The following is a 70,571-nucleotide window of genomic DNA, read 5'->3' on the forward strand; positions in this document are numbered from 1 at the left end:
GATTAATTTTACCAATTTAAAATAATAAGAGGAACTCAATTTGTTCAAATTCGGGTAGAGGGATCATTTGGAATATTACACTATGTTTTTTTACATGATATATGGCTGAACTACATCAATTGCGCACATTAAATAAATTTGTATAAATTTTTCTCTGTCTTTCCCCTAGGCAAACCAATATTTAATGTTACAATATATATATATATATATATATATGAATAAGTCAAGAATTCAAACAATCTAATTTTGATTTGGAAAAAAACTAAAATACCAACTGGATAAGTTGTTTATGATGCAATATTCACTTAAAATTAAAATTAAGAAGATTACGAATATTTGTTTTTAATTTTTCGGACTATTATGCACCTCAATTGTCAAAGGAACATAAACCTTAAATATTATAAAATACCTTGAAAGGTGGGCCAAAATCTAAGAAGCTCAAGGAGGAAAACATTGGGGTATGTTTATATTATTGTTATTATTAAATATTAAATATAAAATATTTATGTAGTTAGAAATCTCTCATTTGAATAAGCCTAGAAAGGTGTTTATCACAAAAATGAATTAACATTAATATCATCAACGTGCAAATTATGTGTTTGCATCATCATGCGATGCAATTACTCTCAATATAAAAATCCATCAAATAAATTGAGATTACCAAACTATATATATAATAGCAAATATCTCTAGAACAAGAAGTATCAACTACCCAAACTATTGAAGTATGCAAAGTTTGAGGTTTTTGAAAAGTGGCCGAAACTCCACAAAAGATAACCACCAGTGGTAATAAGAGAAGAAAATAACAAACCAAAAAACACAGGATAAGAAAAAACCCTAAAAGAAAGATCCTTTAGGGAGGTACAACAAAATAAGAACTAGATCTCACCCGAAGAAGACGGGGCGACCTGCTCTAACTCTCTTGTGCTCAGGAAATCCCGACTCTTTTGAGGCATTCCTTACCACTCCCTTTTGTACTTAAACATTAATTCACATATAAATGTTTATAAAAAAAACCAATAAAATTAACTATTTTTCAACTAACCAATATCAATATCATATTGTCCACATCCACCAACTAATCTTCTTATCTTCTTAACGTGCTCATACACAACTAAATATATCCAAAACGCATGGCGTGCCGAGGTAGGCCATGTCACTACCTCTCTTTTCAAGCTTTGACAAGAGCTTGTGTTCTTGTCCACTGGTTGGGAAGCGTCACATGTGAACCCTGCATAAACTCAACCACAAATCACAAAGTTCTGAGTTTGTTATTATTAATCAAATTTATTACTAGTTAAACCAGAGCTTGAGTCATTTTTTATTTTTATTTTTTATTTTTAAGTTTTAGCAAGCGTTTGGTTTGTAATTTGATAGCATGTTAGAGTTTATTACTCAGATTTTGTTTTATCAGATCTGTAGTTATGTACTTTTTTAAATTGTAAGTTTTTTAAAAATTTTTTATAGCATTTGAGGGATCAGATTAATGACACTATATATCGTTCAAACTATACTTAAAAAGCAGCGTAACTAGATTAAGGTTAAATTGAATCCAGATTTACTTGATTTATAATCCAATTAGAGCTTATTAAAGTATATTTTATAATTTTATTAAAGCGAAATAATTTTGTCAAACTATGCGGCTACCATTATACTTAATATTTAGCCTACAACGAAATCATAGGCTTCTTTAAATCTGTTAAATTTGAGTTTTCCGTATAAATCTAGTACTTTTGTTTTATTTTATTTCATAACTATGTAATAAAGAAAAAAAAAAGATTCTCCTTATAAACAAATATTCAATTAATCCACAAGAACTTGGCCTTTGGCCTGGCCAACTAGCTAGAATAAAATTCCCTTTTAAATGATTGAATAATTATTACACTGATTTATACATAAAACCTTCCAAACAAAGTTAATTTAATTATTTAAACTGATAAATTTTGATAATTTTAATAATAATAATAATAAAAATAAAAAAGAAACAATCCAAAATTCTTTTGTTCTCTGGTCTCATCAGTGATCAGACCTTGTTTGTTCATTTGGGTTCTATCTATATACATGATTTAGTATACATTGTACTGTTAATTGGTGTTCTGACACACTAGTGTCCATAATGGTCAGTGCTGGCCGCCGCCCTGTCAGACTCGTTCTCGTTGGACCCCACCTTTTTCAATCATGCTGTCCATTGGGTGGGACCCACCTTTTTTTTTTTCTAATAATTTAAAACTTTTCTTTTACAATATTATTATTTTGTAAATTTCTTTGGCTCTGTGCTAACCATGCAAATGTTCGTTGTTATTATTATTTTATTTGGAAATTAATATTTTACAATGAGGAAAAAAAAAAGGTTGAAATTCATGAGGAAAAAGATGTTTGCCTTGTTGTGGAGTGGTTTTTAATTTGTTTATTAAAATCATATTCGATATTGATATTATCATCATATTAGATGATGGTAAAACTCGTTCACAGTAAAATATTATTCATAATTTTTTAAAAAAACTATTTAAATGGATTTTGATGAGTCATTCGGAAAAAAAAGTAGTATCTCTCCCTCTAATATTGTATGACAGGGGATTTATTAGTCAATATGATACTTATAAATTTTTTGGTACACATAATAGATTTTGATTGCATAATATGGTATCTAGTCTAATTTATAATAAAATTTTTAGGGATCAATAAATTATTATAACTAATACATATTTGTATTTATGTCTTTTAATAAATCCTATAAGTGATGAACACTAATAAAATAAGTGATGAACACTTGTGATCACTTGTTATTAAAAAAAAAAAATTCAATGAGATAGTTGGGAAGGTCAATGAAAATTATTTATTCTTCAACGATGGGTTAAGATAAATGTGAGAGGTTGTAGAATAAGCACAAAATGTCAAACCTGTGATCGTTCAAATATAAATTCAAGAGAGACAATTTTATTTTTAAGATATGTTTAGTAATTTAATAAGCGTATTAACTAGAAAAAATTACTTAAAAAAAATTTGAACCATGTACTTATTCATATAATGTGCCACTACCTAAAATTTAATTTAATTTTCTCACAACTTTTATTGCATAATAATTATAGCATAGAAATCATAAACACTTATTCAATGTCAAGCAACTAGAACAAAGTACTTGACATTTAACGTTATTTGATGCACTATATATTGTCTAATAACTACTTTTTTAATTTATATTTTAATAATTTATTATTCTTTTTACAAGGGGACAAGTGTTTTTGAACATAATTCCAATTATGGATTTTCTAGGTTCTCTAAGTACTATTATACCTAAAATAACCAAACGTGTGGTAATTTATATTAATAACGATCAAAATATTAATTCTATCACTATCATATTTTTATAATATTTACACAGTATTATAAACAGTACTATCGACTCTGAATCAACATATTCACTATCCAACTGGAATGTCACTCCACGGAGCATTAGTTGTTAATATCCTTATTTTGATTAAATAGAAATTTATTGTTAATAATTTAATAAACTTAGAATCTAATAATTAGTTACATAAAAAAAAAAAAAATCATTTCGGATCCAAAAGCGATCATTCCAAACCCGAAATATGGTAACCCCTGTGCTTCAAACGGTAACCTCACCAGGTGCATCCAAGATCCGTGTATTTAAAAAATATCTTTTTTAATTTTTAATTTTTAATTTTTATACAGCCAAATGCGCGTGCGGAAATCATCATAATACCCAGAGGTTCAATTCGTGTATTGGTCCTTCCCTTAAGTGGGACCCAGCTATGCTTTTCGTACGTGGCATGATAAGAGACAGAGTGTATATCGTGTCATACAATCCTCTGTACATCCAAATCCGTTACAATAATAAAAGCCCTCATAATTGTTTAATTGAAATATATAACTGTTCCTCCTTTTTCCGGCCGCTCGCTTGCGCGGCGATCGAGAGAACGAAGAACAGCTCCGGAGAGGACTCTTCTCGGCGGCCATCCCTCTCTTGTTCCTTTGATTCATCGTGAGTATGCTTTGTTTTGATTCTTTGGGGACGATTAATCCTTTGCTTTTTCGCCTTTGACCGAGAGTTTTCTTGTTTTTTTTTTTTATTCTTGTTTGTTGAATTCGGGAGTTGAGAGAGACTGATTTTGTGAAGATCCGGGGCCTTTGTTTACTTTGATTGATTTGATTTTTCTGTTTCCTTGAATTAGAAATGAGTTTTTTTTTTTGTGTGTGTGTGTAAATTTTTGATCTTTTCTGATGATTGTGTTGTTTTGAGGTTGTGGATTGATTGTGAAATCTTGAACGAAGGGAGAACTGTGTGGTTCTTCATGTGTGAAAAAAGTTTTTGTTTTTGGAGGTTTAGTTTTAATTCTTGAACTCTTCGATTGGCATAGATTGAGGAGAAATTAATGTGAAAGTGGGTAGTTTGATGCATAGAATGGAATTTGGGGGTTTAACTACTCTGGGGATTAGGCCCTTTATTTGATCAGGGACTGCGGGTTTTTAGCTGGTTTTTATTGCTGGCGCTTTTTATGTGGGAAAAGAAAAGGTTAGGAGAGATTGAGACTATTATTTTATCAATTCAAGAAAGTGAAAGAATATTACTATTTTCTGCTGAAGGGTTTATAATTAAATTAGTTGGTAATATGGAGGCCACCATTTTTATATGCTACATCCAACTGAGACCATTAGCCGCTGTTTCTTCCCTCAAGTAGAGCAGCATCCCAATGAATTTTTATATTCTTGATATTCACTTTACTTCCCGGAAAAATATTGGCAGATTGTAAAGCTGAGCTTCCAGGCAATAAATTCCTAGTATGAAATTTTTTTTTTCCCATTTTTCTTTAGCTTATCTGTTTGGAAATCTTTCTGTGAATGTGCAAATAATTCCGCATGCTTTTATTTAGCAGAATTATATTAATGTTTTCTGCAGGATTTGGAAGATAAACATTGTAACATAGCATGGATAAGAATGAAGAGTCTGGGATTTCTTCATTATTTATACAAACAACTGAAGATGTTGCAAATGCTGTTGCCACCGCTGCTTCTGCAACAACTGTTCGCTCGCCACGTCCATCTGTAGTGTTCTCATCAAGAGACGACAGTGGCAATAACCAGCTTCAGAAACTGCAACGTCGGGTTATAAGCGTTTTAAAGGGATTTTCGCCTCCACCAGAAGTCAAAAAGGCAACTTATAATCCAGAAATACTCACCAGCCAAAAAAGGCAGTGGGCAAATTTTCAGTTGCAAGCCTTGGTATGCTCATCCCTTTTATGTTTCAGTGGCTTTGGTTGCCCTTTTACTCTTCTAGTTTATGCAGGTTTGGGTATGTGCTTTGCCAACTCTTTTTTTCCTTCAATTTTCATGGTTTTTTGTTATGTACTTGTGAACTCTGTCACCTGCAAGAAAATTAACAGGTTTGTACATGTCATGTTTCATTAATCATTGGACAAGCAATGGTCAAGAATCAAGATCATTTGATAGGTTGATGTTGTTAATCAGCCATGTGTAACTGCTTCAACTCTCTGTGGCTGTTTTCCTTCTGTATATTAGATTATATACCTCTTTGTTTCCTGCATCTGAAAGATCATTTTTCCTTTTGTATTTATCATACATAGATTATTTTGAGCAGGATCAAAGGTCGGTCAAAGAACCATCAAAGCTTATTGAGAGCATAGTAGTTGTTGGACTTCATCCAAGAACTGATGTTCGGGCTCTTGAAAAGCATGTATTGGAGAGAAGTAATGAAGATCAAAAGAAATCTAGAAGCATGCTTAATTTTCATCAACAAGTTCATGCTGAACCAAATTTTGAACCCCAGGTACTTTTTTTCATATTCAAATTATTGATATGAGATTCATTCATATATGGTTTACTTTCTCATTTAGCCAATATATTGCTTTCTTTGTGATGTGTCTTTTCTCGGATTATTAACAATGACTGATCTCTATTCATTGTGAGAATGTCTCTTCAGATTTTGCATTAATACTTCCAATTTCATGTGGTATACTTATAATGCATATATTGTTGTTGCCTTCCATTTACCAAATAGACTTGTAGGACAAAATCTTGACTAATTGATTTTTTCTTTTATCCTTTCCAGATTTTATTTGTGTATCCTCCAAAAAAGAAGCTACCTCTCAAGTACAAGGATCTCCTCTCCTTTTGCTTTCCCGGAGGCCTGGAGGTTTGGTACTTTATTTTGTGATGCTAATTTTGGTCACACTTTATAATGGCCATCCCTTTCTGCATTCTAACTTGGAAATTTCTTTATGAAGCCAACTTTTTGGTTCACATTTATCTTGTTTTGACAAACTAAATGATTTCATTAAAAAGAAAATCACATATTAAGCTCTCCTCTGTATAAAAGGGCACACCCTATCTGATGGGATTCCCTGGATTTGATTTAATAAACGGAACATAGCTTTACTCTTTTAATATGGGCAGTCTGGGATCATCTAACAGCTTGTAGCATAAAAGTGTTTACAATATGCATTTTCTGTCGGTGCATATCTGTTCATGAGATATTTGTGTATGAGTGTGTTATACATCTGCTTATTTGGAGTTTTCTACCATTCAATTTTTTGCAGTCTATAGGAAAATCTCCAACTATGTTTCAGTCATCTTGTTTTTACTATATTTGATTCTTATTTATCAGTGGTCCTCTCCTCTTTTGTGATCATCTCTTCTGCTCACTAAATTTATCTATATGTCAAGGCATTGTTGTGGTTATTTTATTGAAAATGTTGAAAATGGCTGCTCTTATCTCTAGGTTCATGCAGTAGAAAGAACCCCTTCACTGAGTGAGTTGAATGAAATTCTTCTTGGCCAGGTAAATAAGCTTTGAATAATTTTATTTTTTTATGCCCAATTGCATAGTAAAACTAGGAAAAGTGCTTCTATATTTTACTTAATCTGTATCCTTGGTCTCATAAGCAATGACCTTTCTGCAGGAGCAAGTCAAGCAGAGTGATTTGTCTTTTGTGTTCCGCCTACAGGTGATTTAGTATATCTCTTGATACTATTTGTTGCACCATTTTGTTCTTTATTGCCAAGTATTACGATTGTTATGTCTCTATTTTACTGTTTGCTATTTGTTTTTGTCATTTGATCTCATGAAGGGTGTGGGTCTTCTCAAGTTACCACTATTGGAATATATTAAGGTTTTTGATGGCATGGAATTTTTTGTTAATGATCTGGATGTGTTGATGTGCTCTTGAACTAGGTTTTACATCTAAAGTTATGTGATATTATCCTGAACTGATGCAGTACTTCATTTGACTATTATAGATGTTGACATGTTGTTCTTTCATGTCATAAATCATAAGGTTTGGCATTATACTAGTCCCCTTCCCATTAAGTTCAAACTATTTGATTTCATCTTGATTTAAAAAATAGGTACCAGAATGGATTGGGAAGGTTTGACACTATACTAGCTCCCTTCCTATTAACTTCAACTATCTCATTTTCATCTTGATTGAAATTGGTACCTGTATGAACTGGTTCATACACCTCCCCTCCATTGGAACATGCAAGCCCTCATAACGCCCCTATCATGTATGGTAGTTATCTTGAGCTGTCAATGCTTATCCTAGTAGAATGGGGCAGTTATGCAAAAGTCCATTACTTTGGAATGCTGACCAGATTGAACTTTTAGTAGGACTTCAACTCCATCTTTACTTCTGCTAAGGTTTCATATTGTGAGATACAATAACGTGAATTGATGATGATTTATTTCTCTTGTTGTTTTCTGATGTGAAAAGTATGATTTGGCTTCAGTTCAGTCTTTTTTCTGGATGTGCAACCTTAACATCCCTTACAGTCCATAGATTCTTATCAGACATTATTATTCCTCAGGTGGCTGATGATTCATCTTTATATGGATGTTGTGTTTATATTGAAGAAATAGTACAGAAACCTTCAGGATTAATTTCAATGCTTTCAGAAGAGCAAGGAACCTGTTTTCCTTTGAGCCGATACATAATAACCACACCCCGGTGCTACTGCATTCTATCAAGGCTTCCATTCTTTGACTTGCATTTTGGTATATTGCGAAGGTGACATTGCATTTTCTTGGATCAGTTTGCTTTCCTTTTTTTTTCTTCTTTTTCCTTTCCTTTTGTTTTCAACATTACATTTGAATGGTTAGCTGACATTATTTCCAGGGATTTTTCTTGTTGATGCATATTTTCTTTAGTTTGAAGTAAACCACGAGGCGATTTGATATACTAATTACTGTGATTTTTCTTCTGCCCTCAACTCATTGTAGTTAAAATGTTAATATTTATCATTTTCTTTCTTGTTATCACTATTAAGAAGGCTAGATCCTGAGCTATTGTTGGAAGTTGAATTTAAGCGGCAATCAGGGTACTATGTCCATCTATTAATTGTTCTGGTAATTTCTGAAGCAAGTGTATTGCTAATTTTGCATCCGTGCCCTTCATAATAAAATTTATGAGGTTCAATGTAAATAGGTTCTAAAATAATGAATTTAAGTTCAGAAAACACAATTGTAACCATAAGAGGCATACTGATAACATCAACATGGCTTGCTTTAGGACTTAGGAGGTGAGAAGGGAGATGTGCCAGGACAAGGAATACAAAATTATCTGATTGAGCTCTGGAGGCTCTTTAACTTCAAATATGCTCTACCTTGATGCAACTTGCTGATTTCCTTGGGAGTTCTTCAGTTATCTGCTTGCAAGGGAATCTAAGTCTGGAGTTTTATGTTATATTACTTATTTTTCATTGGTTTGCTTTGAACATTTGCACAGGAATCCCCAAAGTGAAGTAGTAGATTGTCATTAATTTAAGCAACTATGCTCCTTTCACAAATTAAAATTTTCTCTCTTCTTGGTGTTGTTTGCATCACACAATGATAATATAAAATTGTTGAATAGTTTTTATTGTTTTTCTTGCATGTCACTGTTTTGGAGCCTTCAGTGTGAAGGTTTTTTGCTTGTTTAATATCAGCTTGAATTTGGCTTATTGTAATTCCTAATTTCAGGAGATTGTGATACTCTCTTATTGGATAAGCATCTTGACATGCTTCTCTTGTTCCTGCAGCATTTTCAGTGAAGAAAGGTATGAACGGTTGACAAGAGGCATTGAGATGCTGAACTTGTTATCATTGGAGGAAAATTATGGGCAAGACAGAACTGATGATGAACCCAAAAGCACTGAACAGGATCAATCTTCTGCTGATGACAGAGGTCAGGTGGAGTTCTCCAATATTGATATAGAAGCTCCTCGTGAAAAAATCTCTGGAAATGGGAATCCACCTGTTTCCTGTGAGCCTGAAGAAGAATTGGATTCACAGGAAACTCTAAAGAGCAGCACAGCTCTTGATGTTGGTAAAGAAGCAGGTGATGTGACTGATGGTGATACCGAAATTAGTCTTCAAAATGGTCACAAGGAGCCTAGTAGTGAAACTACAAAGAGAAAACACTTTGAAAAGCAATTTCCAGTGGCTCTTTTACCACTTCTGCAATATCACCAATATGAAAGCCCTGAATCTCATACGAGGTAAGACCATTGTGTTTTATCGTGAATTTCTTTCCTTCGACAGGTCTTCCTTTGCAGTAGACTCAATTTGAAACTTTTATGTTATTTCAAAAGGCGCCCTAATGTACAACTGTTTACTCTTAGATTAAGCTAAGTGTAGATTCTCCCTATGATTGTATCTTGTTCTGGTCAATATGGTAGATTAGATGATTAGGATATCTGTTTGGCTTGAGCCATCATACACACTGGATATATAGCTTACATTTTTTCCCAAATTGATCAAACTATTCTATCTGTTTTTTAGTTTATTGAAAATTAAGTAAATAGAAAATGGGCTTTGCTTAATAAACTCCAAGTGTTAAACTGATCAATTTCTTTTTATGCGTAAAACTAGCCTTCAGTGTATATATGATACTTGATCCAGCGGTAAGGGGGAGCAGAAAATGAAAAGTCATGTCTTTGTGTCTAATGCAAGAACCCAATTTTTCTTATTGAGTTGAAGACACCTATTTGTATTGCCAGTGATGGTGAAACTTTACACATATTCAGATTCTAGGTTGTAACCTTAAATATGGTTGAGATCCTTGTGTTGTGTAAGCTCCAAGGTGAAAAATTGTTTCAAGAAGAGACCCGACTTCCTGTATAATTGGATTTTCTTGTGTCATTATGTGCCACCTTTATTAACTCCTGGTACTCTAAAGTTGTATTTAGAAAGTATTTAAAAATGATGTTGAGATTTCCCATTTAACCTGCAGTAGAGTAATTTTGAAATTACCTTCTTGTGTGGCTTTAAAAGTTATACATGTTCTTTTCAGCATTAGATGAGCTTAGGGGGTTGAAAATGAATCTCTTGATCTTTTATCTGTGGATGCTGATGGTATTTATGTAAAACTTTGCTAGTTTGCTTTTCATAGCTGCCTAAGAATCAAAACTTTTTGTTTGTTTCTCTAGATGCGGTTTCTATGGTTCTTCTGAAGACAAAAACTTCAGGTGTGAGATGGATGACTTGGAGCCGGAGGAACCTTCTTCATCTGGCCAGGAAGATTGCACCAAGCATGACAGCATTCTTGAATGGGCCAAGGTTCAATGTCAATCTATTTAGATGGAATTATCCAACTTCTCTCCTTCTGTCCTTGACTTTCTTTCTATAGAATGTGATACTCCTAACCTTTCTGATGAGGATTTAGGCTGATAATGTTTAATGCTCTCCGCAATTAAGTCAGTAGGAGCGTTGAGCAATTAGCTGCCTTCACTTGATTTGTTCTTTTAATCACATGGCATGGATATTCCTTTTTCAGGTGAACAACCATGGATCCTTGCAGATAATCTGTGAATATTATAAGTTACAATGTCCCACTAGAGGTTCGATGATTACTTTCCAACCTCTTGAACACCTGCATCCCTTGGAATTTCAGAGACCTGCTGAAACAGTTCTGCACATTGCTGGTTCCACTGTTGATCTTAGATCCCAGAATGCAAGTTTAAAATTGGCTGAGGTACATGCTTTGTACCAGTGCTTAAGTGAGATTTGTTTTCTACATATACAACTCTGGCACATATATGTATTTACATCTTTGTTAAAAGGATAATTGACACTCTGACTTCTGGACTTTAAGGCTCAGAGCGCACTCTTGGCAGAGGAGGAGGCGACTGCTCTCTCTGTATGGACAGTCGCATGCATTTGTGGAAGTTTGCGACTTGAAAATGTAAGCGTATATGATATGTGTAGAAATTTATCTGAAATTGTGATAACACTGACATTTATTAGCTTTAGTCTACAAAAAGAGTATTGTAGTGTTGTGGTTCATTATTACATAAAATGATAAACTTGGTCATGTTAAATGTATCCTTCATTGTTGTAAGTGCACAGGTTCAGAATGTTAGCACAGAATGTTTTTGTAATGATCTATGGTTGAAGCAGATAAAGTTGGATGAGATTTGATGGAGAAAAGTGGTTTCGTTTGCATTGTCTGGATTGATGCTATCATCTCATGAAATCTCTATCCTTACATCCTCGCCATCCTAGTTAACTAATCAGAATTCTGCCTGGAACACATTTTTGCAGCTGCTGTCATCTTCTAGAACACATTGCTAGACTGTGCTGATGTTTGTTGATATGAAGTCAAAATGATCATTTGTTCACATTGATATGTACAATTGTGAAATTTTCTTTTAACATGTTCATCATTACTAATATATTCGTTTGTGCTTCTATCAGGTATTGGCGTTGTTTTCTGGTGCACTTTTGGAGAAGCAAATTGTTGTTGTTTGCTCCAATTTGGTATGAAAGTACCCATAGTTTTACCCCGTACCTTTAATTGAGGATTTTATTACATTAATTTCTCAAATTTGATATCTCAAACTTTTGATAGTTGTATACATTCAATATCTACTTCTGTGACCGAGTAATTGGACCATATTTACTACTCAGCTGATTCAGCTGCCATTGCTCTCTTACATGTGCTGATTTCTCATTATATTCACTGAGTTGTTTTATATATATATATATATTTTTACTTATGTTTATATCTAGGTATCTCTAGTTTGTTATCGAGTTAGTGAATATATAATCTTTTTCTCTTGGCAAATATGTGCTTAGCCTAAATTTGTGAAATTCTGGTTATGTGCTTGATTGCCTTTTCTATTTATAAAATTCAGTCTAGAATTACCTTGGATACTCAACACCCCTATCTGTGTGTCCTGCTAACACTGTTTTAATTTTGTCTATGTTTGTGATCGTTTTGCTCATTTAAAAAATTCAGTCTAGACTTGGATATTTTTGAGTTTTGTGCTTGCAATTGAGCTAAATTTTCCAACCAAAAAAAAAAAAAAGGCAAAACGAAAAGTTATCTTTGGTTTATTTGAATGAGCTTTTCACATCTATTGAACATATTTTGATTATCAATGAACCAGAAGATTATTAGCGTTGTCCTATGTGCAGGGAATCTTGTCTGCTTCAGTATTATCTATAGTCCCGCTTATCCGTCCATATCAGTGGCAGAGCCTTCTAATGCCGGTATGCTATCTGGCGTATTTGTAAAGCAAAATTGGTGTAATCTCCTGTATAAAATATTTCTTTGTTTGTGTCAGTTTGATTTCCTTTGGTTTCTGGTTCACTGTATCTTAAGCTCAGCCACCTCTAAATATGAAATCTTGACTTCTGATAACTATCCAGGTTTTGCCAATCTATATGATGGACTTTTTGGATGCACCTGTCCCGTATATAGTGAGTCATCATTCATTGGGTTCCTTCATATTACTTTCCATAAATTGTTGCCATTAATTCTCGTTATCATGTATTACTTACTATGTTGTATAAACAACAATTTATTTTCCCTTAATGTTCTTGTATTATTTTTTTTTCTTGGTTTTATTTCTTCTACATCTGGTGATACCATTAAGTGACATTTTTCTGTGCATATAGGTCGGGATAAAAAACAAGACATCAGAATTGCAATCTAAGCTGTCCAACGTGATTCTTGTTGATGTTAACAAGAACCAGGTATGCAATTGTACTTGCATCATGCTATGCCTCCTGTTCAACCAAGGACAAGTAATGGACTTCAAATAGCACCTAAATCCACCTGGTCTCCTAGACTTTCTAGCCCTTTTCTGTTATTAAATTGCCCTTATATGTTGTAAATTGTTTAAGAATGATGCTTGCATCCTGTACTCATGAGGCTACAACTTTTTGACCTTATTACTGTTAGACGCAAACCAAACAAATATTTTTCGGATTCAATTCAACCCAAGTGCTTAAGCTAAGATAAGAACCAAATATGGAATTGCACTTGCATCATGTCATGCCTCTCCTGTTCTACAAAGGACAAGTAATGGGCTACAAGTAGCACCTAAATCCACCGGCCCCTTAGACTATCTAGCTTTTTTCTATTATTAAATTGTCCTTATAATCAATCGATTAAGCTAGCACCATCACTTTTGATGCTTACACCTTGTACTCATGAGGTTACAACGTTTGACTTATTACTGTTAGATGCAAACTCAACTCATATCATTCTGATTCAATTCAGGTGTAGAATATTCTCACTTTAAAAGGCTAGTCTAAGGGTGTATGCGTTTATACAACTATATCGCAAGTTCGCAACAAATAGTTAAAAATACAACTATATACTCTTCTCTCTCTCCCTCTCTCTCTTTCTCGTGAAATCCAGCTTCATATTTTTCAATGATATTTATATTGTTATTATGCTTTAAGAATCCATAGATGTTATTGAGATTCTCTTTTTGAAGCTTGGTTTCATGATTTTATCTTGTAAAATTAAGGTGATGAAATCACATTAAGTGCATCACTAGGCAGAGTCACAGGTTTCAGACTATTCTCTTATCATTTTCTCCAAATAATTGTTCCCCTTTAAATTTAAATTATATAATCAGTTACTATTTAATGGACCGTGTAGGTGAAGTCAACTTCAATGCCACAACTGCCCCAGCATAAAGAATTGTTCTCAGCTTTAAGCCCTTATCATGCAAGGCTTGTGGGCGAAAGTTACCTGGCCAGGAAAAGACCAGTATATGATTGCACAGATGTCCAGGTTTGCTTTTGCTCTAGAAATAAGTGACATTATTGAATGTTCTAGTGATTTCTCATTAACTTTAGACTATATTGTTTTCAAATGAGAACTCAGTGAGCTGTGGAGTCTTTATTTTTTTAATGAGTGAACTTTGATGTTTGAAATTGAACATTTTTGCATTTGTTAATGGGATCTTTTCCATGCAATGAGATTTGGGGATTATGGACAATGGAGTTTCAAATGATTTGTTATCTGTAAAGTGGTTTTCAAAGCACATATTGGCTAGAGAACATCAGCAAAAATTATACAAAGAATGTACATCATGAAGGCCTACCATCGAAGAGCATTCAGAGGACTAGGCCCAAACATCTGAAACCGTAAACACGTATTTCATGTGTAAATGACCCAACTGGTATATTTAGGTCTGGTTCTCATCAGTAGGTTTACTGCAGGAATTCTATTGCCATTACCTTGTTTTCTGAAGTGCTTTTACTAGTGTTGTCTATTAGGAAGGACAGACTCTGTTACTAGCCCAGAGATAACAGTAGAATAGAGGTAAGTTGCTGAGGGCGTTTCATAATCTGCTTCGTTGGCAATGATAAGCAAGTATAAATGACCAGCATATCCACTTTTGCTAAGCCTATTATGAAGGAAGCTAGTCCTTGATTCAGATCCAACTAGATATGTTAAAATGTTCTATATCTTCTAATGAGTATGTTTATGGGGTTCTACCTTACCATTACTGTATTTTTGCACCACCTGTTATGATATAAGGCCAGTGTTAGTACTTTTCTCATGATAGTTTAAGCATAATATGTAATGCCCATATTTTAGCCTCAAAAGATTCTATGGCACCCACAGGTACTGGATACTGCATGGTGCAGGTTGTGCTACTGTTAAGAATGGTGTGCAACTAATGTGTATGGTCCATTTTAGGCTTTGATTAATTTAGTTGAGTCATGATTGTCCACTTGTTTGGTGTCTTTCTGCCCTCACTTAAACATTTCGCTGTTACTTCTTTTAAAGATGCTCTAATGGTTTTTCATGCACATGGGCTTCTGTAATAGTTTGACTGTAATCCCCTTCATATTCTGTTTCTTTCTTTTCTTTCCCCTTTGCTTTGTTGATTCTTTTGTTTCTTTAATTAATCCTGTGCATTGTCACACTGTACAGCCTATTGTGTGTTTTGCCATACTGTTTGAAGTTTGTTCACTTGCTTTTTATCTGTTATGATTTCTCACCTGATTTATTATTTTCCTTGCGCTGCTAATTCAAGAGCATTAAAACAATCCTTCTTCTGGCTATCTTTATAATGATGAATAAAATATTCTGAATAGAAGTAATCTAATTTCTTTTTCATGATGTCATGATACATGCTAGAAAGTTAAAGAATATTTTAATCTTAAATCGTTAAAAGGATATATTTTTTTCATCTTACATAATAAGTTCATGGTAGAAACCTTGAATCATAGAGCTCACAATCTTGCATTCTCATAGGGTCAGTTGTATTGCAAGGGTACTAGCTTTTCTTGATGAATTACTATTTCTAGTTCTACTTTCTCCTGATGTTCATTTTCTTTTGAAGCATTGGCATTTTGTTTTGGCTGTTTCATGAGGTCTCTATATTATAGGTTGAAGCTGCCAAAGGTTTCTTAGCAGTTTTGAGATCATACCTTGATTCTCTTTGCTCTAATCTGAGATCACACACCATCACTAATGTTCAATCCAACGATGACAAGGTTTGTTTTCCACCTTGATATCATATTTTTTGAGAGACTTTAGTCTCTTGTTGGGTATTTTCCGGCCATCAATTTTGTTGTTTTTATGCTTGATCTTCAGGTCTCTTTGCTTTTGAAGGAGAGTTTTATTGACTCTTTTCCAAGCCGAGACAGGCCCTTTATGAAGGTCAGTTCACTGCATTGGGCAACTTTTTTTCTTTTCTAACACAATACTTTTTTTTCCCTTCACAAACTTAGTCACTCACTGGCTGTCCGAGTCATATTGCTTGTCACCAGTTGCCTTTTGGTCGTGTCACTGACTTTATTTGTTTTGTTAGCATAAATCTTGAAAAAAAATAATAAACTAGGAAGCTCATAGCTATTGTGATTTGATTGTGAATTTATGTAGCCTAGCATGCTTTTGGTGGGCTTGACATTGAAATCTTGATTTGGTTATAGAATATATGCTTACTTGTTTAGGTTATGCTTGTAAGTATTGTTAGCACTTGACTGCTTGTTGATTGGTGAAATGATGAGCCGATCAATTAATTAAGACATGAATTGCCCTCTCTATTGCTGTTAATTATTTGATTGTCCATTTTACATCGTTTTCACTTTTCTTCTTAGTGCTATTTCTTCTATTTTTAGTTGTGAAACAATTTTTGATGGAATACTTTTTCTTTTGTAATCCTTTTTGTTTCATGTGGAGCAGCTTTTTGTGGACACCCAGCTCTTCTCTGTACATACAGACCTTGTCCTTTCATTTTATCAGAAGGATTAGTTTTAGCATGAGAGACCCTGCTAATCAAGGTACTAAAAAAGTAGGACCTTGATAATCGGTCATTATAATTTTGATTTGTACTTTTTTTATAATTCATTCCCAGCTCACTCAATGTCACCTTATTTCTCTTGTTGTAAAGTAAGTGAACTATCAATATATATCATTGATATCAAACATAAAAAGTATAACTTATTTACTGCAAGTTTGTATTTTAGACATTTAAATGAAAAAAAAAGAGAAACATTTGGTCCACATACTCCTCGGTGGTGATCGTACATTACAGTTGTCTGGTTTTGTTGTCATGAATGGGTATAAGCTTATTCAGTTAGAAGCTTGAAAGGGTACCCGATGTCTGGGGATGTGGTTGCAGTTTGACTAGAAGTAACAGGGCCTTTGTGTTATCTCATTGAAGAGGGAATTCTTGTATGCTAATTTATTTCTCTTATAAACAAACCTCTGCTTCTGTGAGCTGTACATGTTGCAGGAAGACCTTCAGTTTCATTGTCTTGAGTCTTTAACCTTCATAATCTGCTTTGAATGGCTATGATCTAATGCTGGATGGTTGACTATGAAGAAAATTATCTGCTGCAAGTAATAATTGTCCTGATATTTTATACCTTTTTGTTGGTTTGAGAATTTTTATGCAGGAACACAGCTTCTTGTTTTAGAAGGTGGTTTAGGTAATCTCCAAAGCATGCAAAGCAATCCCAGATCATGGAACATCGCCGGTTGTCCAAACATGTATATACTGTCCAATTTCAATTCTAAGATTGTGATTGACAATACACTCAATAGAGTAGTATATTGCTGATGCATACTGTGTCATATTTGTATTACATGTAAAGAATTACTGCCTCCCATTCTTGATAATCAGTTCTTGCATCATTGACAATCAGACCACCAATTGTTCAGAACTTGGAAAACTTTCTTGATATTTTCATAGTTGTACTTTTCTCTAACTTCTTGTTTTTTTCACTGAGGAAGCATGGTGGAGTTCATCTTCTAGTGCTCCACTTAAACCATTTTTATGAACCAGTAGGTATTAGTGAGCTGCCTTTTTACCAGTAGCCATAGTAGTATACTATTTTCTGTGAGTAGGCTTCTGAAATTTGAAATAGGAAGCTACCAGGTTTCCAGTTTGCTGTCTGGTGGAGTCATACAACTTGTTTTGGTGATTCAAACTGACACAAGTACAATAAGCAGGCATTTGGGAGCTGCTGCCATGTGCTCCCATTCCAAAGGTTTGCAACTTGTTGTAGAAAATCTGAACTATTCCTCAGTCTTGTTGGCTTTTTCATTTATATTTGTTCTGACCTTTTTATGGCTGAACTTATGTTTTATTAAGACTTCAGTGTTTCATGGTTTCACCAGCAGTGTTTTATGGTTTCATTTGTAGTGGGCTGGTAATCAATTAGATAAATCATGAAAATTTGTCGTGTTAATTGAGCCTTAAAAGATTTGTTTTTCCATGATTCCAGAGATTTTTTTCCAGGTTTTTGTATGTCCATTCCCTTATTTACCTGCAATGAAATATAAAGACTATGAACTTGTGCAGGGTGAACCTTAAAAGATTTGTTTGTTTCTTTTTTTACCCCTTTCAAACAAAACATGGGTAAGTCTTTGAAAAAAAAAAAAATAGAAGATGACAGACCCCATTTGACATCTTGTTAGATTCATTGACAGTCCCATATTATGACACACAGAGTGCATGTGTGTGTTAGCAGTGATGGCAGTGTTACAGTATGCGCATATATGATGGTGGTGGTGGTGGTGGTGGTGGTGTGTGTTCAGAATTACAAAACAACAAAACAAACAAAATAAAAAAGAGGATGTCTTAAGCCACCACACAGAGACTGAACACCATCATATTACCAACCATCCAAACACAAGCAACATCAGCAGACAAGTCACTCTGCAAAATGGATTTCCTGTCCATAGTTTTTTAACAAACCAAAATGGGTAATGGAGCTGCTGCTTATCCAGTTTCTCATTGTTTTCTTCATCACTAAAAAAGGGTACAAACTACAAACTTGATGTGCAAATGGCTCCTCTTCTCTCTCTCCCTCCATGAATTGCTGGTCAGTAAACAGTGTTAGTACACAGACGTTGTCAGAGATATGGGTCAGTATCATCTTCTGGCAATTTCAAGACCAGACCAGACCAGAAGAGGCCAAAAAGATATTATTATATTTCTTCTTGGGAACTTATACACCGTTCATCTTCTTGGTTCTTGGTTCTTGGTTCTTGGTTTGCAAGACACCAGATGAGGCCAACCATGTTTATCTCATCTCTTCATGGTGTACAACATCACCACTTAAATTTAGGGGGTACCAACTCTGAAAATTACACAGCTTTTCTATTCATAAGCATCTGATCAATGTCTCCATCTCTCTCTCTCAGAAACCAATGACACAGTACATACAAGCCCCACAACTCCCTACTGAAAACTGGAGAAAGGAATGTGCTAGCATGCCAACGTGAATGTCATTTTATCTCTTTAGTTTTTACTATTTTACTGTTTTTTACTTTTCAGTGTTGAATCTTGATTGATTGATCACTTGATCACTGTTCCCAGATACCTTCACCCCTGCAGTAACTCCTTTTAAAATATTCTAAACATTAATATTAAAAAAAAAAAACAATTACCAAATGGGCTCTTTCCTACTCTCTCTCTCTCTCTCTCCTCCCAGCCACTATTAGCACCATCGCCTTCCACAAGTCATATTCCTCTCCTTGCTTTAACCCTTTACTTTTTGTTTTTCTAAACAACTCCTAGCCCTTCCTTTTGTTTATGAGTTTCAGTAAAGCTGGCAGAAGACAACAGCAACAAAAGGCAGCAAAGGCACAGCAGCCTGCTTCACAGAGAGATAGAGTGAAATATATATATATATATATATATATAGAGAGAGAGAGAGAGAGCTATGTCTTGTGGCAGGTCTGGCAACAATGCTGCTGCTGCTACTACTGCACTGAGTCATAATAATAAGATCAGAGTCTCCACTGTCCCCAGGTGGCAGCAGCATCAGATGCAGCTTCTGACAACCATTACCATTAAAACAACCAGCTTTATACCAATGGTTTTGAGCAACAAATACATTACTATAATACACACACACAGACATTATATATATATATATAACTCATTTACACAGACTTAAGATATCACACAACCACCACCACCCTCACCTCCTCCTTCCTCCTTTTTGTTTTCTTTTTAAACAACTCAAAACAAGTTTCTTTTGATTTGGTCATGCACCAACAACACACAGGAGATTCTGCAGCCCCTTCTCTGTCTCTGTCTCTCTCTCTCTCTCTTCACTGAATGACCTTTCCTATGCACTTGAAAAACCATTTCTTTAGTCTTACATTCAATGCTTTTCTTTCCACTTGAACACCAGCACAACCTTTGCTAGTTCACTGTCACTACTTCCTTCTCTTCTCCTCTTTCCTTTGAGAGTGAGTGAGTGAGTGAGTGAGTGAGTTGATACACAGAGATGATGATGATGATGAATGGGAGGGAAGCAGCAGCAGTAGTTGTAGCAATAGATATCCCTTCACTGCAACTCAATGGCAAGAGTTAGAGCACCAAGCTCTCATCTTCAAGTACATGGCTTCAGGCATTCCTATTCCCTCTGATCTAATCCTCCCCATAAGAAGAAGCTTCATGTTAGATCCTTCTCCTTGTACCACCCCTACTCTTGCTTTTCCTCACCAACTCCCAAGTAAGTTTAACTCTTATTAACTTCCTTATCTTCTTCCATTGTTATTGTTTTTCAAGTCTTGATGTGATTTATATTTTTGACAGTGGGGTGGGGGAGTTACCAGTTGGGGTATGGGAGGAAGGCAGAGGACCCAGAACCAGGGAGGTGCAGGAGAACAGATGGAAAGAAGTGGAGATGCTCTAAGGAAGCTTACCCTGACTCTAAGTACTGTGAGAGGCACATGCATAGAGGCAAGAACCGTTCAAGAAAGCCTGTGGAAATGTCACTAGCCTCCATCCCCACCACTCACCACTCTCGCTACCCCACACCACCACCACCTTCTCTTTCTATTTCCACTCCTGATTCTTCCCATAACCTTTTTTACCCTTACTCTTCTTCATCATCATCTTCTTCTTCCAAAACTTCTACTGCTTCCACTGCTTCTACTACTACTACTACTACTCGTTTGCATCTTGACACTGGAAGTTACTACTCAACAGAAAACAAAGATTACAGGTGTGTGTGTGTGTGTGTGTGTGTGAAGAGCAGAGAGTTTTCCATTTGTTTTGATCTCCATGTGTTGTTTTTAACATGGTGTAGAAATACAATACAGGTATGGTCATGGAATGAAGGATGTAGATGAGTACAGTTTCTTTTCAGAGAGTTCAGGTGCTTCCAGAGATGATTCATGGCCAAAACTCAGCTCAAACTACTCAAACTGCACTGCTGACTTCTTGTCTAAGGAGGAAGGAGAGAAGCAGCAACAACAGCATTGTTTTGTTCTGGGAGCTGATTTCAAGCTAGAGAAACCTGTGAAGGTTGACAGAGAGGAGGTGCCTCTTCGCCATTTCTTTGATGAGTGGCCTCAGAAGAGCAAGGACTCATCCTCTTGGATGAGTCTTGATGATCATTCAAGCTCTAGAACTCAGCTCTCCATCTCCATTCCCACAATGGCCTCAATATACCAGTACCACAATGGTTAGTTCTTCAAATTACTTGGCATGCATATAATATATATATATATATATATATGCACACACACAGGCATTGTGTTCTCATGTTGTTGTTGTTGTTGTTGTTGTTGTTGGGTGTGTTCCTGTTTTGCAGAAGGTTGAACTGTGCTGGTGTTCATTTGTTTGTTCTTTCTCTTTCTGTTCCTTTGGTTCTATGTGTCTCAGTGGCTGATAAGCCTCTTGATTGAATGAATGAAAGAATCAATGTATGAGACTTTGTTGTATGTTTATCTACTTGAATACCATTTCATGAAAGCTTACTGTGCCATGTTAAATAATAACTAGATTCCAAGATTAATGAACTCTATAAACCATGAATATATTCAAGCATTTTTCTGCAAACTTTTAATGCTTCTGCTGATTGATATGTTGACACTGCATTCAATCTCTGTATAACATGCAGTGAATTCTGAATTCATTGAATCAAATGTGTGACTTAATGGAACTGAAATCAAGTTAAATCTGGAAAACAAACATATTCAGCAAAGAAGTTCACATTAAGCAGGAGTAGTAGCCTGCCTTATTTTATTGGTTGGTTCTTTAAATAAGAGAAAGAAGTTGAATGAGAGGATTCTGAAAGGTTTGGTCTTTGTTGTTGAGTTGAGACCACCCATAACTTAATGACTGGAACTGATCAGACAAAAGACAGTCATGGCAGACAAACTTTAAGATGAATGCAAAGAGTTGATGCTCTTACATGTCAGATCCAGAGGATTAATTAATTATATATCTATATATCTATATATATAAACTATGAGTAGTTGCTATAGATGATATTATTATTATCCACATGGAAGCTTGGTCAACACTGTATCATGCAGGGCATTGCTCTTCTCCTGGATCACTTGTTATAATAAAATATTATTATTATTTAAAATAATTATAATTTTCTTCTTTAAACATATATATATTATCTTATTCAACAAAATATCACATATGCTTTGATTTCTAAATTTTTTAATTTAATAAGATCCAAAAATAATTTGATTAATAAAATTAAAATTTAAGATTAGTGGGTGGTAAGCCACATAGTTTAAAATGTAATTTTCTCAAATTATTTAACATTTTTGGTGTGTATTAAAAATATGTATTTATGTGTGTCTGTGTGTATATAAAAGAAGAGAAATTGCTGAATTTTTGTTTGTACGTCAATGAATACACAAAAAAATACATCTGGATTTAGAGGGAAGGTAGTGAAGGGTACGATGTACCCCCAGGCAAAATAGTACCAGCAGGTCTGGGCCTGGGATTTGTCAGAGGTGAACAAGGGAGTAGTGCGTGGGGTCTGATCCTACGGCCAGAAACGTATGCAACCTGCACTCTAAAACGGACCCGCTGCACCTGCGAGTGCAGCACAACTGAACCCTCTTCCCACTTTAACCCTCATAAACTAACCTTATTTAACAAGCATGCCATAATTTTTTTATATAACCTGTACTTACATAGAGTAGGGTGGTCTTTAGTCTACATAAATAAAATAGGGGAAAATAAAACTAAAACAAAGGTAAAGATACAAATTACCTATTCCTTTCTCAAACATGAGTTAAAAAAATGTATATTTTATTATGTTTTTCTAGTTTGCATTCTCAAAATATATATAAATATGATAAGTTTATGTCAGGAACATGCAAAGATGTGGAGTAAGCTTAACAAACATTTGTTTTTTTTATATAATTTTTTAAAGTAATCAATCGAATAAAAAAATAATTAAAAAGTAATTATACATTTATAATAAAAAAATAGAGAAAATTATAAACAACCTTTTAAAGATTACAGCAATATTGAATGGAGAATATAGAAGCAAATTATTTGGACTTTTAGGATGTAAACAAAAAACAAAAAAAATTTAGTGTTAATTATTTAATTTGAACATGGCTCCCATGTGTTCCCATGTAACTCAAAAGGTGAACAGGTTACTCTGGGTAAAGCATGGGCTGGGCTGTTATCATGATGGCCCACTTGACCAGAGATCCACTTACATAAAGGAACTCACTAGCTGCACTTTTTCACAGTTCCTTGCATCCATCTTTTTATTTATTTATTTATTTTTTTTTATTTTTGGGAAAAAAATAATGGAAAAGAAAAAGTCAGGGTGCTCCCTCAAAGTCAGATGCTCTTTCAATCCAAGTTCCAGTTAAATGAAATCTTTCTCTTTTGGGGGGCCCCCACCTTCTTCAATCCATGTTTCAATCTAAATGCATAAATAAATTTCACACTGTTCATCAACTTCTTCTAGAAATGCACAGTCTTAGTCCCCCACCAAAAGAATTTCCTGTTCAGCAAATATTAAAAAGTTTCTCTCATATCTAAATTTGCAGGAAAATTCTCAGTAAAGAATAAACTGCCATGATTTCCATCCACATTAATTGAAATACAAGAATGTATGCAAAGTTTCAAATACCAAATAAAGCTCCTGTTCAAAAATAATATATACATACATATTCAAGCTTCAAAGAAAAAAGAAGAAGAAATGAACAGAAAAATTGTGCAGAGATTTGCAGAAATCAATAACTAAAGCACTTTCAGAAATCCTTACTGAAAGTTTCCAAATCAAAATTAATACCTGACGACAAAAATGTACAATTTTTTTTTTTCTGTTAGCCCATCAACATATTAAATGAAAAAACAAGTGAATGCTCCCATGCAAAGTATGGTCCTGGCAGTTGTATCTTATGGTCTGGTTTCACAGCTCTGGTAAAGTACTGAAACAATAAAGCCTTCCCATATCCTATTAATAGTCCTTAATGACAGTAGTGGTTGTATGTTCTGGTTCAACGTGAAATCAATTCAATTTCAAATTGCTCAGTAGCTCTCAGTCTCACTCTGGACACCCACCCCACTAGTTGCTCCCCACCACACCTACATAAGAAGCAATAGCTGTTTCACAGTATCTTTGAGCAAATATCACCCATCATTTCAAACATGTGCTCATAAAACCAGATGGAAAAAACTCCAGCCAGGAAAGAAGATCATAAACATACAAGAACTGATATGAGAAAAGAATTGACTTCTTGTTTTGCAGATACTGGACATATAGACAGCATCCAAGGACCTAATTCAATCACTACAAAGTACAACAATACTTGAGGTTGTGCTTGAAGGAAGATGGAGAAGGGTAAAACATAAAAATAAAGTATGGGAAAGAATGCCATATTTGCACATTTGTTTGTTTGTAAATCTTATTTTCTTCATCCAGCCAAACAATAATATTAAAAAAAAAAGTGTTCCCTCTACTCTAATTCTCTTCTTTCAGTCAATATAAAGCTGCAAGAGTTGAAATGACACTAAGAAAAATGAATCAAGTGGCATGCAATCCTCCACCGCTTTCAAGGTTAAGGTCAACCTGCATTGTTAAAGTGATGCAGATTTTAATGTACATTACCATCATAAAATGCTTCCTTCACCCAATTCTAAAAATCAATACCTCAAGTACCAGTGCAAATTGTTTAAGAATTGTGGGTTAAGCAATGTTCAGTTTAAAGAAAAAAAATGTTATTAAAAAGCACATATAATAACACCAGGGAGTTCATGTTAGAACTAGAACTGCTGGCAAGTAGTACAATGTCATCCACTGATGGCAAGTAAATTGTGATCGTTTTTCAGAACAGTAAGAAAGCTGATGGCAAGTTCACTGCAAAATGAAGTCGGATTATTTTATCTACAAAATCAACTATAAACATCAAAGCATGATTTTCAAACATAGAAGACAACACATTATAAAATTGTTCCTGTTCTTCTTAAATCAGTAATATGACAATCAGATTAACGAACCTGAAAAGGCTAATACAACGATCAAGTTTTTCCTCCATAGTACCTGTGCAAGCAACCTTACCAATGCAAAAAGACCCACCAACATTCACAATCCAGAGAAGCTTGAAACATAGAAGAGGATTTTAATCATTACATAGAATTGGTTTCTATTCATATGAGTAAATTATCATTTGCGTCCACAATCTATCAAGCTTTAATCCTCAAATTCCCCTAATTTTGAGATTCCAAAATCAAAAACCAAACAAACTGTGGAAGAATGCATGCCACAAAACAGTTGCCAAATATCTAAACTTTGGACTTTTAGTAAAACATATACAGCCTGGTTTACTAAAATAGGTGATGGTGAACATATGTCTAGCAATCTCCATCTTTTGAGGACATCTTTCTCCCTAATTAGTTGCTAAAAACAATTTTAAATAAAATCAATCCAAATCCCATGGTTGCCCATGGCAAGAATCTAGTAATAACAAACAACATTTTAAGCACCCCTTCAAAGTTGTTAACATGATTGACTTTAAAGATGATCAAAACAATGAGCAAGATCTACATATTAAGCAATTTATGTAGAAAAGTTACTCACAAACCAAGCTTGGGCATGGGTAAATAAGCATATAGAGTCTTGAAAGGAAGAACATCCTTTGACTAGCCACCTTGTAGTTACATAAAAGATGAGTCAAAGCAGTTCAAAAAGACTAAACCAACCAGGCGATGACCCATCCTTCAATATGCTGTTGATAAATGAACCATATATGTACAATTCCGATGATTAATTATATTATTCCAGAGATGAATATGAAGGACCAATATCTTGAGCCTTAACCATACATGTTCAATTATCATCGACAATCATATTCAACAAATAACTAACCGTAGCAATAGCAGATGAAAACTTGAATAGCAATAATTGAAAGGCAAAAATACGAAAGGCTAAGAAATGAAAACATGGAATAATCAGAAATTCAGAATCCATGGGCAAGAAAAACTTCATAAAAATTTCAAAATCCCCTCTGAACACGACAAATGTGTCATTACACACCATAAAAATTCCATTCATATTTACAAATTGATACAGTGTATTGTATCATAAGCAATAGGAAGGTTTCTTCTATGCGGCCAAAATGATAATGCAGGTACAAAATCATAAAGAAGAGATAACCACAAAGAATCAAACTTAGATATACATCCAAAAGAGGAAAATTACGTTGAATAGCTTCAATAAACGTAGGAATATGAACAACTTTGTATATATGGAATAAAGAAAAAGAGATACAACAATAGAGAAATACCATTTTTTACACTGGGCGCCTAATTGGAACGCGAAGTAAAAAAGAACCACTCACATTGCACCAGCCGCCACAAAAGAATCATCTTTTCCACTCCCAACAAAGAAATTCACACACCCTTCACCAATCTTCAGTTTTCACGAAAAAAAGAATAATTTTTTCTCAAACCCCACGTCTCAAATCCAAGAACTAAGAAGAGGAAGCCGAGGATGGAATCCTGAGGCGTCGCCGGCCACTCCGCGTCACCTGCGGCCCATCCTCCAACATCTTCAATTGCCATCGTTTGAAAGCCAAGAAGCCACCCAATCCGATCTGCAAAAGGACACCGATGCCAGCGAACAAAAGCCCGAGCTTTTTCCCGAAATTGAGACGCCCCTTGCGGAGAGGTGGTGGTGGTGGCCCTGGTGGGGCGTTGCGGAGGGGGAAGCGGGTCTCATTGCGGCAAATCTGGCCGGGAGTGCTGCAGGGAGGATGCTGCTGGTTGGAAGGATGGGCAACGTGGATGGCATTGGGATTGGCATTTAAGGTGGCTGGAGACTTGGTGAGGTGAAGGGGCTGGGGAGGATGAGGCTGATGAGGGGGAGACGGATGGGATTTTAGAGGCGGAGTGGGCTTGGGATGGAGAGGTGGAGAGGGATGCGAATTGTGAGAAGGAGGGGGATGCTTTTGGGGAGGAGAAGGGCGGCGGGCTGGAGACGGCGATGGATGTGGCAATGGATGCGGCAATGGAGTGGCGGACAGGAAAGGGGAGAGGGCAAGGATTAGGATTAGGGTTAGGGTTAGAGATCGGGGAGAGAGGATCGCCATGGACGTGGGATTAGGGTTAGGGTTAGGGTTAGGGTTAGGGCCACCAGTCATCGTCCGGCGAGGGAGGAGAGGTAGGGGAAAAGGGAAGCCATGAAATGCCCATTTTCCTGCTTTTTTTGGGAATTTTTTTGGACAATTTTCCAGATGGGCATTGCTTTGAGATCTGAAATTTTGGGAAGATGCACGGCTGTGATTAAATCTAAAGCTGTTGTATTTTTAGAAGGATATCTGGATTTAACTGATTTTTGTCTGGATTTAAATTTACTAAACATAGTTTTACAAGACGTATGACTTGTGAAATTCTTTGATTAACGTTCTAGGATTAGCAGACAACAAAGATTATAGGTAATAAATTACCATTATTAACTGATTTAGGGTAAATATATGTAGAAATATAGATATGACTTAAGAAGGGAAATGAGAACTAATTTGTGGATCACAGATTAATTTGAGTTTTGTGATTCATTTGTGATAGAATATGATTAATGATAAATATATTTTGTAAAACTAAATGAGAGTGAAGTTTCGAAACATATTTGCATATAAAATATAAAAATGTAAATGACTCATCACATTTATTGGAGAAAAAATAATTATAAAGTTATTACTAAAATAAAATGACTTGCTTTATTACTTCCTTGAGTGATTATTTTCTCATGCGGCCGCTCATGTTGATGTATTTCTTCTATAATTTTCTCTTCATTAATTAAATGTGATTTTTTTAAAAAATTACCAAGAAGATGGGTGAGGAAACTATTTTTCTTTTGTGAAAGGGCCATCCAAATTTGGTGTCTTTTGTTTGCCATTAACAAAGAATTCCAAAGCATGTGTTTACCTTATAATGTCAAAACTACAATGCAAAATAAGATTTGAAAGTTTTGGAACTCAATAATGGAACATATATTTTTCTAACAAAATATGAATTGCTTCTTTGTTTTTACAACTATGTCATGTATAGTATGTGTTTTTTTTTCTCCATCCAACTGGTGCATTCCCAAGACAGGATTAAAAGAAAACTTTCCAGTAATACATAATCTCAGCTGTGATATGAACAGAAGTATCAAAAGGAGGCCTTCAATTGAAAGAGTGAGGACTATCTTCCAACTATGGTTGACATACATCCAGCAACAGGACTATCAACAGGCCCCATGATGCCAAAACTCTTTGAAGCAATCCTTTTTTGTTTTACTAAAACAGCATCCATGCCACATTGCCATCATGATATAAATTTCTCTTTCAAAGAAACATACATATATACATTGACTTTCATCTCATTTGACTTGTTTTAAATGTTTGGCATGGAACCTTATGTAGTAATCTTAAGGTATATATCAGTGAAATTGCCACTTTCCTTGTTTTAAAAGACTAAAGTAGAAAACTAGGATTCTTTGCCACTATAGCCAAATTGGAGCATCCAATGCTGCATCCTATACTGGATACAATTCATACTGATGTTAAGAACAAATTCTCTTTTACAGTCTTGCAGTTGAAGATTAAAGTTTTAAAGTTTGAAGTGTATGGATTCTAGAAAGGAAGTTCCATGGCATTCATCCTTGATCTGGAAGGCCAAACATCCATGAAATAGAATTTTTGTGTATTTCTTGTCCAAATGCATGCTTAATTTCTTCCAGACTTAGTTTTAGTTAATTAGTTGTCGAAAACTGTTTAATCTATCAACACATAATCCATTGTGTTTTTATACTTGTAATGCTTTGTCAGACGTTGAATGTGTTCAGAAAATGACAACAGTGATAAGCGTTTTATATCTTATATAAAACCTTATGCACAAGCTAGCATGATAATAAACTAAGTCATCTAACAGTTCTTGTGCCTCTATCAAACCCTACTGAAAGAAAAGAAAAAGAAAAAGAGATTGAATTCAACCTGTGGCCAAAAACCAACAGAAAAAATGGATATACAGACCCATTAAAGCATGTATAAAATAAACATTAAGAATTCAAAAGTGTAATAATTGATCAAAAGGCATGTTGAAAATGAGTTTGCTCAATTGACAAAAGTTATCCAAGTATCATCAGTACTGAATATAACTGGTTCTTCAATGAAGCTTAATTAAATAAATTAAAGAGAATTTCTTTGTCAAGTGCATTGCCAATCACTTATCTTCTCACCCAACAATTTTTAACTTAAAAGGATAAGAAAGCAAAAGAAAAAAGAAGCATTTGCCTGCCCATAGTTGAAATCAATGAGGACTAATTATTGAACTAAAAAAAGCAGATATCGCCGCAAAAGGAAGGGTACCTTGGATGATCAAACTTGGCAATATAATGTATCTGGCCAATGAAAAGATTGCTTCCAATCACTGATAAAGAACTGTCATTGTACTAAACGTAGCAATTAACATATGGTGCAAGTGAATCAGTTCTTTTATTCTATGAAGAATCCAATGATGAAGACAGTGAGGAATCTTTAGACAATTTAGCAAACATGATTAACTTTTTTTCGGTTCATTACACGACAATTAAAGCCAGAAAAAGGATCTCTAAAAAGAGTCAATGGTGAAGAGAATTTCAATGAAGGAGAGGGACATCAAGGGTTTGTCTTTGCAGAACACTTTTTTTTTAAAATTTTAATTCATGTATAGTCAATAAAAATACTAGTATATACAAAGGAGTGAATATGATGTTAGTGATATTTTGAGTCATGCTAGCACTACTACTTTGATGGACTCATGAAAGAAAGGACAAGGACTAAAGGTGTCTATGATGAGATTCTTTTAAAGTCAGGGGGCAAACATTTATATTCATCAAAGACCTAGCTTGTTGATTCCCTAGACAACATGATGTGGTTCTCTATAAGAGTACAACTCAATCTTCCCCTCAATTCATTTGAAGAATCATTGGCAGGAGGACACATGATTCTATCTAGCTATATATATACCCATGCAAAACCATTTCTAAACTTAAACCCAACTTATTAATTACCATAATGTGCAATGGATGAAAATCTGGTTTGATAACCAAATTAACACAGTATTGAACTAATGAGAACCATCCAATATTGGGTGTCAGATTCTACTCAAGACATGACTGAAGGGACTGATTCCCATGTTTGCACATGCCAACTCCATTGTGACACACCCTTCAATTATTGACAGCAATTTCTTGCCTAGCTAGACATGAATCACATTCTACATGTTTTTTATTTTTCTTGACAAAGATCATGACTTCAAATTGAAAGTTCCATCTTAATGCCATGTATGATGTTTCTCATTTACTAAAGCTGGCAGATAAATATACTTGTCCATAGTTTTTTAAAACAAGGGAGCTTGCCAAACTATAGAGTGAGCACTAGTGGGTTGCTAAACTTCAATTGAATAAACATTGTAGCTGATTGTCACAGTTGATGGCTGATTTGTAGTGATTTCAGTTGTCCAATTTGATTGATTTGGGGAGGTATATGTCTGATTTGAGTGATGGGTCAACTCAGTAGTCAATTGTGCGGAGGATGAAGTGGCTCACATGCATTCATGTCATTCATACCATCATATCATCGTCCCATTTAACCCATAACGCTTGTGAAATTATTTCACATCATCATCATCATCATCATCATCATCATCAACATCATCTTATTTCATTTCAATCATTCCAATTCCATCTACAATTATCTTCCCATAATACCCATTTTACTTCCTATACCTCGGATTCTGGAATTTCTAATTTTATTTATTTATTTATTTATTGAATTACCGCAATGCCCCTGTGATCTTTTGTATATAAGTGAACATCCCACAAGCGGCGCATCTAAACGGTTACAAGAGATAAGCATTAGAAAGGAAAGAGCGGTACAGTACACCCGCGGAGATGATGATAGCGTACCTGGACCAGCAGCTCCGATTAGCTCCCGGAACCGATGTGGACCCTTGCGGCGCCGGCGGAGAGATTCACCCTGATCTAGCTGCAGCTAGTGAGGACTTCGGCGGCGTAGTACGAGCCCTCCCCGCTGCCGTGCACCGCCCTCGCTCCGCCGACGATGTCGCCGAGGTAATCCGCCAGGCGTTGAGGTACGATCATCTCACCGTCGCCGCGAGGGGGAACGGGCACTCGGTCGCCGGCCAGGCGTTAGCTCCTGGCGGCATCGTGCTCGATATGAGGACGATGTCGCGGATGGAGCTCGTCCGGGGAGACGGCGGCCAGATTTGCGCCGATGTAGGAGCGGGTGTTCTATGGGGGGAGTTGCTGGAGTGGGGGGTGGCGAAGCACGGGCTATCACCGGCGTCGTGGACGGACTATTTGGGGCTGACGGTAGGGGGAACGCTCTCCAACGCGGGGATCAGCGGGCAAGCGTTCCAAAAAGGGCCGCAGATCTCCAACGTCGACGAGCTCGAAGTCGTCACCGGCGATGGCGAGCGAGTGGTTTGCTCTCCGAAGAGCCGCTCCGATCTCTTCTTCGGCGTCCTCGGTGGGCTCGGCCAGTTCGGAGTCATAACCCGCGCGAGGATACCTCTAATCCCGGCGCCGCCTATGGTGGGTATTCTCACTCGCCGGTCACTCCACCGCTTCCAGTGCCTATCATTTTTCACATTTTGAAATAGGTTAAAAAACATGCTTAAATTTTTACATTCTAAATTTGACCGAAATATCCTCGTGATCATAAAAGTAGACAAAAGATTACTACAAAAGATTATTATTATTATTATTGATTTTTTTCACTATTTTTTTAAAAAAATATATATATATATATTTATTGATTCTCAGGTGCGGTGGATTAGAGTGGTGTATGCTTCGTTCGAAGGGTACAAAGCTGACGTGGAGTGGCTAGTAGGGAGGCCTGAGCGGGAGGGGTTCGACTACATTGAAGGTTTTGCATTCGTAAACCGAGGTGGTGATCCGGCGAGCGGATGGGAATCGGTTCCGATCGGACCAAGTTCAGTTTTCGATGCGAGTTTGGTCCCGCACGGGTCGGGTCCACTGCTCTACTGCCTTGAGGTGGCGCTCTACCACCAGCTCCACGACGGTGTGGATAAGGTAAACTCACATCAAACCACCCCAAGGCCATTCTCGTCTTTTCCTCCACATTAATGGCTTGTCCTTTACTTAGTTTAAGAGCGACAATGCCACGTTTCTCTTTCTCCGCATGTGGCACCGGATATTCTGGCCCCATCATTCCTAAAATACCCTTAAGCTAGACATTAAAAGTGAATTTCCATGAATTCCCACCCGTGAATGCGAGCATTTCCTTTTGAATTTTTTCTGAAAAGGTCTGACTGGTTTACCGTTTGTGAATTGGTTGGTTGCAGAGAGTGGATGAAATGCTTCGGCCGCTGAAGTACATAAGAGGGCTAGAGTTCACTGCTGAAGTGAGCTACGTGGAATTTCTCTCACGTGTGAACCTGGCGGAGTCAGCCGCGCGTGCGAACGGGAGCTGGCACGCGCCGCACCCATGGCTCAACATCCTTATCTCGGCCTCCGACGTGTCCCATTTCGACCGCCACGTGTTTCAATCTGTTCTCAAAGATGGCATCGGTGGGCCCATGCTTGTGTACCCACTTCTGCGAGCCAAGTAAGCCTCTGAAAAGCCTTTTTCCGGTAATTTCATCCCTCTTGAGTCTTGTTCATGGGTCCCATTTTTGTGTCCTATCTGGCAGGTGGGACCCACGGACGTCAGTGGCGTTACCGGACAGTGACGTATTCTTCTTGGTGGCTCTGCTCCGGTTCAACCAGCCATACCCGATCGGACCACCGGTCGAGAGCCTGATATCCCAGAACCGTGAGATCCTCAAACGTTGCAAATCCAACGGCTACGATTTCAAGCTCTACTTCCCCAACTACAAGACAGAGCCCGAGTGGGTCCGCCACTTCGGCCAAGACTGGGCCCGGTTCGTCGACCGCAAGGCTATGTATGACCCACGGGCCATCCTCTCCCCGGGCCAAAACATCTTCTCTCGGGCCCGTCCTCCTTCATCGGGATCATAAACCCAACCGAAATCCTGACCGTTGGATGAGGAAATCTATGTATGACCATGATCTTTTCCTTTATTTTGCTTTTGTACATCATTGATAAAAAAGAAGAAGAAGGGATGGAAATTAAGAAGGTTTTTGGAATTTATTAAAAAAAAGGAATCCTTTATAGAACTTCAGTTTGGTAGAATTATACATAATCCGATTCGAATAATTGTAAAATATAGATCCAGGTCAAGCTAACGTCTTAGCATGTTTAAGTTGGGTCCCATGATAGTTCAGAACACAAGCACGCGTGCACAAACCCCTCCAAAAACCTTTAAGTAACAACAATACTCACTTTTTTTTTTAAGGTATTAATAGAAATTAAAAAGAAAAATAATTATTCCATATATATATATATATATATCTGGAGGAAAAATGGAAAAGAAAAAGGTAACATTATTGGTGGAGATGGAGATGGAGATGGAGATGGAGGTAGTGGTTGGTTGGAGTAGCTAGATGGAGAAAAGGGAGTGGGTTTTGGTGGTATATGAAAATTACCTAGTATGCTTCTCAAATGACAAGTGACAAGCACTTACAGCCAGATGAGGAGACAAAAAGGGTGTAAGGTAATGGAGTCATGCATGCAAAGCATGGTACAAGAAAAAGAAGAGGTAATGTGCAGGGTTGAACTAATGTTCATGGATTGTGACACTTTTTTTTTATAGGCCACACTAATTTCCTCTTCTTTTCTTTATGATTATTATTATTATTATATTTATGATTTTGCATCAACTGGTTATTACCTCGGACTATGACATCAACTTTTTACCTCTCCTTCATAACTTGCTTTCTTCTTCATTAATGCAATCCAGCAGTTTGTACTTTCTACCACATTGGGCCAAAGAAAAGGTTTTTTTTGCCCCCCTTAAACCAATATAACAGATTTTAGCTAGACAGGTGTTATATATATATATATATACCCCTACTATTAATTAAGTTGTTTAACTTATTAGATTATGTGTTTTTACATGTGTTTAAAACAGACAATGCTGATGACTTTAAGTGGCCCAAGATATATTAAAAAAAAAAAAACTAGCATGGGTTATTGAAAATCGTCAAATTTAACTAATTGCACAGTAATTTAAGATGTCAACTAAGTTTAACATAAAACAAGGATGTTTTAAATAATTTACTTTTTAATATCCCTGACTAAGTGATAAATTTACTTTGTATATATACATATATGTGTGCATGCGTGTGTTTAGACACACACACACACAAACATAAATATATATTTTTTCTAAATTACAAGTTTACAGGTAACATACATAGAAGAGGGTTTTTTGGAAATTAAACCCATGCAAATCAAGACATCAGTGAATCCTTTAGTGCATTAAAGTTCTCTAAGGGTCATGATAATAAAGTAAGGGAATTTTTGGTAACTTTACTCCAAACAAACACGTACATATGTCCATCCCAACCAATAGATATACAAATAAATATATAAGTAGGAAACATAAAAGTCATGCATGGTGATTATTAATAGTTGTGGTAGCTTTAATTGGCACAAGGCCACACACAAGTGCATGCAAATTAAATGAGAAGAAGCAAAAGCAAGAAAGATAACAAGCAATGCCAACTAGCACAACCATTCCTTTAGGGGACCAAAGACACCTGATCACTCCTTTTTAAACCTAACCAATTAAACAGCTCTTCAAAATATCACTTCAAAGTGACAATTAAGAAAGCAAGATTCCGACCAAAGACACTATTTGAGCTTCTAAACTCCAGACATCCTCAGTCATTCAAACCCACTTCAAATCTTAAACTAAGATTAACCACCCAACCCCACTTGTGCTTAAACAAGCCTTGCTTTTGTAGACTGAGGATTAGGTTGGTCGGAAAAATCTATATCTTTCTTTGATAAACCTTTAGACAGACCTCAATATTTTATTGTTGCTATTATTATTATTATTATTATTATTAATATGTTTAATTAAGTTGATGGAGTCCAAATCTATTGGAGTTATATTAACTTATAAAAACAAGAATGATTGAATCTTATGATAGATCACACCATCTTTAATAATTAATACTGCATGGAATGCAATAATTGACGTAAGGGTGGCTTTCAAACATCATCTTCTTTCACGCATGTTGGCATAACCAGTCACCATCTTTGGATGGTTGCCAGAGAGCTCATCTTTGTCCTTTGTTTAATATTATGCATGGCCATCAAATGAAAAACATGATGGAGTATTAAACTAATTAAAGATGGATGCATGGTTGAAACTTGAGAGAGAGAGAGAGAGAGAGAGAGAGAAGTAAACAAAAAGCAGGTTCTTTTACTTTTTCATGAGTCACAACTCACAAGATGGGAGGGAATCTGATTCCCCATGCAAATCTGCATGGATTTTAACCTAAAAAGCAGATAACGTAGCAGTAAAAAGATGAGCCACTCACCTTCCCATGCAATGATACCAGCATAATTTCCCCTCTCCCCACACCTTTAGTTTAAGGACCATACAAAGGTTCAAATCTGCATAAAAAAACTCAAAACACAGTAAACTAAGGAGATACTACCATGTTATACACTAGTCCCAATGTCATGCATGCATGCCATGCAAAACTGTAGATTACTAGATAGGAAGCTTTGGGAAAATATATATTGCTGGCCTTGGGTTTTGAGCTGAATGAATCACTTTAGGGTAAAGAGATTGGCTTTGTTGATGATGGTGTGGTCTTATAGCCAATGGATATTCTTCCAAGTACCGAGATGGATTTTGTCAAGACTTGGTGAAGTCTATTATATTAAGCAGTCTATATATATATGTCTTTGTTCTCTGACTCTTCTCTCCATGCACAAATATATATCATGTCATGAGACTTTTCTTTCTTTCTTATTTATTTATTTTTAATAAATATTTATTAGGACTACCTAGTTTGCTTTGTTGCTTGGCTGGTGGAGATTAGTGTGTGTGTGCGAGAGAGAGAGAGAGAGAGAGAGAGAGCTAATGGTCACATCTGAAGCTTTGTTTTTCTTCAACCTTTAGACAAGAAGTATGATGTAGCACTTCGATGGATTTAGACTTTGAGCAGAGAGATAAAAGATATTTTATATGGAGAAAGGACGTCCTTTAATTAGAGAGTACTTAGTGGATCGTTGGAGTGGGCCTTTCTTGGGCTAAATCTTGTTAGAAGGCCTTCAATTCGACTCCAAATCATTGCCCATCACAAAAAAGCTCACTTATGCATGCATATGCCCATGAAAAAGACATTAATGTATAATTTAATGTTACAAGAAGTATGATGATGAAGGTGAATGTTAATATTTTTTAGTAATCTTGGGTTTTCAATCGTTTTCTTTATGATACATATATGCTACATGATTCATATATATATTAGTTTTAAGATTTTAGATTGAATTAAATCTTTTAATTTTCATGATGGAGATATATATATATATATATGTGTGTGTGTGTGTGTGTGTGTGTGTGTGTGTGTGTAATAGTTAAAAGATCCATCACTCTCTTGGTTTTAAGACAAGTTAGCTCATGTAATATGTCAAAAAAATAAAAATAAAAATAACAAAAGAAGATCAGCATCTCCATTTAATTAAACTTAAGAGCTATTCTCCAAATTCTAATTAAACTGAGAACAAATTAAATGATATCATCTTAGACTTTCTTGCAAACAGGAAGGCCCACAAGTATTCAGATCTATATATATGAGATAGGTGATAATGATGGGAAGGCCAATTTATAAGGCTAATAAATACCAAATTGGAGCTAACATATAATGAAAGGCATTGATCAATTGAACATTGTGGTCCTAGAACTCTCATGGTCCCAAAATGGATGGGCATTATACTGGAGTTCAATAAACAACTCAATATGACAAGCATATCTCACCCACTCAACACAACCCCAACAACGTAGCTACTTCTTCTATAATCCCTTCTGGTACCATTGCTCCCAAAAATCAACATATATAGCTGTCCTCTTAATTATGTTCATTAGCTATGAGAACATTAGTAGTTAGATTTTGGGTAGTGAGACTCATATATAAGAACTAATTATGATCACTAAACAATGAAATAATCATGTATAGAATTCTTTCTTTATTATCTTGCCAACTTTTGTTGCAGAAATTAGCTAACAAGGATGATGAAATACCACCACCACATAATATAAGAACTTTTGTTGCAGAAGTTAGGTGGTGGGTCCCTATCTTAATACGTAGATCGGTATGGCCATGCAGGATCTCGGTCCCACATCCGTGCAGCCTGCGGGGTGTGGGACGCGATGGGCTAGGACCATAGTCCCCACATCGCCCTGCGAGACGCTCCTCTGATTGATATACCACCACCAACCCTTCCCTCAGAATCGCAGCTATGGAAGTTAGAATGGTGGGTCCCCTGCCTTAATACTGAGTATCGAGCTATGGCTAGATCTTGGGTCCCACATCCGCTGTGGGCCCGGGGAGGGGTGTTGGGGACGCAGCTGGCTAGGGACCATAGTCCCACATCGCTCGTGGGACGCCTCATCTAGTTGATATACCACCACCAACCTTTCCCTGAATCGCTAGGCTATGGAGAGTTAGGGTGGTGGGTCCCTGTCTTAACATGGTATCGTAGCTATGGCTAGGATCTCGGGTCTCACATCTGCCTGGGCCCGTGGGGGTGTTGGGACGCAGTGGCTTAGGACCATAGTCCCACATCGCCTGTGGGAGACGCTTCCCTCTAGTTGATATACCACCACCAACCCTTCCCTGTAACTGCGGTTATGGAGAAGTTAGGGTGGTGGGTCCCTGTCTTAACAATTACTACATGATTTCTCAATGAACACTGGCAATTAGACAACAAGCTCACGGAATGTATCCATTTCTTAAGGAAATTTTCTAATTTATTATAGAAGGAATGAGATTAGATTTTGAGGCTTCATGCATAGTTATTTTTTTATTTTTTATTTTTTGAGGTAGGGCGCGGGTGGGGAAATTGCCACAACGTCTTCACCCTCTTGAAACTAGAGAGCGCGGTCAGGAGGAATCAAACTCGCGTCTCTCCCAAGTGCATAGTGTGAGGTGTCCAGCACTGTTTGAAGCTCTAAGATGGATGTATAACTTAATATTGAGTTTGTGCAGGAATTACTGTAGCAACGGGGATGCAGAGAATGGCTGTAAACCTCACTGAAAATTTTCTTTTCTGCCAGGTACTGCAGCAAAGTTACTGTAGCATATATACAGTAGCATCCGTGAGAGAATTTCTAGTTCTGGGAATTTCGTGCGGGCGCCATGTGACCCGCATGGAGACCGTATGGGTTACTGTAGCATCCCGAATGAGATACTTAACTCTTTATTCTCTCTTCAATGAATAGTGCATTCTCTGAGGTTTTTTGAGAGAAAAAGAAAGGGAGAGAGGGCTATGGGTTAGGGCTTCAACATCCATCAAAGGGGAAGCCTTGAAGACATCCTAGAGCTTCGGATCCGAGCTTGTGAGCTCATGAGAAGAAGAAGTGAAGGTATATTTGTACTCTTCTACTTCATTCTTGTAAACCTAAGCTAGGGGTTGCAAGAAAGTGGGAAAGTTGCTAGGGCAAGTTGTTTATCATCTTGTTGTGTGTTCTTATTTGCTCAAGAGAGGCTTATTGTATGTTTGTATGCATTGATTAGCCGGATTAAACTAGGTTGTAGCTTAAGGGAGAAGAAGAACACTGTAGCACTTCCCATATCAATTGAACACTCTAGGTCCTTGTGGTTTCTCTTTGTAGTGAGGAGTTTTCCCACAAGGATTCTTCCTGAAAAATGATGTACATTGGTTTTTGAATGAGAATTGTGTATTTGTTTGTCGTTTGATCCAAAGGGGGTGAATAGTATTGACTGCCAGGTTTTGTCCGCTGTGTGTTGTATACCCCGGGCTCCCCAACACATAGTTATTTCTTTTGATGAATCTTGCATATTGTTAAACCAATAAATTCCAATTTGCTTGACCTTCTAGTTTTTATAGTCGAGTTATTGGCTGGATGGCAAATGATGATCATATGTATGTATATATGCATTTATTTATTTTGATATAAGTAGATTGATCACTTAATTATTGGAAAGAAAAATATATTATGAGAGGAATCTAGGTAAATTTATGGAAGGCTACTATAATACATTAATAATAATAATAATAATAATAATAATAATAATAATAATAACATACAGGTGACACTTGTGACAAACAAACTATTAATCGTTTGCCTTGGTAGCACAACCAAGAAAATATGAAATTGAGAGCTTAGGTGGGATCGATGTTGGTCAACGAATTTTTGGATCACTTGCAAGAGATGTCAATGCTTTCCTTTTTAATCATAGAGCTGGAGTCCTTGAGCTTTATTTTCTTAACTGAGAGATTGCAAATACTTAGAGAAAAATCATATGATTAATTTTAAATATAATCGGAACAATTCAATGGGAGTAAATAGAATTAAAATTGCGGTTTTTCCGTCATAATCACGTAATATAAGTAGTGGCATGGACTAGGAGGTGTTAGGCATTCTTAAGCAAAATCTCAAAGTCGTTCTTCTAGGAGGCCCATAAATCACCAAAGGAAATTTTATAATGGGTTAGGCTGAGTATGTGACTGGATATTTGTGGGCCCCACACTTTTTTTTTTTTTTTAAAATTTATTTCATTTAATTGTTTTGCATGTAAGACTGTTAGAAAAGAAATTTTCTTTTTTTTTATTAATTTTTTTTTTTAATTTTTATATCTTATTAGGTTTTCAAACCCTAGCCGCCATCCTTTGTTTTTTCCGATATAGTCTCTCGTTTGAACCAAAAAAGAGAGAGAGATCTTGCCTCTTTCCTTTTCTTTTTTTCTTTTTGGTGTGTGGTGCCGGCGGCGAGGACGGAGATAGACCTCTTCGTCAAGGTTATGTGGTTATCGTTGGGAGGTAAGCGTGCTCTTCCTAGATCTAGGGTTAAGTGGTGTAATTTATCTCCTAGATCTTGTTGTGGTATGTCAATGTTTATTTAGAGATTAAGTGGTGAAATTCTTTTTATCTCCTAGATCTTGTCGTGGCATTACTACATATTCTTGTTTAGGGTTCTGATATATGTTTAGTGGTTTGATTATTGTAGGATAAAACCGGCTATTACACAGTGGTTTTTCTACATTGATTTGAATTCTTCTTGTTGCCTTCATTCATGCACAAATTCTTTATGTTTTAAAAAAACATTATTATTATTATTTTTGGGGAAAAATCAGAATTTTTTTCAAATTTTGTTTTTCATTTGAATGTGGATTTACAATTAGTGTGCTGACGTCACTAAGCACACACACATAATATATATATATATATTGATAGGTTATAATGGCTTCATGATCTGTGTAGAGTTGTCCAAATCTTTATATATTAATAATATATATATATATTCTTTTTATTATAATGAAGCATAGTTTTGTAATTTTTGTAATTATTATTTTATTAGTTATTAGAGTTCAGATGCTCATGAATTTTAATGATGATAATGTCATTAATTTTGTTTTTTTTTCTAATTATTAGAAACTATTCATGTATGGTATTGGGTTGTTGGATGTTTAAGTGTTATGATAGTTAGTGTGGGAATTTGATCTACTGTATATCCTTGTGTATTTTTAGTATGTTTAGCATCTTAATACCTTTGGGATATGCTCTCAATTATAGGGTATTTTGTGGAAGCCTAATTTCGTGGCGCTTATAGTTTTGATGTTAGCTAGTCAGGTAAGTAAACCACCTATATATATATATATATATATTAACTTTGGCTATTTATTTATTGTTTTGTTAAGTGTGTTATTGTTGATATAATTGGTTTAATTTTTTTGTAAGAAAAACGGGATCACCGGTATTTTTGTGGACAATGATTTTTGGACTCAACATATTTTTGTTATAGAAATTGTAGTCCCCAATTAATCGTGCGATAACCCCTCGTCACGGGGTTAAACATTGGCGAGTGTCGACACGCATCTTCGACATGAAACTATAGTTTCGCACCGCTCCGTCGGTGAAGAATAACGACTCGATATTCTTGCTCGGGTCACCGAGGGTAAACCCTATGAGTTCGAAATCCGACTCGGGTCACCGAGTTTAAATAAATGAGTTATGATATTTTTGTTTTTAGCGATTAGTTGTTTGGGGGACATATATGCTTGTTATTTTTGGTAAAAGTAAATCATATGATTTATTTTTCGATTTCTAAATTTCACTTTGTTATTTATTCCGCTTTGTTACATTTTGTATGTTTTTTGAAATTATTGAATATTTTTGTGATCCCGATATTTTTAGTGGTTGCTTATTGGGCTCTCAAGCTCATAATCCTGTTGTTAATTATTTTTTCAGGTTTTGAGGCCTTGTATGTCTACTTGGTTTCGGCTTTGTAGGTGTGCGGCCGTTTGTCAGCGCACTGGGCCTGATGAGCCGGGTTCGGGGCGTGACAATATTCATTATACTTTTATCCATTAATCTCCTACTCCAGTTGATGCTTACGAGCTCTGCTACTTGTCTTCAGAATATACAACACATTCAGTTTATTGGAGTTTAAAAGCTAATTTTTTCTCATTTCTTTACCCTTATTTCTAGTGGATTATTTTATTATTGCTTATTTCTAGTGGATTATTTTATTATTGATTAGTTAATTAAGAACTTATTATTTTGGTTTTATAAAGTGGACAATTCATGAACCCTCAATCGTGTATTTGAAAAAGTTGACTCTCAACCTTTTACTTTGAAAAAAAATGAATTATCGGCTTTCTAGCGGTTAGGACTTATCATTAATTTTTTTTATTATTATCTTGAGAGTAGTATCTAAGATATTTTATACACCGAAAAAATTTAAGAACCAAGACTCTTTTTTCTTCTCTTCCAACCTCACAACCTTTAAGAACATGAACCATGGGGAGAATTTTTCAAAAAATTTATTTGACTAGAACTTGATATGTATATACAAATAAAGTGGATAAAATATAAACTTATAATAAACTAAAAATACAAAAAAATTAAGGTATCATGAGAAGGAGAGATAAAAACAAAACAGAAAACAACCGAAAAAAAAAATCTATTGAGAAAAAAGAGAATGATAAAAAGTAATTAAAGAGATTGATAACACCATTCGAACTAGGCCTCATGGCTGAAAAGAAGCGCTTGATATATATTATACTTTGTTTTTGTATGATTAATTTTTTTTAAAAAAATTGGATAAATCAGGTGCTTATACACCATTAAATAAAACTTATATTGCTTCAATAATAATTAAAAAAAAAGCATTTTATAGCATGTTGTGTCATAGATGTAGAGTGACAAAGCAGAGCAACAGTATGATTGATTTTGAGTTTAAAGGTTGTTTCTTCCATGAATCATGAGTATTGTTGAGAAATTTACGTACTGATTCCAAGTCTTGCATATATTATTCATTGACATGCTTGAAGTCATTTACTCGTGTTTTTTTTTATCCTAGTCTTGCATATATATTCTTGGTTGAGTAACTGGCCTGGACAGCCAATGCTGACAACACTTTTGAGACGTTTGTCTGTTAATGTCCTTTTCCATCCATCTTCTTGTGTCCTTCCATTAACTTTCACATGTCTTGTGGATTTATGTGTGACTTTTTTTTAAAATACTAAAAAAAAACATGGATAAACCATTGCCACTAAAGAGTTTTATCCAATTTTTTTTTAAAAAAATTGTTCAATTGTTTTTTTTTTTAATAATTATGGGAGAAGACCATTGACTTGGGCTTGTTATCTACTAATCTGACGGCCGTGTGGAACGCATATATATCATTGCAAAAGAACACACAGTTTTCTTTGGTGACAAACCTTCAGCTCATCATGGTTTCTGTTAACTTAGCAGGCATGACAGGAGCCATTCTTGCACCATTATTACCTCATGCTCTGGACAAATTAATCAGCTGTTTGGTGGAGTATCTTTCCAGGGACGAGGCATCATCCTCTAGTGAAGTAGATAAACATCAACAACTGCAGAATGAGCAGGAAGCCTTGGAAGATGCCAATATCAAGCTCAAGATTATGCAAGATGAAGTCAGGAAGTTGCATAAACGAGATAAAAAAAATATGAGGCTTATCCATATCAACAACAAACTCAGAGATGTGGGTTATGAGATTCAAGACTTGGAAGGTGATTTGGAGTACATGGAGCTGCAACGAAAGGTTGAGGAGATCAACCTGCAGGATGAAGCTGATGACAAGAGACAATCTAAAAAACCAAAACGCTTGTTTTGGTTTTCTTGGATAACAGGACAATCAAGCAACAAAAGACGTCGGCTTTCTTCATCTGTGTCCACAGGTTTGTTGTCTTTTATATTTGTCTTAATTAATTTATCCAGTATATTTTTCATGTTCCTCTCAATCTGTATATATATTTGCATGCTAGATGGATAAATTAATCAAGGCAGATTTAATTTATGGAAATTATACTTTGGAATTTAATTATATTGCAGATGATATAGTGAATAGGATGAGGACTATTGTAAAACAAATTAATTGCATTGACTCAGAGATGACTACTGAAATTAAGGTGGATCAGTTGTTTCAACAAATTGTCCTGAATGGTGTTTATGATCCTTGGGGACAACATCAAGTGAAAAAAAACCATGGACGTGAGACGACATCATCAATAAAGGAAAGGAAGATATATGGTCGAGACTCGGAAATTGAAAGGTTGACAGAGTTGCTGACAAAACCAACTAAGCTCATTGGCAATATTTCTGTTGTATCAATTAGTGGGATGGGTGGTATTGGCAAAACTGCTCTGGCAGAATTTGTCTTTAACAGCCAAGAAATTAAAGATCATTTTGACAAAAGAGTATGGATATGTGTTACAGACAACTATGACAGATTCAGAATCATCAAAGAAATCATAGATTTACTTTCTATGGATGATGACATTAAATTTCCACATGATACTACCAGTTTGGATCTTCTTGAGACAAAACTTAAAAGAAGTCTAACAGGGAAAAAGTTTCTGCTGGTGCTAGATGATGTTTGGTCTGCTGAATGGCAACAACTCCTTGACTCTCTTCGATCTTCACAGGTTAAGATTGTTAAAATCTTGGTGACTTGTAGAAATCCTAAAGCATTAGGAAGTCAAGACAGAAATTATGGCATTTCTTTGGAAGGTTTATATGATGCAGAATGCTGGTCATTTTTTTTTAATTGTGTCTTCGCAGATGAGAATTCTGATAACTACCCGAAAAGACTACTTAGCATCGGATGGCAGATAATGAAAAAGCTGAATGGGTCACCATTAGCAGTGAAAACAGTGGGAAGAATTTTAGGATGCAGTTTGACTGAAAAGCATTGGAAGGATCTATTAGAGAGTGATTTGTGGAAATTAGAAAATGATGAAAATGATATTATGTCTGTGCTTGCATTAAGTTATTATCATCTACCTCAGCATCTTCAGTTGTGCATTGCCTTTTGTTCGGTGTTTCCCAAAAATTTTAGTTTTGACAAGTTAAGTGCTATTGACATGTGGATAGCTCATGGTTATGTACATGAAAATGGAAGCAGTTCAAAGACAATGAGAGATATCGGAAGAGAGTATTATGCTGAACTAGTAGCAATGGGTTTCTTTAGCAATAATGTATCTTTCAAAATGCATAATTTAATTCATGATTTGGTCCATTCAATTTCTCATGGGGAAATTTATATTTATGAGGGTCGAAAAGATGAAAAAATCTCAAAAAATGTCCGCCATTTATGTGCACGAAGTTTGTTTGATCTTGGATTGGTGTACAAAACTAATAACTTGCGCACACTTGTGTTATACAGAGCTGGTGACGTGTGTGCTTTTCTCAACCATGGAGCGTTCAAAAGAATCAGAGTGTTGGTCATCTTAGATACTAATATGGAAGAACTCCCCGAAACTATTGTGAATCTAAGATACTTGCAATATCTAGATTTGGAGAAAACCAATATCAAATCAATACCAGAATCAATATGTGTGCTTTATCAGTTGAGAGTGTTGAAATTGCCACCTCTGTATACCCACCCAAGTCTATTTCATAGCCTCATAGAATTTCGAGAGTGGAACTTATTTAAAGCTGATAATGCAATTTACTCCTCGCGGGGCTGGCCAATATTTTCTGTGAAAAGGGGAGGAAATAACATGATCTCACAATTGAGGAATATGAACGAACTAAGGGGATCAATTATGATTAATGGCTTGGAGAACATTGACACTGCAGAAGAAGGGATGAAAGCCAAATTGAAGGAAAAATGTCACATTGATGTATTAACTTTAAGTTGGAAATATACAGCGGATGGTTGCAAGCATGATGTCCAAGAAGAAGTACTTGAAGGTTTTCAACCTCATCCTAACTTAAATTGTCTATTCATTGAAGGGTACATGGGTTCCAAATCGCCAAGCTGGCTTATGATATTACAGAAGCTACAAACACTATACTTATTTGAATGTAGAAACTGGGCACGTCTACCTGCAGCACTTGGGTTGTTACCCTCCCTTGTAGCACTGGGGTTATCAGGCATTAATAACATAACAATTGAGGGTGATGATACTGTGACTCAAATGTTTACTTCACTGGAATTCCTTGAATTGAAGAAAGCAACAGTTTCTTTCGAGGGCATGTTGTTGTCATCATCATCATCTTTAACAACAGCAAGTTGCCGCAAGTTATTTCCTCGTCTTCAGAGTCTGATAGTGGAGAAATGCAACGGAGTGAATGGATTACCCTGGAAAATGCTTTCTTCATTAAAAGCTCTCAAAATAAATGCTAGTCGTGGGCTCCAAGGTCAAGTGCCAGGATGCCTCCAAAACCTAAATTCTCTTACTTCATTGAAAATAAAAGGGTTAAAGATTGAAAACACGAACATGAGGGCACAACAGCAGCAGCTGGGGGGACTCGTACCAAATTTACGAAAGCTTAACATAGAATGTTGTGAAAATGTGGGATTTCTACTTGATGTATTGCTTAGTATTCCTTCACTAAAGAAATTGACTATTTCCAAATGTGGTGGTCCAGTAAGTCTTTCTTCACTTTCACACTTGTCTTTCCTTACATACATTTCATTACAAGAGGTGGAGATAACAGTGGATGACGTCACTCTAGTGTTTCCGTCTCTTCAAACTTTGAGATTGAAAGAAGCATCAATGATTTTCCAGAACATGCCATCATCGTCGTCGTTGTCGGAAACAACACAAAATCTAAACCACTTTCCCATGCTTACCGACCTCACAATTGCGTGTCGTGAAGTGAATGGGTTACATTGGCCCTTGTTTTCAACACTAAAGAGCCTAAAGAACATAAATAGTCCTGAACTGGATGACCACTTGTTGCCAGGATGTCTCAATGCCTCCTCTGTTCTTACTTCTTTGCAACTGACTGGGGCAAAGATTAAAACCTTTCATGCAGAGTTGATGGCGACACCGAATGCACTTCGGTATTTATGTCTTGAAGATTGTAATGAGCTGATATCAGTGGAGGGTCTACATGCCCTTCCCTCCCTGATATTTTTACGGATCATTAATTGCCACCAATTCAGAACCCTATTTATGGAGCAGATCACAGAACAGGGTGTCTTTCTTCCAAAACTCTCTGACATATATATTGAGTCTTGTGAAAATCTGGAATCTCTGCCGGCTTGGGTGCCTCGTCTTCCTTTGCTCATATCATTGAGTATTACCAAGTGTCCCAAGTTCCATTCATTGCCGGAGGGCGGCCTCCCTTCCTCACTTCAAAGATTGACGATAAGAGAATGTGACCCCAGCTTAATGAAACAGTGCCAACAAGAGGGCTCTCCTGATTGGTTAATGATTGAGCACATCCCTGTACAAACTTATAAATGGAATGAAATTTATTTGGTATGGATCCTTCTCTTCTTCTCATTTGATTATTGATCACATTATTATTTTCACTTTCATATGACCAGTCAAAATTTTATCTTAAGCAAATAATCATCTTCTCATATCTTATATGGTTTTGATCTCATTTTTTGTCAACCCATGTCATATACCGCCTTTTTAGGATATTTTCACCTTAGATTACATGGAATTGTATCTTATGCATATCTTTATTTCTAAATTAGTGCGCAAGCACCACAATCCACTTGGTAAATAATCCACAAAAAATTGTGAAAAAACAACTAAGTAATGAAAATCCAGACCTTTTTTTCTTCTTTTTTTTACAACCATCCTTACGAAAGACATGAATGAATTGCTTATGTATTCCTTTAGTCAGACATTAGGGTTCTTGTTTTATTTATTTATAGAGTATAGTTAATATTTATTTTTCATTATGTTATGCTTTCGCTTTATGTAAATAATCAGGAGGGTGTCCTGTTATAATATATGTGAGTTGTTTATCCATTTTTCTAAAAACTAAATGATGGATGTCTATGTTAGTTATTTGCCATTTAGCATTTAAACTCTTTAGCTCTTGCAATTTCTTATTTTTTAAACCTTTTCATGCAGTGAGCATTTTTGGATTAAATTCTGGCCAGTGATTATAGGCTGCAAGCCTACAAAGAGACCTCTCACAATTTGTCTATGGCAGTGAGTTGTTTTTGTTCGTTAATGAAAACTAAAGTGTGAACATGGTTGCCATTATTATCGGTAATGCCATATTTTATGAGTATTTGATGCTATTATTTAATTTATGCCCTTTTCATTGATGGTGGTTCATCAAGTGCGTTCTTTACTGTTCTAGAGTTTTCTTTGGGCACACATTGTAGCATATTCCTCAATTACTTTTTTGTTTTGTGGTTGCAGCTAAATTACATGCCCTTCTAGGCGCTCACCAGGGGGAGTAATTGCAGAGGAGTTGATCATTTTAACGTTATGATAGGAAAACAATCTGTCCTTTTTGTCAACTTTTGCTCAGTGGAATTCAACAACTCAAAAGCATAACTCTCTTACACTCATGGTTTCAAAGTTACTTTCCACCCCACAAGAAGGAGGTAAATTTGTGCATGATTATGAAACATTTTGCCAGTGTGATTTTCTATACTTCATATTCGCACTTCTGTTGTCTGTTCATACTACATTTTTTTTGGTGTTATTATATATTTTAATTTCACTTAATGTTCATCAGTATTTACTGGTCATATTACTTGCTAGTTAGTGTCCTCAGCCTCACTGTCTCACAATTCCTTATTCTTTTAGCCTTTTAATGCATTTCTCTTTCTCAATGAATTCCAGCTAGTGATCACAGCTGTGAAGGACCCTCTAGGAATTTATCTATAATTTGTAACCATAATATATTTTTTTTTCTCTAGAAAAACCATAAATTTGTTTTGGCTCAAAAAAATTAATGAAGACATGATTTCGGTAATCATCAAGAACATGATCTTGTTTGGCTAACACCCTCCTGGCTGTTGTAGGTTCATCAAGTTTGTGTTTTACTGGCATGGATCCTTTTCTATTTGTTAAAAAAATTATCTTCAGAAAAGGAACACATATATGAGGAAGCCTTGAATTTTGACTAGTGATTTTTTATCTGGTACTTCTCCTTCGAGTTATTTACTGTTTATAATTTATAATCTTTCATTTTATTACTTCGGAAAATGAGTTTGGATTAACTCCCATACCCCATGAATAAATTTTGTCACTGTTTCAAAGCATTTTTCAATTATGAAGCAGATGGATGAATAGTTTTCTCTTTTTGTAAAAATTGCAAATACATCTATTACATAACTTCTTTGAACTAATGCAGACTTCATTTTGAAATAACCTGGTCAATGGAAGTGAGGACAAGCAAAGTCAAAGTTTTCTCCAACAAATGCTCAATACTTGCGTCTCTTTAACATGCTGCTTGGGCTTGAATTTATAGCATCAATTATATGACTGACACTCTTGAAAGATTGGAGGCAAATGTGATTGCATCACCACCACTCATCTGAAGCATTCAAGATTTCATTAAACAAACTGTGAAGAGAAATGTGGATGAAGCTTTTTTTTTTCCTTTTTGGTTGGAGAGCTAATAACTGTTGTGTTATTAATATCGATTTACTCTTTCTCGATTTCAATGTTGCTGCAAAAGCAAAATGTTATATGTTTTTGTTCCGACACATTTTTTTAATTAATAAAAATAGATAAATCACAAATTTATTGAGACTTGTCACTATAACAAAGGATCCTAGTTGTTGTATTAACCTCTGCTTTGCAGATGGATTCATAAACATATATAACATGGTCTTTAGAAAATTGGCAGAAGCTGGGAAGCACTTGTTATTGTTTAATTATGAATTTGTGGTGCAGGAGAGAACCTGGATTGACCTCTAAGTGTGACCTTTTCATGTTGCCTGAATGGAAAATTTTAATAGATGCTTAATTAATCATCTCGTTCTTTTAAAGAAAAGCATCTCAGTATTATTTGATCAGCCTTTTTTGACAGATGTTTATCTAAATTACAAAGGAAAGGTTAAAGTGGGAGAAATAAAAAAAAGAAAAACTGGGTGGAAAAATCAATAATTAATCCAAGACAAGGTGTTCCATAAAACAATTTGCATCAGTTTATACTGAATTCAGTCAGATTCATTCAATTTTCTATATAAAGTTACTGACTAATGTGCCCAGTTCTCATTTTGTCTGAATGAAACAAAGCAATAAATCATACAGCCTCATAGTCTTGGCACCAAAAACATGGAGAAATTGGAGAGAAATCTTTCACCATGTGTAGTCATCACCAATCACAAATATAAAAAAGCAGCCTTCCTCTTGAGATTAAAGAATAATTAGCTGCAAAATAGAGTGACACTGAAGGGCAATTAAGCATAATCATTCCTGACAACTCTGAACATAATGAACTTTTGATATGAAATCACATAGCAGGTCCACGGTAGTAGCATCAACAACAGAAAACAACATGTCCAATGGAAGCATACTAAGTAAACATACACAAGTTAAAAAATGATAACATGAAAATAACAGAACAAACGATGATAGATATAACCCAAGAGGTTAACCAGAATCCAGTCATCAATGTGAAGCTCCAACAAATCCGATGAAGTATCAAGACCTGATAAACAAATGTAATTATCAAAAAGCATTCCAGAAAAAATCACAATCATAACCTATGTATGGATGCAGCAATCAATCCTAGAGCATGAGAAAACCATACATACACTTGGCGAAAGAAGATTAAAGTGCTGATTAGTTGAAACTGGAAAATAAGAAGGTAAACCAATTAATCTAATGAAAAATAGAAGAGGTTTGATAGCATCCACATACCGAATCATCTTTTTGAGTCTGTTGTTATATCCAAATATCTAAGAGAGGTGAGGCCAGAGATGCATGGCAGTTGTCCATTGAGTCTAGGACTAGAAATTATTCGGAGCCGCTTCAGTGATGAAAGCATGGACCACGGAAATCCATTCAGACTACTGCATTTTGAAATACGGAGATAACGAAGCCGAGGAAAAAAACTGCGGTCTTGCATTGTTGCTTCGGACAATGACATTCCCTCAAATGACACTGAAACTCTCTCCAATTCCAGCTTCTCTAAGGATGGAAACACCACCTGTATGTTGTCACTGCCCTCAATTAAAACATGGTCCATGCCACTCAAATACAGATACTTGAGGAACAGGAGTTGTCCAATTTGTGGTAGCCTTGATAAGTTTTCACAAGAACACAACTTAATCTCATGTAGATTCTGTAATTCAAGTGTTGAAAGCCAACTTGGAGATTGGAAGCCATTGTATCCATCAATGTAGAGATACTTCAGAGAGTGATGAGGTTGGAGAGCTTCAAGTACTTGCAATGCAACTTCAGAATCACAACCTGAACCAGAATTCGACCAAACCAAGAGCAAACACTCAACTTGATCTCTTTCTTTCAATTTAGCAATATTGCTCACATCTTCAATTTTCTTGATGTTCTCAAGGGATCTGATGGTAACGATTCCTCTTAGTTCCCTCATGTCATTCAGTTGGTGCATCCATTGGCCAACATCTTCATTCACAGGACATTTTAGGTCATAATGCATGATGAAATCAGGCACAATTCCATGGTTTACTCTGGAAAATGGAAGACCAGTGTGGTTGCTAGAAGAGTGGAGAAATATATCCGTGTCTGGTAATCTCAATACTTTCAGGTGGTGAAGTTCAGGAAATGATTCAGGCCATGACTTGATGCTTGTTTGGCGTAAATCAAGGTAGCGCAAGTGCTTCAGTTGGTGAACAACATTTGGAAATTCTTGGACATCATAATCAACTATAATCAATACACGGATGTTTTTCACTGCTTCAAGCACAAGTACATCTAATTCTGATTTATATAACACAAGTGTACGCAAGATTTTAATCTCATATACACCGCTAAGTTCGAGCTGGCCTCGCACACACAAGTGGTGAACATTCTTGGGAATTTTTTTTCGTGATTGACCTTCATATATATAACATTCATTTGAAGAAACAAAATGTGCCAGATCATGCAATTGATTATGGATGATGTAGGATGGCAAACAGGGATGAGGTGTGAAGATAGACATAGCCAATAGTTCATTAAAGCATTCACATCCCACCTCCTCAGCTGTCTTTGAAGTATTCTCAGCTCGAGGCAAATAACCATGTGCTAACCACATGTAGACTAATTCAGTCACATCAAACTGATAACCCTTAGGGAAAACTGAACAGAAAACAAAGCATAATTGAAGATGAGAGGAAAGAAGACTGAACCAAACCGTTAGTGCTGGCATAATGCCATCTGGATAATAAAATTTTGAATCCCTCAGATTTCTGTCCCAGACATTTTTCCAGTGCTTCTCACTCCGGTCTTGTCTTAATATTTTTCCTACCATATTTGCTGCTAAAGGTGATCCTTTCAATGTCATTGCAATCTCCCTGCCCATCGTCTGCAGTTCATCGGAGTACTTTTGAGGATGATCATCATCATTCATAAGGATCCACCAACAGTCATCTTCCTTGAGACCTTTAAGAATTGTTTCATATCTCTTGCCCATTCCCTTCAATAACTTTTGATCCCTGGCTATAACAATGATTTTAACACAATCAATCTCAGTAGATTCTAGAAATAACAAGAGTTCCATCCATTCACTTGAACAAACATCATCGAGCACCAAAAGGAACTTCTTTGATGCTAAATTCACTTCAAGCATTCGCTCCAATAATTCCAAATTTGCGTAATGTGAAAATCTGGAACCTCTGTATGTGGAAAATGACTCTAGAATCTCTCTTGTGATCCTCAGCCTATCAAAATTTTCAGAGACACAGATCCATGCTTTTTCATGGAAGTGATTAGCGACATCTTGACTGTTGAATACACACTGAACTAGGGTAGTCTTGCCAACTTCACCTGTTCCAATCACTGGGTAAACTGAAATCTGTCCACTGATACTCAACTGCCTCAACATCTTTGTTAATTTCTCTATCTCCCTGTCTCGGCCATAGATTTTTCCAGCATTTGTTGACACTGTCATCACAGGTTTATTGGGGGTCATATGTTGCTGCTTTCCAACTTCACTATCTTTCTTCATCATCTTTGGTTGTCTAACCCTACGATTCAGACAACCTTGGATGAGGTGTTGTGCAATGTTTCTTATTTGATCAATCAAACTGGAATCTGCATAATAAATTTGAATGAACTATAACTAAACTAGGGCAACGAAGAGCAATGAATTTATTTATCTGTTTTTTTTATTAAAAAAATTGCAATAAAAATGAATTTGGTAGAAAGACAAACCTTGGGGACGTTTTCTTCTTCTACCAGATGGACTTGGAACAGTTTCAAGTAACTCTGTGTACTCCAACTCATCTAACAAGTCTTGAATCTTATAGACAACATCGCTGACTTTGTGAGAGCTCGTTGGAACGTGTTGGGTGTTAAACAACACATCATCATCATCATCATCATCATCATCATCATCATCATCCCCCATCCAAAACATCATCATCTGTTGCTGGGATCTATCTTTCTCGATATTTTTCTTGATCATTTTCAAAACATCATTGAGGGAAACCATTTCATCTCTCAAAACATCGGATGCAGAGAGTTCCTGTTTGGAAAGATAATCATCAACATAGCTGTGTAGTTTGTCAAACTCAACCTCAGCCAAAAAATCGAAAGCCTGTGAGAAACTTGAGGATGCCATGCTGATACATTTCAGGGAAGGGAAGAAGAGGTTTTGTGTGTTTTTGTTACAGTAATAATTAAAGTGGGTAAACCATAATTTTAGAAGAATAAACCCGGAAGGAAAACAAATACTAGAGTTCTCTCACTAGCAATGAGACTGAGGCACTTGATACAAGAAAAAGAGGAGAAGAGGAAAATAAAGAAGAAACTGAAAAGGGTAGGGAAGTTGGATCGGCGAAGGCTACTAACTAGAATCACAGGCCTGTCCGAGCTGACTGAGGGAGTAGACTACTCCTAAGCTATATTAGGGTTTGAATTGCCGGGAATGTTCGCAACTTTTGCGCTCATGAAATTGAGGGAGCGCTTGAAAGCTATGGAAAACCACCATGAAAGAAGCATATTAGCAATTTTAAGGATAATAGTATGAAAAGATAAAGCAAGTAATTGAAAGATATGAGTATTTCGTTCCAGCCAGATATTTTAAATAATTGCTCCAAAACCGAGGTCCCACAAAGTCCGTTGACTAGAATTTAACGATGGAGCCAGGATGTCTAAATTCAAGAGATAGATGGAAGGGGTAAATGTAACTCGAATAATTGATTAAAGAAGGACCAAATTCGTTCCGAGTATTCACATTCGAGAAAAAAAGGTGTTCCACTGTTTAAGAAATTTAGAAGTTTTGTGATAGAGAACAATTGTATCTATGGCATTTTGACTACATCCTTTTTTGAACAAATTTAAGAAAGTTAGAATTTTATTATCCCAAACATGGCAACAAAATAAAGTAATTTTATATGGGCAATAGAGATTTTAGAATTGAGAGTATTGCGGATTGCGCGAGCCTCCATCTATTAAAATTTGTAGAAGGACTTAACAGAGAAGATTCCATTTTTTTTTTTTTCTAGTACCCAGGTATTGAAATCATCCTGGTTGTTAGAGCAGTCAGGAATTAAATTCAAAAGAGACAAGTGCAAAGACTTGGTGTTGGAAGTTAGATATAAAACAGATATCAATAAAGTAAAAGACCAAGTATCAATAGGCCAAGCAACCGTTAGGCAAGTTGTTACATTTGACAAATAGCCTCTTGTTTTGTTTAGGATATTTATTTAGAATAATCAAATATTTTATGCAACATGTGGACACGATTGCTTTGGAAAAATCGGATGTTAAATTTTAAAATTTATGTAACATGAGGACACAATTAAACGCGTTTGTAAAAAATAAAATTATCCAATGGAGAATACCAAATTTCCACTTTCTCAAGTTGAGAAAAGAAAGTACAATATGTTTGGATGGAGGTAATCATCCCCCTCTAGAGGGGGATGATTACTAATCCCAATGCACACCCATGTTTGGGTGTGCATTGGATTCTTTGATTACCCTCCATGGGGTGATGTTATCACCCCATGGAGGGTGATCATCATTCCCCCCAAAATTGGGGGGAATGAGGGGAAGGGAGAGGGTAATGGACATGAAATGTCAATTTTACCCTCTCCCAATGTATATATATATATATATATATAATATTAATATTAAAATAATTAATTTATAATAATTAGATAATAATTCTATATTAAATAAATAAATATTTGGGGGTAATGGGTATTTTTTCACGGAAAATTTTTATTTTACCCTAATCCAAATTATTTGTATTAAAAAATATTAATTTAATTAAGAATTATTATAATTAATTCCAATAATTATTAAATGAAGATATGTTATTTAAATATTTAATTTAAATATTAAAATTAATAAATGATATTTAAAATATGTATAATTAAAGAAAATTTATTAATTAACCGTTAATTATAATAATTAAATCATAAAGTGAGAAAACTAATTAAATATTTAAACATAATTAAATATTTTATAACTAAAATAATTAATTGATTTAATTAGTTAACTATAATAATTAATATGAATAATACAAAATATTATTATAAATAAAAATTATTTATTATTAAAGAAAAACTCACTATATTATTTAGTATTATTTGATTATATTAAGGGCACAAATGTAATCATACACTATCTTCCTTTTTTATTTTTTTATTTCTAATAAATTACTTATATACTTTTCTCATTCCCAATGAATTACTCTCTCAACCAAACAAAGTTTTCATTCCCATCCCCCTCTCCAAAGTTTTCATTCCCCATTCCATCATCCAAACGGTACCGAAGAGCTGTCTCCACAATCTCTTTCTCCCTCTCGATCTCGAGCTGTAAAGCCATCTGTATCCTCCACAATCGCTCCTCTCTCTCTCTCTCTCTCTCTCTCTCTCTATCTCTCTTGTTGCTGCTGCTGCCATGGCTTCAGCTAGCTTGTCAGCCTTGGCAAGATTTTTGCTGTCTCCTCTGCCTAACGTGGTAGTGGACAAATTATTCACTTATTTATTTGATTATCTATCCGAAGATGACCCATCATCATCATCAGCCACCGATGCAAATTCCCACAATATTTCGAAAGATGATTTGGAAGCCTTGAAGCGCTGCATTGGCAACATCAAGTTCAATCTAAATACAGCCAAACAGCTTCAGAAGCAAGACCAGAACCTCTCCCACTTGCTGACACAATTCAAAGATGTTGCCTATGAGATAGAAGACTCGCAAGATGAATTGGAGTACAGGGACCTGCAGAAAAAACTCGAGGAAGATCAGCTATCGCCGCCAGGTTTGTCTTTCTTCCATATCAATTCAATACATGAAATAAAAATAAAAAAATCTACTTAAAATGAGTTGAAATTCATCATGCATGCAGCCATCTTCGTTAGCGATCTGCGGAACATTATAAAACGATTTAATAGAATTGAGTCTGATCTAAGGCGTGCCGTTGAGATATCTGTGCATATGACCAAGCCAAATCTTGGTTTACAGCATGAACGAATAACTTCATCTGCTGTTACTGAAAGTAAAATCTATGGACGAGAGGATGAAAGAAAGCAGTTAATTTAAATGCTGAAGATGACAGGAGTTGGAAATGTCTGTGTCCTGCCAATTGTGGGGTTGGGTGGTACTGGAAAGACAGCTCTTGCTCAAATTGTATTCAACGATAAACAAATTGAAAAACATTTTCATTATAGGACATGGGTTTATGATTCTCAAGAATTTGATCGAGTGACTATCACAAGAGAGGTCCTGGAATCTGTTAGTAACAATGAATTCTCATGCAGTACGAATTTGGACAGTATGGAAAGAAAGCTCAAAAAAGCTTTGGCAGGGAAGAGGTTTTTGCTTGTTTTGGATGATGTTTGGACTCATGATTGGAAATGTTTACCAAGTTGGAAAGGTTATTCAGGTTGGAAAGGTTTTACAGGTTTTCTAGAATCTGCTGGTGCAGAGTGTGTCAAAATTGTGGTGACAACTAGAAACTCATCGGTACTGGAAGGGCGGCTAACTCCAGACATATTTACTCTGAAAGGATTGAAGAAGAAGGAATACTGGTCATTTTTTGTAAAATGTGTATTCGGTGAGGAAGAAGACCCGGCTAAGTGCCCTGTTACGTTGCAAAGTATCGGAGAACGGATAGTGCAGAAGCTGAAAGGATCACCTCTGGCAGCGAAAACAATAGGAAGGCTCTTATGGAAGGACACTAGAGAGGAGCAATGGATGCGTGTCTTGGAGAGCAATTTGTGGGAATTAGGGACTAATACCGATGATATCATGCCTGCACTCGCATTGAGCTATGATCATCTACCTGACCATCTTCAAAGGTGCTTTGTTTTTTGTTCTATCTTTCCCACAAATTACATGTTCACAATGCAAGATGTGGTCTACATGTGGATAGCACAGGGCTTTGTAAGTTCAGAGACACCAGAAGACACAGGAAGAGAATATTTTGATGAGCTATTGTCTAGGCATTTCTTCCAACCTTGCCAAGGTTCACCGTTCTTCAAATTTCATTCCTTAGCGCATGATTTGGCACGCTCAGTTTGCGCTGGTGAGTGTTGTTCATATGATATGAGAGACATATCACATACTGTTCGGCACTTGTGGGCTCCAGGACTGAATAGTATTCAGCTTGAACCCCAACAGAAAAGTTTGCGCTCATTTGTGGTGGGAAAATTTGAAAGCAATTTTCATCTCTTCAATCGAAATGAATTAAATGGCATATTGCATCACAATAGTGCAGCATTTAAAAGGATCCGGGTGCTGGTGTTAATTAATTGTAATGTGGTGTCTACATTTCCTGATGTTTTCAGTGACATGAAGCACTTGCGGTACCTGGATCTTTACAGAACCAGCATCATATCGGCACCAAAATCACTGTTTGTTCTTTACCACTTGAAATTGTTGAGATTACCGAATATTGATGTACTACCAGATCAATTCCACAAACTCATAAACCTTCGCTTTTTCAGAGTGAACACCGAAACTGTGACTAAAGACACAGTTCATGCCTATGAGATTGAATTTCCTGTGAAAAAGGAGAGTGGCTACAAGATAGCACAGCTGAGGGACATGAATGACTTAAGAGGAACACTTGTGATCAGAAAGCTCGAGAACATCGACAACAAGGAAGATGCAAGAAACGCCAATCTACACAAGAAATGCAACATCGAGTGCCTGCGCTTAATTTGGTCAAATTCTGGAGATGGCTGTGAGTCTAGTATTGCAGAAGAAGTGCTTGAAAGTCTCCGGCCGCATTCCCAACTGAAGAAACTACACATCAATGGTTACATGGGTGTGAATTCTCCCAGCTGGTTCATGACACTTCAACTGGAAAGGCTTCAAACAATAGAATTCTATGCTTGCAAGAATTGGGCAACTCTTCCTCCACTCGGCCAGTTGCAGTTTCTCACCTTTCTATCCTTAAATGCCATAGATGACATAACAATTGAGGGTGATGATCAGGTTGTCTCTCCCATATTCCCATTCTTGAAAGAGTTGGAATTGAAGGAGGTTTCTGTGACTTTCAGAGGTATGCCATTGTCAGCAGGAACAGGTGGTTGCAGCTACTTTCCTTGTCTTGTTCATCTCAGGATTGTGTGCTGTGATAGAGTTAGTGGATTGCCATGGCCAGTGTTGTCAGCTCTTCAAGTGCTACAAATTGAAGATAGTGAGGGTCTGGGTGATCAATTGCCAGGTTGCTTCAAATACCTCACTTCTCTTAAACATATTGACATTAAGGGACAAACATGCAATGCTCTTCAGTGGTGAAGGTCCTGGAAGTTATAAGACATTGTCATCTAACTTAGGTGGGTTGAATGCTTGTTGATTCTCTTCTGTGAAGATCTCCATTACTTTCTGCACTCGTGTTTTGTACTCATGTTTGCATATTGTATAGTTTACTATGTAATGAATTACAAATCACTTATTGGAGATGTATTGAATTGATGCAGCACTGAAAGAGAAAGAGAAAGAGAGAGTCAATGGAGATTGACAATGCAGACTGAAAAGAAGAAGGATGCAGACAGCAATAAGTCCATATTGTTGAAGAGTTCACTCAGAAACTAAGCAAAGTTGACTCTTCTTTATTAGATTGGATTACACTGTGTACGTAGAACAAATTAATCAAGTGCTGGTGTTTGATTGGATGTTTGTTTTGTTACTTTTGTGTGCTTTGTCAGCTTCCATGTTGGCAAGCTTTTAATGTTGTGTCTGTATATTATGTTTCTAAGTTAGTGTCTAAGCTAAGCTCGTCACTGTAAGCTTCATCAGTTATTTGAACTTCTCTGCAAAGCTCGTCACTGTAAGCTTAATCAGTTATTTGAACTTCTCTGCATCCTTGAGAGTGTCTTTTGAATGTGTATTTGACTGAGTGTTTAATTCTTCAACTTCTTTAGTTCTTAATTATTACGTATGACATTTTATATTTAGCCCTTTGTTGATGCCTATGCTATTTATATCTACTCTCAGTACTTGTAAATTTTCATATAGTATTTAATTATGTTTGATTTGGGTAAGTGAACTATATATGCTTGGATTTTGTATTTGAAATGACCATTAGATGAGCAAACTCCTTTTCATGTTGACAAATTGTTAGTTTGTTCACGTTTAATTATTTGTACAAAAATCAAACCAATATCATTTTATATCTACTCTCAGTACTTGTAAATTTTCATATAGTATTTAATTATGTTTGATTTGGGTAAGTGAACTATATATGCTTGGATTTTGTATTTGAAATGACCATTAGATGAGCAAACTCCTTTTCATGTTGACAAATTGTGAGTTTGTTCACGTTTAATTATTTGTACAAAAATCAAACCAATATCATTTTGTATGTTTATTATTACCAATAGTTTTAATCAAAATTCTATTGGATAGAACCAAAATCATTTTGCATGTTGCTAACTAGAGAAGCTCCCTCTCTAGTTTGGGCCTTTTTTTCTGTTGGTTTTTTTGTATGGTGTTGTAGTTGGTTCTCCTATTTCTTGTGGGCGTGGGGTCTTGTTTTATTTGTAGCTTATGTTTGTTGCTCTCCTTTTTAATGAATGTGGTTTATCCAATATATATATATATATATATATATATATATATTTGTAAAGAACCATTATAATTTGATTTCCAATTATACATCAAGGGTGCAATTCTTGATAGCTATTCAACATTCATCTACAAATGAATGACTTGTCCATCATTTTATGAGTTTCAAATGGTACTCCAAAGTTTTTCTATCCAAACTTTCTAATAATTGTTTGTTTTTTTGTTTTAATAAATAGATGACAAGCACGGAAGCCCTTCTTATTTAAGAGAAGCCAGTGTACACAGAAGTGGAGTTAATAATTCAACACACATGTGCTCTTACCTTATATAGATTTTGGAGTTCGATCTCAAGTCATTTTAAAATAAACACTCTAAAGGACTTGATGTTAAAAAACCAAAAGTCCATGACCACCAATTATATTTTACACATATTGACATTAGATCTCCTTTTTTTTATTTAATATCATGATAAGATCTTGCCCATTGAAAATCAAGCTTTTGCTTTGGTCGACATTTGATTTTTTTTTTTTTTTTATAATTTAAAAACAGTGAGAACAATCACATACCCAAACAATCACATAATAATTAGCATCAAAGTAATCTCACTGAGTAATGGCGGCTGGATCAAAACCTAAACTGATAGTTTCTTGTGCATGTTAGGGAGTTAAACTGGTAATTCATCTTATGTTGCTTTGCTTTATCTGAGAAAATTTTGTGAGCACTTTTTTACCAAATGCTCAAGGTTGATGATTTAAGATCAGTAGGGCACCATCTATCAACTATTAGCAAGTGAGTGAGGGCCCAATTACTTTTGTTATTTTATGAAAATTGACTTAAATGAAAAAGATGTCTTGATATAAACACTGTGTTTGTACTAAATTAAATTTAAATATTGATTTTTTTTTCTCTCTCTCTCTCTTAATTTGATGAGGCTCATGTGTATACTTTCACATGAATGGCCCTGCACAACCAGGTTGAAGATGACCCTACATTGCATGACTTCTCAAAGTGAGTTTGTCCTTAAATTAAACTTTTCTTGTACATGTTTAGTTGGAGAAAATGTCTTATTCCTCAATTGAACAACTAAGAATAACTAGTATTTATATATTTTAAAAAAATAAAAATAAAAAATATTTAATAATTAACTTTTAGAAATATAAAAATAATAAATATTTATTATTCCATAGAAGAGTATAATTTTAATTTTAAAATAATTAATTTTTATTAATATTAATTAAGCCAAAATTTAGTCGGTTCAAATAAAAATTTTCCTTCAACCAAAACTTAAAAAAAAAAACTCTTTAAGCCTGCATCCTTATCTAATTAAACATGCTTTTGGGAAAAAAAAAAAGAAAAGAAAAAAATACCTTCAACCTATTTCTAGTGTCTCTTTTCTATCAACTATACCCTTTTTTGTTTTTTTGGGAAGTATCAACATTATTTAGCTATATATATATATATATATATATAACTTGTTAATGGAGATTGACAATACAGAGTGAAAAAGAAGGTTTTAGACAACATTGAGTCCACATAACATATTGTACTCGGCCCTTTGTTAAGGCCCATGTTATCTTCGTCTACCTCTGATCTGTGCTTGTAAAGTTTAATATAGTAATTAAGTTTAATTTGGGTTATTGAACTATGTTTAGATTTTGCATTTGAAATGAATATTAGATGAGCAATCTCTTTTTCATGTTAACCAATTGTGAGTTTGTTCACGCTTATTTGTACAAAAAATTAAACCATAATCATTTTTTATGTTAATTATTACCAATATTAATTTAACAAAAACTCTATTGGATAGAAGGACTATGATTCATCAAGGTTGACAATCCTTGGTAGCCATTCAACCTCCTCAACTGAATGGCTTAATCTATTAGATGATGGCTTCAAATCTCTCCTCAGGCTTTTGATTTTTTTTTTTTAATTTTAAAATTAAACCTTATCTATTGAAGACCAACTTTTCACTCGGTTGGTGTTTGATTTATATTTCTTTAATTATTTAATTAAAATGGATAAAATTGTAAAGAAGTAGGATAAATTACAACTTTATTGAAAACAATGATAGCAATCGCATAATATCAGCTATGACAGGTAAAAACAAAAGGAGATATTAATGTTTGCTGATTTTTTGTGCATGTTAGGAAGTGATTTGGTAATTATTTTATATGACTATGCTCTGCTAGAAATGAAATAAAATTCCATTTTTACCACTTGTTCAAAATTAAAAATTAATGCACCATCTATTCATTGTTAGATGATAATTTATTTCAGATGAGTTCATACTTAGTTGCTTTTGCTATTTTAGGAATCTTTTGCGTAAGTGAAAGGGAGCATAATTTATTTACTGGTTTTCTGTTTTCTAGGTTTGAGAAATTTTTTGGGAGGACGGCCGATGGATCCTTATGTGTTACACAGGCAATGCAACATGAGTTTGCTCAAAACTGGGGAATCAAGTGAGTTAGATATTTGCAGGCATTTTCACCAGAAAATCCAATTTCTTATGCAGTCATTTTGTCATGTTTCATAGCCACCGTCCCTCTCGGACTGACCCTCCTAAATTTTTTTCCATCCCGCTTCAACCGAGGAGAAACATGAGGTTTACTTGATTCTAAGTTTGCTTGCAAGTTGCCTAATCTCTAGTTCGGATGCATGATCTTCGTAAATATCATAGTTGTTTTTGTAGGTTAGGGGAACAACATCCGCCATCAAGACAACTATATGTGATTGTGTTTCTTTTTGGTAATTTTTTTATGGGTAAAAAGTTTTTTTCATTAATGGTTGTAAAAGTCGCAGCCTTTTCATCGTCAATTTGTGAGTTGATCTTTTTGAGTTATAACCTTATTACTTTCATCTATCTCCAACGTGGTAGGAGTCGAAGGCTTGAAAGGTCGTACCTCATCCCATGTAATGGATGATTAAGCCAAAAGCATATTTATCGGCCATGTCGGGTAATGACTTTTTCTTGAAGCCAAATAGGCCTCGCTCTTGTGGTTAGCAGATCAGCTTGGTGAGATTTTTTTATTTTTTTAATATGATGATTTTTATGGGCATTACTTCATTAATGTTGTGTTCATGGTTATTTCAGTTCCGTTAAGCGGTGCAAACCGCAAAGAACTAGCAAAGAAAGCCTCGACGTAGATGGATTCCTCGTCGGTGGAGCTTCTTTGAAGGTACTATTTTTCCTTTCATCTAATTTACATCAAAAACCATTGGAGAGAATCTGGTTTTCAACACTCTGCTTGTCAAGATTAGTTTGTTTAACTTTCACTTGTCTCATTTTTGTTCTCTTTGTTTTCCTCGCAGCCGGAGTTCATCGACATCATCAAATCCGCGACCGTGAAATCATCTACCTAGAGTGCCACTCTTAATGTTCATTATATGAATTTCCGGGGAAGAGATCCTGTTTTCGGTGATCAAAATAATCTAATTAAAATTTTTGTTCTACAAATGTTATCAACCTGGATCTTGTTTGTTCCCCAGCAACAAGGCTGCAATACTAAATTTTAATGTTGCATGAGGAATGGAGTTTTAATGTTGTTTTGATACAAGTGTATGTATAGTTATACTACATGATTTCCAATGTATATATAGGGCATCTATATGGATTGTTAATTTAATAAGATGATTTTTGTTTGGTAATTCAAAATTTTTAACTAGTGCAATTAAAAATAAAATTAAATAAAATTAATTTCATATAAATTATTTTTTTTCACAGATTAAACAAAAGCGTGCCGAAAGCCTAACAAAAAAGTTTTATTAAAAACTGTGCCAAATACCATGAAAGAAAAGTATATTATATAAAATCGTGTTAAAAATCGTGCCAAATAATGAACCAATAAAACAGTGCCAAAATAGTGCCAAATGTAGAATCAAAGTCCGTGCCAAACATCAATGGCAATGGTTGGCACAATAGTAAAAAACCGTGCCGAAAACAGTGACAAAGTTCGTCACAGTATTAAAAAAACGGTGCCAAAATATATTTGTGACGGGGGCTATAGGCACGGTTAATTTTTGGTGCCAAATACAGTGCCAAAATTATTTTGGCACGGTTTTTAACTCTATTTCCGTGCCAATTGTACCGTGCCGATTTATGATTTTTCTTATAGTGTAAGTTGAATATAAATATTAATTGTTTTTTATCTCAAAATTTGATATAGCATATGTGTATGCTTTCACGTAAATGGCCATGCACCACTAGGTTGAAGATGACCCACAACATGACCTCTTGAATTATTCCTTTAGTTTTCCTTGTTAATTAATAAACCATCTATCCATGGTTAGTTCACAAATCACTTCAGATGAGTTGGGACATATTTTTTTTTTTTTTTCAAGATGAGTTGGGACATAATTGATTTGATTTGTTATCTTAGAAATCTTTGACTTAAACGAAAAAGAAGATATCATGCACTGTATCGATGCAAAACTAAATTTAAATATTAATTGTTTGTCTCTATTGATTTGATATAACGCATATCTATGCTAGCTTTCACATGAATGGCCCTCCACTACCAAGTTGAAGATGACCTAAAGCATAACTTCTCAAAGTAATCCTTAATTTTTCCTTAAATCAAACTTTTAATTTCTTGCACATGTTTGGTGGGAGTATATATAATATTTTCCAATCAAACAACAATTATTCATATTTTTACAAAAAAAATCATTTTATAAATATATTTAACATTTAATTTTTTTTTAAAGTACTAGATATATTTTATTATAGATAAAAATAAAATTTTAATTTTAAAATAATTAATTTTTATGAGTATTAATTAAGTCAAAATTTTAATCAATTCAAATGAAAAATTTCTCACCAACCCAAAATTTATATATAAAACAAAAATTTAACTCACATTCTTCTCCCCAACTAAACATCCTTTTGAAATATATATTAGACACTTTTGTTGATGGATAGAAGGATTATGGCTTGATTTCCTAATTACTCATCAAGGGTAACTATCTTTAGTAGCCATTCAACATCATCAATTGAATGGCTTGTCTATCATTTTTATAAAGTTTCACACATATACACCCTATTCTCCTACCAACCCTAGTTAATCCAATCTCTCTCCCAATATTATTTAGACAGTGGCATTAGATTTTCTTAATTTATTTTAAGATAAGACCTTGCATTTTGAAAAAGTTGATGTTTAATAATGAAATCAAGAACATCTCTCCCTAAAGTTTAACTAATAATTCATCTTATGTATCTATACTATATTGAATAAGAATTTTTGTACTGTTTTTACCACATCTAATGGTAGTTGTACCTGTTTGTTCTCTCTAATTTAAATGGTTTATCTATTTTTTCAAAAAAAATAAAAAATTTGAAAGCATTTTTTTTATCACTTGTTCAAGCTTAAGCTATAGAAAAAAATATTTCAATAATAAAACAGTAAAATTTATACTAAACTGAATTTAGATATTAATTATTTTTTCTATCTTAGTTTGATGTAAACAAGACCTTAAGCTAATGGAAACATATATATTTAATGCTTTCACATGATAAATGGGACCCCTGCATGTACCAGGTGAAGATGACGCAGAAAGTGACTTATCAAAGCAACCCTTCATTTTTCCTTAAACTAGTCATGCATATGTTTAGCCAGAGGATATGTCGTATTCCTACAATCATACAATTTAGGACAACTATTGTTCATATTTTTATAAAAACTTTATTTTTTTAAATAAATAGATTTAATAATTAAAGTTTAAAATATTAAAAGTAATAAATATTTGTTATTATATAGAGAAATAAAATTTTAGTTTTAAAATAACTAATTTTTATTAGTACTAGATTAAGCCAAATTTTAATAACTTCAATTTTTTCAACAAAAAAGTTTTAGAATAATTCTTTAATCACATGATTCACATACCCCTTACAAAATATAAATAATAATAATAATAAATCTCTTATGCACATTTCTACCATCTCTTTTCTATCAAGTATAATTCTTCCTATTAATCAACATTATTATATATATACATATAAGTTTCATATGATATAGTACGGTAATTAGTCCATCATTAATCAATATATAGCGTCCGTAAGTTGTTAATCTTAAATACATGCATAGGATGACAAGTTCAATAACCATTTTCTTGCTACGTTATTTAAAAAAAATCATAAATATCTTTTTTTAAAATGAATGAATCACAAGTATCAAGTAAATATACATATATACACATAAAACATAACAACAACATGTAAACAAAACACATAAAAAGACACAGAAGATGATCACTATTTGTGGATCAAGATGAGACGTGAAAAACAAAATAAAAGACAAAAGACTAAATAAAAGTCAAAATCTCTTGGCAAAAAATGTTAGTGTTCATGATTCTCTAGAGGAAACATGAGCGATGTTGCTAGGTAAAACCCTGATATGACCTATGCTCTCCAAAATTATTCATGTTCCCTCCACAGGACACCAGAAAATCAATCAAGACTGTGCTTTGCCAAGCTGATTGAACACTAGAACTCTTTATTTATTTTTATTTTATTATTATTATTATTATTTTAAGTATGGTGCGTCAAACAACAACCACTAGAACATGTAAATGATATTGATACTTCATATAATGGCTCTGGCCAAGAGATCCCCAGTGGCTTTGCTTTTCAGGTTCCCAACACACTGCCAAGGAATTATGTAACTGGGATAAACCAAAAAGACAATGAAAAACACCCAAATTCATTGTACGAAAGAGTACCGGAAGAAAAAAAAATGATCTTCAGACTTAATCATTGCATGACAAAAAAAAAAATATAGAGGTGGCAGTTGAGAGCATGCTACATCTCCTGGCTATAAGATTTTTCAGTGCATAAATTTTACTATCCCAGAATGTTCAATTAAAAATATTAATCTTATGTGGACAAGCACATTTCCAAATAACCGAAGTGACTTGACAATGCAAGCCACTATCAAAAGAAAGCCATAAAATGACTTGACAATGAAAACCACCAAAGGATCTAACCACTGATCAGATAAAGTACTGTAGATCCAACCACTGATCTCTAGCAAAGCATGGTCAGAAAATGAGAGTGAAACATGAAAGTAATGGAGCTGGTTGTTAACAGAACCAATCCAGGAATGAGTGTTTCAAAAAGCCTCCGGCAATAGGTACTGCATACCCAGCTCTCCCACCGGAATAAGTTGGTATCACTATTCTGTACTACTGAAGTAACAATACTGATAACCAAGAGTTTATTTCACTTCCAAGTTTAAAAGAGCATATATACATACTGTGCTGACTCTTTAATTTATAATAAAATAGTGCTTTATTTTTTTTAATAAAAATAAATATATCGCATTCATTCATTAAAACTCAAACAACGACAGTAATATAACGAGATGTGGAAACTAAGACATAAATAATATTTAATTATTGTTATAAAACAGCTTCTCAAGTCATTGGTTAATTTTCCAACAACACGTGGGAATGTAAAAACTGACATGGGCAGGGCCGATTTTGAACTCCGTGCTCTTTTTTTATTCACTTATTGCGCACCTGCATTTATTAAAAAGTAAAAATAATTATTACTAATTGTCCAACTAATTATATATCTATTTATTTATTTACTTTTAAAGAATGGACAAACAACACCACTGTTAAAAGAGCATTGAGAGGAAGTCAATTATGCTATAAATGAGCGGTTTTGAGATTAATAATTAACTACGTGATAAATTTTAATTATTTTAAGAAACATAGATATGCCATGTTGAAAAGTTGGTAAAACATGCTATCCTCCCCAATTTTAGCGCCACATGCATCAATAATCCTAAATGATACAAAATTTTCTTTTTATTAAGTAAATACATTAAAATTGATGTTTACATACAAATTATAAAACAAAGAGCAAAAAAAAAACATAATAAAAAATATAAAAGTCCTCAAATGAAGGATAGAAGGATAGAAGGATCAAGGTGTGATTTTCCAAATATTAATGAGGGGCGACAATCCAAGTATCCTCAAATGAATGGCTTGTACATCATTCTATGAGTTTCACATGGGCACTATTTTATAGATAGTCGCATTAGATCCATAAGATCTCTTCTCCAGCTGTTTTTTTTATTGGCCAAAACATCAAATTTTATGCTTAGCTGATGTTTGATTGAAAGAAGGTTATCTTATTAAGAAATACTGGATCATGAACTAAACTGATGGTATTTTGTGTGTGTTGGAAAATGAATTGATTCATTTTATTTTGTTATGCTCTATCAGAGAAGAATTTGGGAGTACTTTTTAACACTTAAAGTGGATAAGCTGATTCAGACGAGTTAGGATCTAGTTGTTTTTACTTTTTACTATCTTATGAAACTTCTGATTTAAATGAAAGACAAGATGCATGTCTCTGTGGTAGACATTGTGCTTATATTAAACTAAATTTAGATATATTTTTTTTTCTCTTTTGATTGGATGTATATTTCAAGGCCTTAAGCTAGTAGAAGCTAAATATGTAATGCTTAATGCTTTCACATGAACGGGACTATGCATGAATAGGTTGTAGATTTAACTCATGAGTGTGACTTGTTGAAGTGGCCCTTAATTTATTCTTCCTTAAATCATATCTTTCTTGCACCATGCTTGGTGGGGATTAAATCTTATTCCCCCAATCAAACATCTTAGGATAATAATTGTTCATATTTTTATTGAAAAATTAGTTATTAATCAACATTATTTATTCAGTATATATGTAAGTTTCATATGATGGAATAATAAATAGTCCATCATTAAAACAATTATAGCATCTGTAAGTTGTTAATCTCAAACACATGCATAAGCAATAACATGATCAATAACTTTTTGTGAAGAAATCAATAACCTTTTTCAGTTATCTTATTGTTTAAAAAATTGTAACTACTCATTTTAACCTTTTAGGCCACAGCCAAGAGTTTATTTCACTAATTAGCTGAGACGATTAATTAATTAATTATTAATAACATATATAGTCCTCTATGATTGATTTTTTTTTATATAAAAAAAGATATAAATAAATTAATTGATATAAAATAGGGCCCCTTGCTTTTACTATCTTATGAAACCTCTTATATGAACGAAAGATAAACATCTGCTTCTTCACCACATTTTTACTGCAAACCAGGATATTCATCACATTCTCATCAGCAATCAAACTAATCCTGACCGGAGCCTTAACCATTGGATTCATATTATCAGATTCATGCTCAACACGGTGGGCAACCCTCGCATTCATCATATTCCCAAGGCTTGGATTAGTCCGACCAATAAATTAGCTATTCATGGCAGAAGTCTTCATGTCCTTACTTCTTTTAATCATGGCAGGGATCTTCCAAAATGGATTATGAAAAGCTTTAATTTCTCTAGTTTTCAATTCTAATTTGTTTGTCTTTTTCCTTTTTGTTTTCCATTTCCACATTTTTTAGATTTCGTTGTTGTATCTGTTTAGTTGTCCTTGTTTTTGTTGTCACCTTTCTTTCAATAAAATAGCCTTTGGATCCTTACTTCAAAAAAATAAATAAATAAATAAACATCTCTATAATAGATATTGTGCTTATATTAAACTAAATTTAGATATTATTTTTTCCCCTCTCTTGATTTGGTGTAGCCCATGTGTGTGTGTGTGTGTTTTTTTTTTGCCAAAACGGAGCTTAACAACTAAAGAAAAGAAAAACACAAGAACAAGAATGGGAACGAGACTACTAAAACTGGAAACCACAGGCCGAGGTTGCTTCCACTAGCCAATTTGGAAGCTCCATTCCCTTATGAAATAAAGTCACCACAGGATTCCTTAAAGCAAATTTTTCAAGTTCGTCTGCCACCCGATTCAGATGTCTGGGGATATACTCCACTTTTGCATCATTAGAGCTAATGATATAGCTTCAGATCTTCTCTAATAGCTACTTATATCTCCACATTACCAACGGATCATCCTTGTACATCAGATCAACTAAATTCGTACAGTCTGAAAAGATATAATTTGGATACAATTTCCTGTCCAAGCATGTCCAGAGAGCAGACTCCATGGCCTTCACTTCAGCTTCAAAACTCCAATCCGCCATGCAAAAACCAGCTCCTACAAAAACAACCAACTTATTATTGCTGCCAGAACAAAACTAGTGCCACAATACTGGTTATGCTCTGTCCAAGCAACATCAGTGGACAGACTTAAGGATGAATTAAACGGGTATTGAGTTAACTTCCCTGTATTGGTTCTCTGGTCCTTGTACATGTCTTCTACCAGCGCAATAGCCTTTTGGCATAGGTTTCCCCGTTTGGAATTTCTCTGTTGAAGACCATGTTGCATCTCATTTTCCAAATTAACCTTGCACCGATGGCAAGTAGAGATTTAAACCTGTGACTCCCACACTTTGTCTTCCATCCTCTAATAATCAACTCCCCCATCAGTGAAAGAATTAATCTCATTTAGGTTACCTCTTGTGTAGTTTCTTATGATGTTCCAGAACAGATGGCTCCTCTGGCACTTCCATAGAATATGCTCAGCAGTTTCAATCTCCAATCCACAAAAACAACATTCCCTTGCAGGCCCCATATTTAATCTACAAAGGTAGGCAAAGGTTGGGGTTCTCCCATGCACCATCCTCCAAAAAAAAACATTTCACTCTAGGAATGGTATTTAACTTCCATATGTGACTCCAGCCCTCCCAACTATCCTCGTTACCAGAAACATTCGAGTTTAACCAATTATAATTAGAGCTAGCTAAAGAAGAGTTGGGACTTTTTTGCCTCCACACAAAGTGGCTTTTACTATCTCTGATTACCTTCCAATTTCTCATTTGGGACCAATCCGCATTGTTATCGAACAACCATTTACACAAGTCTTGATTCAGCCGTCCATGCTAGCTCCAAACAGTCTTCCACCGAAAAATTTTCAACAAAGATGTCCATGTTCAAGAAAGTCAGCTTGAACCCCAAAGGAATCTCAAAAAGCCATGGGTCGTTCAAGAAATTTAAGCTAGCAGGGTTGCATTCATTAATCCAATAGTTAGGCTTAACTTTAGCCGCTGCAGAACAAAGAGCTTTGTAAAAGCTGGAAGCTTTAGGAACAGG

At 35.1% G+C, this 70,571-nt stretch overlaps 7 protein-coding genes and 1 long non-coding RNA gene across 11 annotated transcripts; 6 read left to right on the plus strand and 2 right to left on the minus strand.

Moving 5' to 3' along the window:
* The first annotated feature begins 3,907 nt into the window (after positions 1-3,907).
* On the plus strand, positions 3,908-17,424 carry LOC120281795. 3 transcript variants are annotated; one of them, XM_039288487.1, is made up of 20 exons: positions 3,908-4,003; positions 4,919-5,241; positions 5,618-5,806; positions 6,089-6,172; positions 6,758-6,817; positions 6,939-6,983; positions 7,843-8,042; positions 9,052-9,510; positions 10,441-10,570; positions 10,788-10,985; positions 11,106-11,195; positions 11,708-11,770; positions 12,431-12,505; positions 12,665-12,715; positions 12,914-12,991; positions 13,908-14,042; positions 15,653-15,760; positions 15,861-15,926; positions 16,452-16,549; positions 17,155-17,424. In XM_039288487.1, exons 2-19 carry the CDS (start codon positions 4,948-4,950, stop codon positions 16,518-16,520), a joined length of 2,394 nt encoding a protein of 797 aa, XP_039144421.1. In that variant the 5' UTR covers positions 3,908-4,003; positions 4,919-4,947; the 3' UTR covers positions 16,521-16,549; positions 17,155-17,424. The 3 variants fall into 3 exon arrangements, with proteins under 3 accessions (XP_039144421.1, XP_039144422.1, XP_039144420.1); XM_039288488.1 differs by having other exon boundaries at positions 17,168-17,424; XM_039288486.1 differs by lacking the exon at positions 17,155-17,424 and having other exon boundaries at positions 16,452-16,772.
* LOC120282927 (growth-regulating factor 1-like) lies at positions 16,528-21,460 on the plus strand. Its single transcript, XM_039289758.1, has 7 exons — positions 16,528-16,549; positions 17,168-17,261; positions 17,619-17,761; positions 19,994-20,242; positions 20,326-20,737; positions 20,835-21,199; positions 21,329-21,460. Exons 1-7 carry the CDS (start codon positions 16,528-16,530, stop codon positions 21,334-21,336), a joined length of 1,293 nt encoding a protein of 430 aa, XP_039145692.1. The 3' UTR covers positions 21,337-21,460.
* Positions 21,461-26,183: 4,723 nt separating this feature from the next.
* Positions 26,184-27,198, minus strand: LOC120281912 (pollen-specific leucine-rich repeat extensin-like protein 1). Its single transcript, XM_039288607.1, has one exon. It carries the CDS (start codon positions 27,144-27,146, stop codon positions 26,478-26,480), a length of 669 nt encoding a protein of 222 aa, XP_039144541.1. The 5' UTR covers positions 27,147-27,198; the 3' UTR covers positions 26,184-26,477.
* Positions 27,199-30,732: 3,534 nt separating this feature from the next.
* LOC120281695 (cytokinin dehydrogenase 11-like) lies at positions 30,733-33,149 on the plus strand. Its single transcript, XM_039288396.1, has 4 exons — positions 30,733-31,582; positions 31,814-32,083; positions 32,356-32,618; positions 32,704-33,149. Exons 1-4 carry the CDS (start codon positions 30,920-30,922, stop codon positions 33,029-33,031), a joined length of 1,524 nt encoding a protein of 507 aa, XP_039144330.1. The 5' UTR covers positions 30,733-30,919; the 3' UTR covers positions 33,032-33,149.
* A 5,226-nt stretch (positions 33,150-38,375) lies between these two features.
* On the plus strand, positions 38,376-40,750 carry LOC120283026. The gene is made up of 3 exons (XR_005543045.1): positions 38,376-38,520; positions 39,764-39,938; positions 40,692-40,750. It is a non-coding gene; the product is annotated as an uncharacterized LOC120283026 (long non-coding RNA).
* Positions 40,751-42,818: 2,068 nt separating this feature from the next.
* On the plus strand, positions 42,819-49,094 carry LOC120282635 (disease resistance protein RGA2-like). Of its 2 annotated transcripts, none has more exons than XM_039289470.1 (5): positions 42,819-43,328; positions 43,483-46,865; positions 47,475-47,615; positions 47,772-47,959; positions 48,715-49,094. In XM_039289470.1, exons 1-3 carry the CDS (start codon positions 42,854-42,856, stop codon positions 47,475-47,477), a joined length of 3,861 nt encoding a protein of 1,286 aa, XP_039145404.1. In that variant the 5' UTR covers positions 42,819-42,853; the 3' UTR covers positions 47,478-47,615; positions 47,772-47,959; positions 48,715-49,094. The 2 variants fall into 2 exon arrangements, with proteins under 2 accessions (XP_039145404.1, XP_039145405.1); XM_039289471.1 differs by having other exon boundaries at positions 47,475-47,555.
* A 700-nt stretch (positions 49,095-49,794) lies between these two features.
* LOC120282636 (putative disease resistance protein RGA1) lies at positions 49,795-53,161 on the minus strand. Its single transcript, XM_039289472.1, has 3 exons — positions 52,704-53,161; positions 50,232-52,583; positions 49,795-50,019 (listed from the first exon to the last, which is right to left on the minus strand). Exons 1-2 carry the CDS (start codon positions 53,110-53,112, stop codon positions 50,236-50,238), a joined length of 2,757 nt encoding a protein of 918 aa, XP_039145406.1. The 5' UTR covers positions 53,113-53,161; the 3' UTR covers positions 49,795-50,019; positions 50,232-50,235.
* Positions 53,162-55,265: 2,104 nt separating this feature from the next.
* Positions 55,266-58,846, plus strand: LOC120282505 (disease resistance protein RGA2-like). Its single transcript, XM_039289327.1, has 3 exons — positions 55,266-55,764; positions 55,852-58,288; positions 58,433-58,846. Exon 2 carries the CDS (start codon positions 56,046-56,048, stop codon positions 58,248-58,250), a length of 2,205 nt encoding a protein of 734 aa, XP_039145261.1. The 5' UTR covers positions 55,266-55,764; positions 55,852-56,045; the 3' UTR covers positions 58,251-58,288; positions 58,433-58,846.
* Positions 58,847-70,571: the final 11,725 nt, after the last annotated feature.

Source organism: Dioscorea cayenensis, chromosome 18, assembly GCF_009730915.1.
Source record: "Dioscorea cayenensis subsp. rotundata cultivar TDr96_F1 chromosome 18, TDr96_F1_v2_PseudoChromosome.rev07_lg8_w22 25.fasta, whole genome shotgun sequence".
NCBI classification, from domain to species: domain Eukaryota; kingdom Viridiplantae; phylum Streptophyta; class Magnoliopsida; order Dioscoreales; family Dioscoreaceae; genus Dioscorea; species Dioscorea cayenensis.

What these genes read in the sequence shown, in the direction of transcription:
- LOC120281912 (XM_039288607.1), bottom strand. Translation starts at nt 27,146, where the DNA reads ATGACTGGTGGCCCTAACCCTAACCCTAACCCTAACCCTAATCCCACG.
- LOC120282505 (XM_039289327.1), top strand. Translation starts at nt 56,046, where the DNA reads ATGCTGAAGATGACAGGAGTTGGAAATGTCTGTGTCCTGCCAATTGTG.
- LOC120281795 (XM_039288487.1), top strand. Translation starts at nt 4,948, where the DNA reads ATGGATAAGAATGAAGAGTCTGGGATTTCTTCATTATTTATACAAACA. An exon ending in GGCAGAGCCTTCTAATGCCG is followed by an intron (nt 12,506 to 12,664) that starts GTATGCTATCTG and finishes ATAACTATCCAG; the next exon opens with GTTTTGCCAATCTATATGAT. An exon ending in GAGACAGGCCCTTTATGAAG is followed by an intron (nt 15,927 to 16,451) that starts GTCAGTTCACTG and finishes CATGTGGAGCAG; the next exon opens with CTTTTTGTGGACACCCAGCT.
- LOC120281695 (XM_039288396.1), top strand. Translation starts at nt 30,920, where the DNA reads ATGATGATAGCGTACCTGGACCAGCAGCTCCGATTAGCTCCCGGAACC. An exon ending in TCCACGACGGTGTGGATAAG is followed by an intron (nt 32,084 to 32,355) that starts GTAAACTCACAT and finishes GGTTGGTTGCAG; the next exon opens with AGAGTGGATGAAATGCTTCG. An exon ending in TACCCACTTCTGCGAGCCAA is followed by an intron (nt 32,619 to 32,703) that starts GTAAGCCTCTGA and finishes CCTATCTGGCAG; the next exon opens with GTGGGACCCACGGACGTCAG.
- LOC120282635 (XM_039289470.1), top strand. Translation starts at nt 42,854, where the DNA reads ATGGTTTCTGTTAACTTAGCAGGCATGACAGGAGCCATTCTTGCACCA. An exon ending in TTCTTCATCTGTGTCCACAG is followed by an intron (nt 43,329 to 43,482) that starts GTTTGTTGTCTT and finishes ATTATATTGCAG; the next exon opens with ATGATATAGTGAATAGGATG.
- LOC120282927 (XM_039289758.1), top strand. Translation starts at nt 16,528, where the DNA reads ATGAGAGACCCTGCTAATCAAG. An exon ending in GAGAGACCCTGCTAATCAAG is followed by an intron (nt 16,550 to 17,167) that starts GTACTAAAAAAG and finishes ATTTTTATGCAG; the next exon opens with GAACACAGCTTCTTGTTTTA. An exon ending in ATCGCCGGTTGTCCAAACAT is followed by an intron (nt 17,262 to 17,618) that starts GTATATACTGTC and finishes TTCTGTGAGTAG; the next exon opens with GCTTCTGAAATTTGAAATAG.
- LOC120282636 (XM_039289472.1), bottom strand. Translation starts at nt 53,112, where the DNA reads ATGGCATCCTCAAGTTTCTCACAGGCTTTCGATTTTTTGGCTGAGGTT. An exon ending in AAGAAGAAAACGTCCCCAAG is followed by an intron (nt 52,584 to 52,703) that starts GTTTGTCTTTCT and finishes TTTATTATGCAG; the next exon opens with ATTCCAGTTTGATTGATCAA.